The sequence below is a fragment of the Bufo bufo genome, chromosome 3 (genome assembly GCF_905171765.1).
Source record: "Bufo bufo chromosome 3, aBufBuf1.1, whole genome shotgun sequence".
NCBI classification, from domain to species: Eukaryota; Metazoa; Chordata; class Amphibia; order Anura; family Bufonidae; genus Bufo; species Bufo bufo.
In genome coordinates this window covers 40,186,146-40,258,234 of record NC_053391.1, presented here as the reverse complement: position 1 = coordinate 40,258,234, position 72,089 = coordinate 40,186,146, and the positions used below count along the sequence as shown (strand labels likewise).

General features: G+C 45.4%; 1 protein-coding gene across 1 annotated transcript; it reads right to left on the bottom strand.

Moving 5' to 3' along the window:
* Window positions 1-37,306: 37,306 nt before the first annotated feature.
* LRRC75B (leucine rich repeat containing 75B) lies at window positions 37,307-51,849 on the bottom strand. The gene is made up of 4 exons (XM_040421759.1): window positions 51,458-51,849; window positions 51,179-51,307; window positions 45,400-45,512; window positions 37,307-39,290 (listed from the first exon to the last, which is right to left on the bottom strand). Exons 1-4 carry the CDS (start codon window positions 51,725-51,727, stop codon window positions 38,816-38,818), a joined length of 987 nt encoding a protein of 328 aa, XP_040277693.1. The 5' UTR covers window positions 51,728-51,849; the 3' UTR covers window positions 37,307-38,815.
* Window positions 51,850-72,089: the final 20,240 nt, after the last annotated feature.

The following is a 72,089-nucleotide window of genomic DNA, read 5'->3' as shown; positions in this document are numbered from 1 at the left end:
ATCGAAGAGTCCCCCCCCCCCTCCTGTCCCACAGAGAAGAGACAGTCACAGTGAAAACTCACTGACAACCTGTGTTCACACTTCTGCTCCAGCCCTTCACAGTGCAGACTCACTGATAACCTGTGTTCACACTTCTGCTCCAGCCCTGCCGGTCTCTCTCCTCAGGCAGCATGTCCTGTGTAGAGGGGGCGTGTATGAGTCTCTTCAGCAGCCGGTCTCATGTGACTCAGAGGGCCCACCAAAGGGCCATCTGTATTGATGGAAGAGCTCATAGCAGCTCAGTGGGCCCCCCCAGGAGTATTGGGCCCCGGCACTTGCCCGGGTTTGCCTGTATACCGGCCTCACTTAAATTCAGGGAATGCAGGTTTTACATGCATGCTGATCCCCTGAATTTAATGGAGGCCATTGTGGTACCAAAAGAGGTATAATACATCGCTCTGATAGAGAGGTGGGATCCGCACCTACACTTAGAACGGCACCCCTAAAGTTATGGAGGGTGCACTGCGCATGCGCAGCCGCCTTCCATTCATTATTATGGGGCCACTGAAAATAGCCAAGCACTTGACTGGTAGCGGTTGCCATACAAGCGCGGTGCGTTCCCATTCACTACTATGGGAAGAGCGTTTGGTGGTGGCCGGATGCCGTAAACCTGGGGTCCTCACTCTGTTCTAAGTGTAAAGGTGGGACCTGATATGCCTCCATTGTCTGAGATTAGAAAACCCCTTTAAAGTCAATAGATATATGAGTTGTCGCTGGATAACCTCGACAGCACACGTACATGATTCTAAAAATGTGAACACGAGATATATTAAGATATTAATTAGCGTAGAATTTTGGACCTAAAATGAATTTAAAAAGGGGACAGTCACCAGAATTCAAGGTCAATCATTTCACTAAATGGACACTTAGAGATTCATTAACCTTACTGGTGAAGGAAATCTGCTCCCGAGCTAATGAACCCCGGAATGTTCCGTTTCCTAATGATCGCTGCTATTTTTAGAAGCCATTAAGGCGCTATTTTTAGTTCTCCGCTTCAAGGCTAAAAAAAGGAAGTTTTTTAAATTTGGAAAATTTGTGCTAAATGCAGTTTCACAGCATCCAGGTCATAAAGGGGTTTGGATTTGGTAATATCTAACTTTAGTGTGTTTGACCTGTTGCTTTAATGGTTGTGACATATTAGTAATAATGTTCTACACTCACTTCTGTTTTACATGTGTATTTTTCTATAGTTTTCTGGTACAACTTATGTCCCTCATTTGTACAAATGTGAAAAATTCTGATTAAATGGTTAGTCCACCTTTGGGGCCTTTTGGACAGATCTCACGTTGCCAGACCTGCTGAGGGAAACACCGTATTTATCGCCCCATAAGACACACTTTCCCCCCCAAAAAATGTGGGGAAAATGCCTGTGTGTCTTATGGGGTGAATACTAATGAGCGTTTCCATTATGGAGGCGCTCATTAGTACTGGAGGACCGAGAAGCGGTGAATGCAGCGCTCCCAGGCTCTGTACTCACCGCTTCCTGGTCCTCTGCCATTGGCTCTGCTGTGACTGTGCACAGCATTAGGACATAAGCACTCTGTGACCTCTCGCTGTGTGCGTCGGGTCACAGAAGAGAGTGCGGTAGGAAGAGAAGAGAGCTGGATTCTCCAAGCAGAGGCGGCGGCGTCTGCAGCAAGGCAGTCTAAACTGAGGTCTGGGGGTCATTCACATTCAGGGGTCTGATCTGAGGTCTTAATGGGTGGGGGGGAGGTTTATTCATAATGGCGCTGTGATCTGATGTCTGGGGATCATTCATATTGGGGCTCTGATCTGAGGTCTGATTGGGGGTCATTCACATTGCGGTCTGAGCTGAGGTCTGATTGGGGGGTCTGATCTGATGTCTTATTGGCGTCTTATTAACATTGGGGATCCGATCTGAGGTCTTATTGAGGGTCTTATTAACATTGGGGTCTGAGCTGAGGTCTGATTTAGGGTCTTATTAACATTGGGGATCTAATCAGAGGTCTGATTGAGGTTCTTATTAACATTGGGGGTCTAATACTTGTCCTCTAAAACCTAGGTTCGTGTTATGGTTAGGTGCGTCTTATAGAGTGAAAAATATGGTACTTACTTATGGACCCAATTGAGGCTGTTTTCACGTCACCATTATTTTTCCATTCTTCTGATCTATCAGAAGAGAAGAAAATAAAGAAAAAAATGGATCCGGAAAAAAAAATACGGATCCTGAGCATCAGTTATGCACATTTGGCATCTGTCTGAACCATTTTTGTTTGAAAACCCAGCCTGACTTGTATTAGGATGAAGAGTAAAGATACAAAAACATAAATTTTTTCCCCAAAAATAGATTTTGGAAAACAGCAACTACAACTTGAACACACAGCCTAAAAAAATCTGGTCCTGTAATGTGCAGGTAGAAAGATGACAATTAGGCTACATGCACACAAACGTTGTTTGTTTCCGTGTGCATCCGTATGTCTGTTCCGTAGACCCGCAAAAAAATATAACAGGTCCTATTCTTGTCCGTTTTAGGCATTGTTACAATGGATCCGCAAAAAAAAAAAACGCCTGGCATATGGATGTCATCCGTTTTTTTTTTGCGGATCCGCGATTTGCGGACCGCAAAACACATACGGTTGTGTTCATGTCGCCTTAGACTGTGGCAACTCACTAATTTCTTTACTGGAGAGTACGCAGCAAAATATATCAATGCAACAGGCCAAGCACCAACTTGCATATAAGGATCACCCCTATTAAACCATGTATATAGGCTGGTAGGGGTGATCCTGCAGTTTAAAATAATACCTTCGTCCTTACTGTCGGCGCCACGGTTGTTGAAAAAATCGTACTTTTATTCCTTTGCTCGCAGGCAATTTTGAGCACCAGGAAGCAGGCCTTTTCAGTATGAGCACCGATAAAGTGCGCCTACTGACGACTAAACACCAGCCCCTCCCCTTGATTGACAGCGATAGACCAAGTCGAAGTCGTACTCTAGCGCTGTGAATAAAGGGAAGGGGGGTGTTTAGACGTCGGTAGGCATCTCATAGCGGTAGGAATAAAAGTACGGTTTTATCAACAACCGTGGCGCTGACAGTGAGGAGGAAGGTATTGTTTTGAATTGCAGGATCACCCCTACCAGGCTATGTGCCTGGTTTAATAGGGGTGATCTGATGACAGAGCCGCTTTAAGCAGCCTCTATATGTGGGCAGCAATAGTATCTAATGACTACAGTCTCTTGGTCTCTTCACTGTAAAACTGGGAACTGGATCACTCACCTTCAGCAACAGTCCCTGCACTTTCCTTGATAGCAGTTGTTTTGCACACCAGGTGCCCTGGTCCTTCTAGCTGACTGCTCCTTCAGCACTCTGCCTCTCCGCACATGTGCTCCCTCTGGAACAGTTCTGCTCTCACATGCACTGACTGGAACACACACCCTGTCCAAGTCATATTTCCTTCCCCGAATGTTCTGGCCAAGGATCTGTCACGCTTTGCTGTGCACACAGGAATAAAATGTTGTAACTGCATCTCTGTATGTTATAGGCCAGTGGGTCTCATTTATCAAATTGTGTTGCCCATAGCAACCAATGGGAGGTCAAATAGAATTTCTTTTCTGACCAGTTTCCAAAATGAAAGCTGCATAGCAATTCTTTTTTATTTTAGACAGTTTTGACAGATGAGGTCCTATGGCGACATTTTAGTGTAGGTGGATCTTCAGTATAACTGTTATAGTGGAAGCCCATGCAAACCGCGGGTCTGCTCACACTCTGTCTGGTTCTCCAGCAGTTTGGCCCCATTGCCCTCCCTTTTCTGCTGCCTGGGGGGCCGAACCTCCAGAGCAGCACTGATCAACTCCTTTGCAGGCTGAGGCCTGCTCCTTGCCATCACCTCCATCACAACCTGAGGCCTGCTCTTTGCCAGCACTACTTCCCTATAGCGCAAGGTCTTCCTGTAGTAAGATATAGTAAGTATAGCAATCGTATAGTACATGACAATCTGTTTTTAACAAAGCTAGAACCAGCCCTGTACCTCACATGGATCCAGAGATCTCCACATTCATTGCTCTGCTAGATTTATATCAAGCTGGCAGCTCAGGGGGAGGGGAGTGTCTTTTCTGCTGCAGCTCAGGGGGCGTGTCCGTGCTCTCCCTATCACAGCTCAGGGGGCGTGTCTCAGCTCTGCCTTTCACAGCTCATGAGGCAGTTGAAGGATGAAACTGAGCATGTGCGGCCTTCTCAGTGAGCAGGACAAAGAAATAAGAAAAAAACTAACATCAGGTGGCGCTATACAGATACATTTTATTGAATAACTCAGCGGCTATGCTAAATTTTTTAATTACATGCAATTAAAAAAGGATTCAGATTCAGGAGCTGGTTTGAAAACTGTAGAATATTTTTCCTGTGACAACCCCTTTAAGACACCTTTCTCCTGCTAGTTCGTTAGTGTCCTGCAAAAGGAGTGCTGTTTCTACGTTCATCTGCCCATGTACCATCCTCTGTTTGCTTCCCACATCTGACCCTTCGCTGCCTGACTTGACATCTACCTGATCTCCGCTCTGACCGAGCTGCCTGCCCTGACCTCAGACTGTTTATCGGATTACAAGAACTCTACCTGCCCTGTCCTCGACCTCTCCGTGACTATGGTTTTTCCTGATCCCGTGATACTCCGCACTGGTGTCCTGACCCCTGTGGGTCAGCAGTCACTTGAAGAGAGACTACTCCAAGAGGTAGCAGCCCGGTGTCTCCCCTGCAGCAGAGTCAGCAGAGTCAGATCCATGTATAGGGATTAAAGGGTGAAGACCAGGGAGGCCGCAACAATAACAACCTCAGGAGTAGCCCTAAGCCAAATCTGTTCAAGGGACACAGCAGATCGATATATGCTTCGTAATAAATATACAACATTATTTACACATTGTGAGTCATTTGGCCTAATTTATCAAATCTAGCTAGTGGAAAAAAATTTACCGTGTTGCCCATAATAACCAATCACAGTGCAGCTTTCAGTTTTCTGAAATAAAAGCTGTATTCTGATTGGTTGCCATGGGCAATAAGGTACTTTTTTCCTACCAATTTTTAAGGAATAAGGCCAAATAATTTGCAAGGCATATTACCAAGCTGTATAACTTTTGATTGTACAGTGATTAAACTGGAGAGCCCCTGTACTGAAATATGGAGCGATATCATGGGAGCAAATTATCAGCAACGAAAATAATGAAATAATTTGTTCTACGCGGACGTCTAGATTAACGCAGAATTTAATCTCGCCAAGAAATAGCTCTTAAAAAATGATCCTACAATGTCAATGAACTTTACAGTAGTAAAACCAAGTATGAGAAAGTTCAGCGGGGCTGGAAAGAGTCATTAAACTTTATGATAATATGTGGTGGGGGTCTGTGTACCCTCCGCTGCTCGTGAACGTTATCTCAGAGGACATGTAATTACACCTGGCTGAGAAAGCAGATCCCCACGCTAATAACCCTGCTCCCTGGCACTCTCCACTGACTCGTATGGTATTTCATGGGGTAGGTGACATAATACATATGTATACAGGAACTTCACCGGGAAAAGGATCTATATTGGGTTCTCTATATACCTTACATGCCGGCACGGTGTGCGAGACTGGTTTCCTGGTATGAGGTGACTCATGGACGATATTCACCAAGCTGAAAGGAAATATGATAATAATGAACAGCAGTTTTAACTCTCTGGGGTCTTTTTTTTCAGAGTGCAGCACTGTTTAGTGGGTAGATCTATAACTATGCTCTCCTACTTTTGAAAAGTGATATTTAGATTTTTTATTTTTACATACAGTATGCCCCCCATTTACTGTATATAGGGCATACCCCAATTTATGGTTTTATGCATATGACCGTATATATTTTGGTGTGCACACCATTTAATATATTTAAACCAGACAACTGGCATAAATACACTTATTGACAAAAACAAATCTTGGATCAGGAAGGAGTTGTTGGAATGAAACTTTTTAGGTGTGATTGTAATGATGATGTATGGAAGTGATCATAATATTAATATTTCGGGAAAACTTTACAACTGAAAGGAGGCTCTAGGACCCTGTTGTGTTACCTCTAGCCTGGATACAAGATGAGATACGACCTCTAGTCTGAATACAAGATGAGATACGACCTCTAGTCTGAATACAAGATGAGATACGTCCTCTAGCCTTGATACAAGATGAGATACGGCCTCTAGTCTGGATGCAAGATGAGATACGGCCTCCAGTCTGGATACAAGATGAGATACGGCCTCCAGTCTGGATACAAGATGAGATACGGCCTCTAGTCTGGATGCAAGATGAGATACGGCCTCCAGTCTGGATACAAGATGAGATACGGCCTCTAGCCTGGATACAAGATGAGATATGACCTCTAGCCTGGATACAAGATGAGATATGGCCTCTAGTCTGGATACAAGATGAAATATGGCCTCTAGCATGGATACAAGATGAGATATGGCCTCTAGCCTGGATACAAAATGAGATACGGCCTCTAGCCTGGATACAAGATGAGATACGGCCTCTAGCCGGGATACAAGATGAGATATGGCCTCTAGCCTGGATACAAAATGAGATACGGCCTCTAGCCTGGATACAAGATGAGATACGGCCTCTAGCCTGGATACAAGATGAGATATGACCTCTAGCCTGGATACAAGATGAGATACGGCCTCTAGCCTGGATACAAGATGAGATACGGCCTCTAGTCTGGATACAAGATGAGATACGGCCCCTAGCCTGGATACAAGATAAGATTCGGCCTCTAGCCTGGATACAAGATGAGATACGGCCTCTAGTCTGGATACAAGATGAGATATGGCCTTTAGCCTGGATACAAGATGAGATATGGCCTTTAGTCTGGATACAAGATGAGATATGGCCTTTAGCCTGGATACAAGATGAGATATGGCCTCTAGCCTGGATACAAAATGAGATACAGTTGTGCATGGAGGCATATAGGTTCTGTATGGTATCCTGTGGCATATTTGCCCACAAATGTTACAGCTGGTCCTGTAGATCCTGCACACTCATAGGTTGCTGATGCTGGCATCCCAACTGGTCCCATAAATGTTGGATTGGTGATACATCCGGTGACCGGGCAGCCAAGGAAGTGTTGTAATCTGGTGGAGACATTCCTGAGAAACCCTTGCTGTGTGTAAGCTATTATCCTTCTGAAAAATGCCAGATGGGAGCCCTGCCATGAGAGGAACACATGTGGCCTCAGTGAGTGTACATTGATAAATCTCCTGCCTCCTATTACAAAGCTGGCTGCCTGCAGCCACCACTAGGGGGGGCTCAATGCATATGAATTTACACAATTACCATGGCAGCTGTGATAATATCTTTGCACTCAACTCCCGCTAGTGGCGGCATCATAAAAAAATGCAGTGTTTTTTTTTGTTGGGAAGAGAAGAGCTAGTTCAGTGCTGGGTTCCATAGCAGTCGCATGGTCTGCTTCCATTGAAGGTACACCACTGCTTGGCAAGTATGTCTAAAAAACACATAAAAATGGGGTAGTAGGTGTTTGTTCTATGAAGGACTGCTTCCTTTGCTTTCTTTATGTCATTAATAGGACCAAACAGGTGATAATTAACTATTTTTTAAATTGAAATTTCTTCAGCTTTTTAAAAAAATATATAAATACGGCAGAAATCTAGGGAGTAAATGGGTTGCATTTCGCATTGTCTAGGAATATTTAATGTACACATACTGGGGAAACTTGGTGGGGCAGAGGGTTTTGCTATGGGGCTCTATGAGATCAGTGTACATCACAGCATGCTCATCAAAGAGTATATACAAATTACTAGGGGTAGACAGCCGAAGCCCATGTTACCAAGTACTGAACTAACCCCAGCAAAGCGTACATTGGGGCTGTGTTCCTACCTCTGGTCTGTATGTTCTTATATTCATAGGATTTCCAGATTTTCCAGATTTCCCTTCCGCAAAAAAATAGAACACGTCCTATTATTGTCCGCATTACGGTCAAGGATAGTACTGTTATATGAAGGTCCCGCTGTTCCGTTCCCCGAAATATGGAATGCACACGGATGTCATCTGTATTTTTTGCGGATCCATTTTTTGCAGAGCGGTCATGTGCAGGAGGCCTATGTCAGTATAATACAGCAGATGAATTTAATCTATAGTACGTGTATCTAAATGCTGAAATGAGACTCTTGCACGGCTTTTCTCACTGCAATTTTTTTATTGTGTTTACAACGCTCTTTTTTTAGGTCAAAAACACTGCAGCCAAATATTGCTTGTCTATAACATTATTGAAAAGCCTGCGTACACAGCAAAGTCAGCTGCAACTTCCTACTGCTCTGATGTCCTGGTCCTCCTAAGAGGATAGCCGGCTATCTCGTCTCTGTAGCCATTAGCAGGATGGCCAAACTGATTCCTTTTTTTATTTTCTGGACATCTCATAAATTCATGGCCTGATATAATATTTTTTTAGAGATACATAAAAAATACATAAATCAATAAAGATCATAAGTAATATATGACTATAATTCGCATACTAATATGAAGATATCAGTAGTTTTTCCAACTTGAAAAAACGTGGAAAAAAAAATTTGACACATCAATTTTTTAATAAGTCCTCTGTTTTTAAAGACTTTCAGAAATTCATGGAGGCTGGACATTTCACGGTATATCTTGTACTGATTTCTTTCTTGTATTGCAATTTATGGCCACTAGATGGCGTATGGATCTTTTATTATTCACATGGACATAGTCCTTTTGCTGCAAATTGTCGATTTAGGCCTCTTGCACACGACCGTATGGCTTTTTCAGTATTTTGCAGTCCGCAAAAAACGGATCCGCAAAAAATACAGATGACGTCCGTGTGCATTCCGTTTTTTGAACGTTATCATTACTATAATCTACTGTAATGTTTGCAAACAGTAAACACATGGGCAAAGTGGGCATGGATCTGCAAAATATGGATGACATACGGATGTGCTCTGTATGCATTCCGTATTTTTTGCAGACCCATTGACTTGAACGGAGCCACGGACCGTGATTTGCGGACAATAATAGGACATGCATTACTTTTTTGCGGAATAGCCAAGCGGACATACGGAAACGGAATGCAAGCAGAGTCATTTCCGTTGTTTTTGCGGACCCATTGAAGTGAATGGTTCCACATACGGTCCGCAAAATACCCGAAACGGACACGGAAAGAAAATACGTTTGTGTGCATGAGCCCTTATGCACTAGGTTATACAACTTTTAGTGGCGTTACATTTTCAGCTGCATCTGAAATGTCTGAACTATTAAAATATCATGTGCTATGAATGTCGTAACTGGTGAAAAAAATGCCAATTTGCTTTCTTTTGGTCACCTTGACACCCCAAAAAACTGAATAAAAAGTGATTAAAATGTCATATGTACCCGAAAATGGTGCCAAAAAAAATTGAATTTCTCCTTGCAGAAATACAAGCCATCACACATCTTTGTAGACTCGGCTGTGTGTGTAACCCCCATCATTGCCGTCGTCCATACGTTGCTATTGGGAAAGGATTTGCACTGTGATCTACTTTGGAACCGTGCCTTGTCATTGTCGGATGTACTACTACTCCTATTCTGCACTTTAGTAAAGACAGACTTATGTATTTATACCATCTGGCCTTCTGCCTTGCACCCAGAACAACACTGAACCCCTTCAGGACCCTGAGATTTTTCATTTTTGCGTTTTCGTTTTTTTACTCCCCTCCTTTCTATAGTCCTAACTTTTTTCCATTCACATAGCCTTATGAGGGCTTATTTTTTGCGAGACAAGTTGTACTTTCTAATGGCACCATTTACGGTTGCATACCATGTAGCAGGAAGCGTAAAAAAAAATCCAAATGGGGTAGAAGTGTGAAAAAACGCAATTCTGATAAAGGTTTTTATTTTATTTTTTACACTGTACACTGTGTGGTAAAATTGACCTGTTATCTTCATTCTCCAGGTCAGTACAGTTACAACGATACCACACTTGTATAATTTTTCCTGCGTTTTAATACTGAAAAAAATTAAAACCTTTGAGAAAAAAAAAAAAAATTATGGCCATATTCTGACCCCTATAACTTTTCTGTATATATGTGTATGGGGCTGTGTGAGGGCTTACTGTTCTTTTTAGTGATAACAATTTGAAGTGTGTGCGACTTTTTGATCACTTTTTATAAAAAAAATGATCGGGTAGTTGAAATGACCAAAAATGGCAAATTGGCTTTTTTTTTTTTTTTTCGTTACGCCATTTGCCATTTGCCGTATGCCATTAATATTGTTATATTTTAATTGTATGTGCATTTTCGCACACGGCGATGCCCATGATGTTTATTTTTTGGGGGGGGTTAAGTATTTTGGTTTTAAAGAAAGGGGGGTGATTTGAACTTTTAAGTATTTTTTTTATTTTTTATGTCTGTAAAAACTTTTTTTTAACTTTAGTTTTTACTGTTTTTAACTCACCTTGGGTGATGATAACTGCCAATCATTAAGCCCATTGTGTTCATTGATGGCTATATAGCCATCATTGAACACTTCATTTGCAATATAACAACACAATGCTGCCACCTAGTGGCCTGTATTGGTATACTCCTGAAATAGACATCGAAGCCTGCTTGAGGCTTCGGTCTATTTCAGCGATGTAACAGGTTCCCTGATCTCAACCGGGGAACGCTGTTACTGGAGCGGAAGCGCGCGACTTCCGCTTCTGGACTGATCAGATGCCGTAGTCACATTTGACCACAGCATCTGAAGGGTAAAATGTATGCGATCAGCATTATGGCTGATTGCATACATGTGCCGCGGGTCTCTGCTATTTAAAATAGCAGAAACCCGGCGGCTACGGCGCCCGCTGCACGTGCAAGTGGGCGCCATCTTTAGGGACCAGACTTTAGCTGTACATATATACGGCGAAGGTCCTTAATTAGTTGCTATGACGCCGTTCGCTTCCTGCTGCCGCCGCAGTACAGTAATATTCTGGTATGATCTATACCAGTGTACTACTGTACTGCGGCGGCAGCAGGAAGCGCGTGGCGTCATAGCAACCAATAACGAACGCCGTGCACTCCTGCACTCAGAAGAAATCCAGGCCGGTATCACACGGTCCGTGTTCCACGGACGTGTGCATGAGGCTTTACTTGTTTTGCAGAGACAGAGGGAGCAGAATCTCATCACACTGCACTGCTCTGTGTAAGGGCAGCCATGTCAGACTAATGACACACAGCTGCTGTCCCCTCACACTGCAGGGTCTCCATGTTTTTCTGTGTGATGCAGCTTGTGCCTGTATGCTCTCTCCCTCTGTCAGCTTTTACATGCAGGAGGCAGGGAGAGCAGTGTGAAGCTACATCTCATACACTGGAGAGTCAGCACAAACAGATAGTACAGACAGGCAGTGTAGGTCAGCAGGTTTATATAACTGCAGGTAATCACTGTATACATTTACCTACTATATATCTTCACCCCTGGTCCTTTAGATAGGCGAGACATTATATCTTCAACAGAATACAGGGATATACAGAGGAACATGGAGGGAGGGGAGAGGTCTAAGAGCTACCAGGAGGGATCTGATTGGTGATGATGTCACTCTGTAGTTCAGAGAAAGTCAGCCATAAGGGAAAGATCGAGTTCCTGCTTAGGCTTCGTTCACATCAGCGTTCAGCCTTTCCGTTCTCCTACTACGTTATAGGGGCAGGAAAAACGGAAAGTACGGATTCGGCTCATAACTGAGCCGAACAGAGCCTACGGACCCCATAGACCCCCATAGACTATAATGGGGTCCGTTAGGTTTACGCCCAGAGGAACATTTTTGAAGCGGAGATAAAAATCCTGCATGCACTACTTTTGTCTCCGCTCCAAAATCATCTTCTGAGCGCAAACCTAACGGACTCCATTATAGTCTAAGGAGGTCTATGGGGTCCGGCGTTCAGCTCAGTTATGTGCCGAATCCATCCTTTCCGTTTTTCCTACCCCTATAACAGAGTAGGAGAACGGAAAGGCTGAACACTGATGTGAACGAAGCCTTACACATTACAGCACGCTCTGAGCTTCTGGTCAGACTGGAGGTCAAGTGACCAGGTTCCCAGAATGAAAATTAGACTGCCAGTGAGTTACGAAGATACACACATGGACAAAATTGTTGGTACTCTTCCGTTAAAGAAAGAAATAGTGATAATAAATAAAATATGACTGAAAATCAGACATTGGCCCTGATTTATCATACCTTTACTCCAGAAATCTTACTTTAAAAAGTCGCAAAATAGGGCTTTTGCAACTTTTTTGCACTCCCTTGTGCAAAATGTAAGCGCTTGAGCAAAAATTTGCTACTTTTTGCATTTTTACACCACTCACTCCAGTTTTGTAATATGGGTTTAAAAATGGGTGTGGTTAGCTATGTTAATGAGTTTCACTCCAGATTTATCTTTGCGACTTTTTTTAAAGGAAAACTGGAGTACCTTCTCTAGACAGAAGAAGTCAGTTTTTCAGGGCCATTTTGCATTAGTGTGTGCATCCATTTTCTGTTTGTGTGTCTGTTTTTAATGTCCGTTTTGCATCCGTTTTTCATGTCTTTTAAAAACGGACATGAAAAATGGAAGAATTTGATTGGCAGTTATTTCTAGACCCACCCTTCTGAGAACCCCCACAGGATGGTAGACCCCCAGCTAAAATAATGTCCCCCATAGTGTAGGATTTTATTTTTGTTGCTGCCCCCAGCTTTAATAATGCCCCCATGTAGGCCCCCAGCTAAAATAATTTCCCCCATAGTGTAAGAATTTTTTTTTTACTGCCCCCAGCGTTAATAATGCCCCCTATTTTGGCCCCAGCTAAAATAATGTCTTCCAAGGTGTAAATATTTTTTTTTATAGTGCCCCCAGCTTTAATAATTCCCCAATGTAGGCCCTCAGCTAAAATAATGTCCCCCGTAGTCCTTTTTATAAAAAAAATAAAATAAAAATTGTGTAAAAAAAAAAACAATTTTTGTCACCTTACATGACAAAAAGTGCAACACCAAGCGATCAAAAAGGCGTATGTCTCACACAAGGATACCAATAAAACCGTCACCTCATCCCGCAAAAAATTAGCCCCTACATAAGAAAATCGCTCAAAAAATTAAAAAAAACTATAGCTCTCAGAACATGAGACACTAAAACATCATTTTTTTTGTTTCAAATATGCTATTATTGTGTTAAAGTGAAATAAATAAAAAAAGTATACATATTAGGTATCGCCGTGTCCATAATAACCATCTCTATAAAAATATCACATGACCTAACCCCTCAGGTGAACACCGTAAAAAATAAAAAAGGTATATAAAAAAGCAATTTTTGTCACCTTACATCACAAAATTTGCAACACCAAGCGATCAAAAAGGTGTATGCCCCCCAAAATAGTACCAATCAAAACGTCACCTCATCCCGCAAAAAATGAGATCCTACCTAAGACAATCGGTCACAACATAAAAAAGCTATCACTCTCAGACAATGGAGACACTAAAATATGTTGTTTTTTTTTTGCTTCAAAACTGCTATTATTGTACTAAAGTGAAATAAATAAATAAAGTAGACATATTAGGTATTGCCGCGTCCGTAACAACCTGCTCTATAAAAATACCACATGACCTAACACCTCAGATGAACACCGTAAAAAAAAAAAAAACAACAGTGCCAAAAAAGGAGACCATACTTAAGACAATCAGTCAAAAAATAGAAAAGCTATGGCTCTCAGACTATGGATACACTAAAACATATTTTTTTTGTTAAAAAAATGCTATTATTGTGTAAAACTTAAATAAATAAGAAAAAGTATATATAAGGTATTGCCACGTCCATAATGATCTGCTCTATAAAAATATCACATGACCTAACCCATCAGGTGAACACCGTAAAAAATAAAAAATTAAAACTGTGCCAAAATTACCAATTTTTTGGTCACCTTGCCCCATAAAGTGTAATAATGAATGTTAAAAAAATCATATGTACCAATAGAAAAGTCAACTCTTCCTGAAAAAAATAGCCCCTGCACAAGAAGATCGGCAAAAAAATAAAAAAAATATGGCTTTCAGAAAATGGGGACACAAAAACATACTTTTTTTTCAAAAATGCTTTATTATGTAAAACTGAAACAAACAAACAAACAAGTAGACATATTTGATATCTTTGCATCCGTAACAACCTGCTCTATAAAAATAGCACATGTTCTACCCTGTCAGATGGATGTTGTAAAAAATAAAAACAGTGCCAAATCAGCAATTTTTTGGTTACCTTGCCTCACAAAAAACGTAATATATAGCAATTAAAAATCATATGTACCCCATAATAGTACCAATAAAACTGGCACCTTATCCCTTATTTTCCAAAATGGGCTCACTTTTTGGGAGTTTCGACTGTAAGGGTGCATCAGGGGGGCTTACAATGGGACATGCCATCTAAAAACCAGTCCAACAAAATCTGCCTTCCAAAAGCCATACATCAGTTTCCGACCACATATGGGGTGTTTCTGTAAACTGCAGAATCAGGGTAATAAATATTGAGTTTTGTTTGGCTGTTAACCCTTGATGTGTTAAAGAAAAAAATTGATTAAAATCGAAAATCTGCCAAAAAAGTGAAATTTTGAAATTTCATCTCCATTTTCCTTCTTGTGGAACACCTAAAGGCCTCATGCACACGACCGTTGTTCGGGTCTGCATCCGAGCCACAGTTTTTGCAGCTCGGGTGCGGACCCATTCACTTCAATGGGGCCGCAAAAGATGCGGACAGCACTCTGTGTGCTGTCCGCATCCTTTGCTCAGTTCTGTGGCTCCGCAAAAAAAATATAGCATGTCCTATTCTTGTCTGTTTTGCGGACAAGAATAGGCATTTCTACAATGGGCCGCCCGTTCCATTCCGCAAATTGTGGAAGGAACACGGGCGGCTTCCGTTTTTTGCGGATCCTCGATTTGTGGACTGCAAAAAACGGCACGGTCGTGTGCATGAGGCCAAAGGGTTAACAAAGTTTGTAAAATAAGTTTTGAGTAGCTTGAGGGGTGTAGTTTCTACAATGGGGTCATTTATGGGGGTATCCACTATGTAGGCCCCACAAAGTGACTTCAGACCTAAACTGCTCCTTAAAAAGTGGGTTTTGGAAATTTTCTTAAAAATTTTAAGAATTGCTTCTAAAATTCTAAGTCTTCTAACGTCCTAAAAAAATATAAAATGACATTTACTTAATGATGCCAACACAAAGTAGACATATGGGGAATGTTAATTAATAACTATTTTATGAGGTATCACTTTCTGTTTTAAAAGCAGAGAAATAGAAATTTAGAAAATTGCAAAATTTTTGGTAAATTTGGGATTTTTTCATAAATAAAGGTGAAATATATTGACTCAAATTGATGACTATCATGAAGTACAATGTGTCACAAGAAAACAATCTCTGAATGGCTTGGATAAGTAAAAGTGTTCCAAAGTTATTACCACATAAAGTGACACATGTCAGATTTGCAAAAAATGGCCTGGGCAGGAAGGTTAAAACTGGCCTGGGGTAGAAAGGGTTAAAGGGGTTGTCTCATTTCAGCAAATAGCAATTATCATGTAGACAAAGTTAATACAAGGCACTTACTTCTGTATTGTGATTCTCCATATTGCTTCCTTTGCTGGCTGGATTTATTTTTCCATCACATTACACACTGCTCGTTTCCATGGTAATGACCACCCTGCAATCCATCAGCGGTGGTCATGCTCGTACACTATAAGATTTCAGTGGCTGTCCCGCGGTCCTGGTATGGGAAAGGTATGTCCCGCTCTCAGGCAGCTGGCCTTACTTCCAGAGGAGGCAGAGACAGCTGCCTGTAATGATGAAGCAAGAGCATATAACAGTGAGGGGGCACAGCTGGGCATATTACAGTGAGAGGGGCACAACTGGGCATATTACAGTGAGGGGGCACAACTGGGCATATTACTGTGGGGGCACACAGCTGGGCATATTAATGTGAGGGGGCACAACTGGGCATATTACTGTGAAGGGGCATATATCTGGGCATATCTGCTGTGAGGGGGTCACATAACTGGGCATATTACTGTGAGGAGGCACAACTGGGCATATTACTGTGAGGGGGTACATATCTGGGCATAACTACTGTGAAGGGGCATATATCTGGGCATATCTACTGTGAGGGGGTCACATAACTGGTCATATTAATGTGAGGGGGCACAACGAGGCATATTACTGTGAGGGGACACAGCTGGGCATATTAATGTGAGGGGACACAGCTGGGCATATTAATGTGAGGGGGCACAACTGGGGATATTACTGTCAGCGGGTACAGCTGGACATATTACAGTGAGGGGGCACAACTGGACATATTATAGTGAGGGGGCACAGCTGGGCATATTACTGTGAGGGGCACAACTGGGGATATTACTGTGAAGGGGCATATATCTGGGCATATCTGCTGTGAGGGGGTCACATAACTGGGCATATTACTGTGAGGAGGCACAACTGGGCATATTACTGTGAGGGGGCACATATCTGGGCATAACTACTGTGAAGGGGGTCACATAACTGGTCATATTACTGTGAGGAGGCACAACTGGGCATATTACTGTGAGGGGCACATATTTGGGCATAATTACTATGAGGGAGGCACAATGCTGGCATAACTACTGTGTGGTGGCATAAAGGGGGAATAATTACTATGTGGGGGCATTTAGGGGATTGGGTGGGATTAGGTGTTTAGTTATGTTTTGGGTGGAGTTAGATGTGTGGCCTAATGCAGAAGATATTTGCGGGCCGCACATAGTGTCCCTGTTCCTTCTTTTCTAAAGTTGGGAGGTATGGGTACATGGAAATGAAATTTCTGTTGTAATTTATACCAGTTTTCTGGTGAATGTGCTGCTAAATTTGTCAACTATGTATGCCCCTCCTCCTCTCCAAACCACCGCCCACTTTTCAAAAATGTGGCGTAAAAGGTGGAAAGTCAACAGTTTTCTCAGAAAATGTCTCTTTTGCCCAGTTTTGCAACTAGGCCAGATACACAAGTATATACACATCAAACACCAGGGCCCCATTTATCACAGCTGTCTCATAGTAAGAATGTTTTTGTTGCCTCTAGAAACCAATCAAGGCACAGCTTTCATTTTTACAGAGCTGTATATGAAATGAAAGCTGCATTCTGATTGGTTATGTCGGGGATATAAAGCAAAAGGCTTTATATAAAAGAAAGGATCAAATAAAAAATTTCAAATGATTATTGATCCTCAAGGTGGACATATATAACACCTCAAAAAGAGTTTGATCGGTTATATAATTATATTGTGCAGTAAAACAAGGTACAAGCATCTATGTAAAAATGTAAATGATTTATTATACAAAAATACAATCAAAGATTAATCAATGTGAAATTCAATAATCTGCAATGATACACAATGATATGCAGTACCCAAAATGACAACACAAATACCAGCGTGTACACAGTACCTCTCAGACAGAAGAATATAATACAATCAGTCTCGACCACAATTTTCAGATATAAAAACGCAATAACGTTTATAAAAGATACGAACCCTTGCTCTGCACAAACTATGACAAATCTCAGATAATGGGGTAAGTCTGGTATTGACTATGGAATGAAATTATTCCATTCAGAGAGTTACCTCTGAAATCAATATTTAGGTCTTTTATTCAGTAATATGCATCGTTACTGAATAGTCACAATATTTATGTAGCACTTTTAACACCTATACATCCGCCAACAGCGGGTAGTTTGATAAATATCAGGCTGATTAATTTATATAAATAGTACACAAAATAAATTTATACATTACCGAGAATGCAGATGATGTGCAGAGACTAAGGGAAGTCAACTCTAAGGTACGATCTGGTCATTAGGATCTTTCTCCTGGGTTTTCTTTGTTTCTCTGTGTTTTCTCTTTTTTTTTGTCCCTTTCCTCGTGTGTGTGTGGTTTATGATCACAAACTTATCAGTTAGACACACCTTCCTAGCTTGGGGTTTTCCAATCATTTTCGGCTAGGCGTGTAGATATGATAAGGACTGTGATGTCATTGTATTACCCAAAATGCACTTCTACTGTTGGTGTAATGTTTCTCATTTACCCCTAGGTGACACTATTACCTTAGCTATTAGTATCATTAGTATCATTCTATTAAAGGTTAAATATCCAAGTATGACTTTATGTCACATTCTATACACATGACCTCTGGAACCTAAATCAAAGCTACAGGGATTAATTTTGACACTTGTACCAATTAAGCACAGGCTTTTAGTCACCATTTGAATGTTTCCAATACTCCTAAATTTATGTTATAGATAATAGTATAATGGACATTATGCTCTCACAGATATCTGTGCCTCCTCTGATACTCCAATGGGTGATTGATGGTTAGTTAAAGGGAATCTGTCACCTGGTTTGAGCATATTAAGGTGTTACTACTGCCATGTACAATAAAATACCTTATTTCTTGCTGTAGTCTTCATTTTTTGTTTCATGCTTTCATTAGCGATAAAATCCACTTTTTATGTTATGCAAATGAGTGTCCAAGGTGCCGAGAGGGGCGTTATTATCCTTCTCTGGAGCCCAGTAACTCCCCCGTACAGTGTCCCCGTATATTAGCATTATGCTGCAGTGCTGACTGCTGAGCAATTAGTGTACATTGTATAGTGCCGTAAAGTATTCATATCCCTTGCACTTAAATGTATTTTATTAGGATTTTATGTAATAGACCCATGTAGCAAGTATGTGTGAAGTTAAAAGAAAATTATATATGGTTTTCAATATTTTTAATAAATCTGTATTCAGCCCCCCTGAGTCAATACTTTGTAGGACCACCTTTCGCTGCAATTAAGGCTGCAAGTCTTTTGGGGTATGTCTCTACCAGCTTTGTACATCTAGAGCAGGGGCGGGGAACCTCCGGCCCGAGGGCCGTATGCGGCCCACGGTATCATTTCATGTGGCCCCCGGCCCCCTGCCAGAACATAATGTGAAAATGCTTATGACCCCTTCCATTATGGAAGCGGTCATTAGCATACGGGAGGCACAGGAAGGTGAGAACAGCACTGCACTGGCTGTCCTCACCTTGCCTGGTCTTCTTTCAGCCCCACACTGTGTCCTGACACATCCAACGTCAGGACGCAGTGCACGTAGACGTGCACTATGACCTGACGCTGTGCGGTGTGAGGTGACAATATAGTGCGGCAGGAAGAAGAACAGGGAGGGTAAGTGAATCTGCCAAGAGGCAGCGCCGTACGGAGCTGGAGAGGTAAGTTTATTTGTTTATCTTAAATACAGTATCTGATCTGATGTCTGATTGGGGCTGATCTGAGGCTAAAGGAGGGTGGGGAGGGTCTGATGGGGGTCTGATCTGAGGCTTGGGAGGGTCTGATCTGAGGCTGGGGGTGTCTGATCTGAGGCTGGGGTTTGATAGGGGTCTGATCTGAGACTAGGGGGGCTGATGGGGGCTGATCTGAGGCTGGGGAGGGTCTGATGGGGGCTGATCTGAGGCTAGGGAGGGTATTATGAAGGTCTGATCTGAGGCTGGGGGGTCTTATAGGGGCTGATCTGACCCTGGGGGGTCTGATGGGGGCTGATCTGAGGCTGGGCGTCTGATCCGGGTCTGGTCTGAGGCTGGGGGTCTGATGGGAGTCTGATCTGAAGCTAGGAAGGGTCTGATGGGAGTCTGATCTGAGGCTTAGAGGTCTGATGGGAGTCTGATCTGAGGCTGATGTAGGCCTGGGGGGTCTGATAGGAGGCTGATTTCAGGCTGATGGAGGTGGGGGCAGATATTTTGCTGAGAAAGGGACAAAGGCAGGGACAGTTGCGAAGAAAGAGGCAGGGAGAGTGAAAGCTGGGTGAACCCCTCTCTGGACCCCCTGGGTTTAGCTTCCTGCCATTAATGTCAAATAAGTAACATTCTGAACTTAAAAATTAGACTGCTATGTGTGGTCAATATGGCGCCTGTATTGTATGTAATATACTGTATATATATAGTGCAGGCGCTATTTTGTGCTGCAAAAATACAGCCCTCTAGATTATTTTAATTGAAGTGCAATTTCTGTAACTTATCCCTAAGTCAATTATATGTTTGACCAAATAGAGCAGTAAAAATTTTTTATTGAGAATTTTGTATGGCCCCCGAATGATGTTACAAATATCCAAATGGCCCTTGGCAGCAAAATGGTTCCCCACCGCTGATCTAGAGGCTGAAATGTTTGCCCATTCTTCTTTGCAGAATTGCTCAAGCTCAGTCAGATTGGATGGAGAGCGTCTGTGAAGAGCAATTTTTAAGTCTTGCCACAAATTCTCAATGGGATTTAGGTCTGGACAGACTGGTCCATTCTAACAAATGAATATGCTTCGATCTAAACCAGGGATGCTCAACCTGCGGCCCTCCAGCTGTTGCAAAACTACAACTCCCAGCATGCCCTAATAGCTGTAGGTATGCTGGGTATTGTAGTTTTTCAACAGCTGGAGGGCCGCAGGTTGAGCATCCCTGATATAAACTATTCCATTGTAGCTCTGGCTGGATGTTTAGGGTTGTTGTCCTGCTGGAAGGTGAACCTCTACCCCAGCAGCAAGTCTTTTGCAGCCTCTACCAGGTTTTCCTCCAGAATTGCTCTGTATTTAGCTCCATCCATCTTCCCATCATCTCTGACCAGCTTCCCTGTCCCTGTTGAAGAAAAACCTCCCCACAGCATGGTGTGTTCAGGGTGATGTGCAATGTTAGTTTTCCGCCACACATAGGGGGTCATTTATTTATTAAACGCCTAAATTAGATGTATTTATGGCTTCTGAATTCTCTCCGCTCACGCCAGGTTCAAAAAAATTTGGCGGGGAAGGGGACCATTTTGTATGCCTGTTTTAGGCGTAGAAAATGGTCTACAAGTAAGACAGCTAGGAAGCTGTCTTAGGCCTCTTTCACACAAATGATACGGATTGTGTCAGGATCTGTTCATGGAAAAACTGATGGTTTTGCATGCAAGTTCAGTTTTGTCTGCAATTGAGTTCAGTGTTTTCTGTGCGGGTGCAATCAGTTTTTGATGCGGTTTTCACACATCAGTGAAAAACGCTTTGCATCGGGGTGCAATCCAATTTTCACGCAATCTCCATTCACTTCTATGAAACCAGAGCTGCATGAAAAACATGCTGCCAATTTTCCTGACTGCAGAAATTATATCAGGATTCAGTGCTGGTGCTATGCGTTCACTTCATGCATCGCACCTGGACGGAAATCTCGCTCGTCTGAAAGAGGCCTTACATTTAGGCCTCATGCACACGGCCGTGCCGTTTTTTTGCGAACCACGGATCCGCTAAAAACGGAAGCCGCCTGTGTTGCCTTCCGCAATTTGCGGAACGGAATGGGCGCCGGCAATATAAATACCTATTCTTGTCCGCAAAGCGCGGACAAGAATAGGACATGTTATGTTTTTTTTAGCGGGGCCGCTAAACGGCGGCTCGGATGCGGACCCAAACAACGGTTGTGTGCATGAGGCCTTAGAAGCGGCGGTGGATCCGACAAAGTTATTTAGTCTACTTTCACACTCGCGCTTTGGCTTTTCATTTGGGAGATCAGTTCAATGCTCTCACAACCGGTCCAAAGAGGATCAGTTTGCATTCTAATGCATTCTGAATGGAAAAGGATCCGCTCAGAATGCCTCAGTTCAGTCTCCATTCCGCTTTGGAGACGGATACCAAAATGCTGACTGTGCTGTTCATAGTGCGCCCGATGCTGATGAAAGGCAGGAGAAGTCTGAGGCATATTGGTACGCCTTAGACTTTTTCCAGGGTGCGGATGCCCACAGAGAGGGCTCGGAGTGCCGCCTCTGGCACCCGTGCCATAGGTTCACCACCACTGGTTTAGGTGGACAGCCATGTCTTGGTAGGTTCGCAGTTGTGCTATACTCCTTCCATTTTCTGATGATGGATATTATGACTGCTTCATTCAATAACTGTATAATGCATAATTGTGTGACCACTGTGTCTAAGGCTCCATTCACACGTCCGCAAAATGTGTCCGCATCCTTTCCGCAATTTTGCGGAAAGGGTGCGGACCCATTCATTCTCTATGGGGACGGAATGTGCTGTCCACATCCACATTTGCGGATCCGCACTTCCGCATCCGTGCTTCCGTTTCCGCAAAAAAATAGAACATGTCCTATTCTTGTCCGCAATTGCGGACAAGAACAGGCATATTCTATTATGTTGGCAATGTGCGGTCCGCAAAATGCGGAACACACATTGCCGCTTTCCGTGTTTTGCGGATCCGTGTCTCCGCAAAACACATTGCGGACGTGTGAATGGAGCCTAATGGATGATTGGACTTACTATGGACACCATTCTGAATGGCATTTTATTGTTTTATTAGTCTAAAAAAACTTATAAAATAGAAAAGAAAAGGCAATAAGGCAAGACATTGAATTGGAGTAAAGCCAATGTTATATATCAAAACCTACTGAGAACATTAGTAAATCTGGGCCAGTCTCTTTATAAGGCCTCCTGCACACAACTGTATTCTCGGTGTGTCCGATCCGCGTTTTTTACAGATCGCACATGGACCCATTCATTTCTATGAGCCAGACAGCACACAGATGTCATCCATGTGCTTTCTGCATCGTGTGGCCAAGGCGCAATTTCAAAAAACTGTCTTAGGCTACATTTACACGACCGTATGTATTTTGCGGTCCGCAAAATGAGGATGCGCAAAAAATACGGATGAAGTCCGTGTGACATTTTTTTGTGGATCCATTGTAACAATGCCTATCCTTGTCTGCAAAACGGACAAGAATAGGACATGCTATATATTTTTTGCGGGGCTACGGAACGGGCATACGGATGTGGATAGCACACGGTATGCTGTCCGCATTTCTTGCGGACACATTGAAATGAATGGGTACTCATCCAGCAAAATTTCACCGTAATTATTGATAGATATTCACAATTATGTCAGCAATAATTCAGAATCACAGTATTTATAGGGACGCTAAAAATAAAAATAACAAACCAACTTTATTCTATTACTTGCTTAAAATAGGGGAACTACACCTAAAATATGTCCCTCCTGATAGCAGAAGAGCGTCTGGTATATGACAGAAATACCATTGCTCTGAAGGAACAGGTTGAGGGCATAAAACAATTTGCCAGCAATCCTGAGTTTCTGAGGAAAGAACAAATACTCCAGTAAACAGTGGAGAGATTCACTGCTCAAATAAAGGAGCGTAAGCATTTCCAGTACGTCAGGGATTCCACCAACTTTAAAGAAGGACATATATTTGACTATAGTCAAAAACAAAGTAGGGCGCTCGAACTAGAGACTGAGCCCTCATCTTCAGAGGGGAAGTCTGATTGAGGTTCAAATAAAACACAACATTTTTTGTTAAATCAATCAGCCCCATTTAGAGGCAAAACTCACAATAGAGGCAGACGTGCAAGAGGCCCACGTACTAGGGGTAATTTTTTAGGGAGAGGCCAACCTATGTCCGATTACCTCTTGAGAGACAGGAAATAGGACTTCAGAATAATAGAGAGTCCCCCTCTGATGAAATGCAGATTATCAATTGGTCCAGTAGACCCCTTAATAGTGATGAAATGAGTCTCGTCAAAAAGGGTCTGTCATTCGTTTCCACAAATATATTTAATTTATTTGATTGGGTTAGGGACCTCCACTTGTTTATACCCAAGTTAAAGTGGAGGACATTTTTCATCACACACGATAAAACACAATGTGAGTCGCTGGGCATTGATATTGATGAACTGCCAGATGTCCAGACACTGGCGAATCTTTGGGAGGAGGGGAATAGAGGTCCGGGGGAAGGTCCATTTACTAACTTGAAACTCCCATCTTCTAAAAACCCTCCCATTGGTGACCATACATCATGTGAATTTTTTTGGAAGGTGGTAATGGACCAACTGTAGAAACTAGAGGGACATAGGCTGGGCCTGAGTAATCTGACTAGGGCGGAGATGACAGTGCTGAGGTCTTTAGAATCAGATACCTCAATTGTAATAAAACCGTCCGATAAGGGAGGAAATATTGTGATTCTAGACTGTCAGCAATACACAGATATGTGTACAGTCCTGATCAAAAGTTTAAGACCACTTGAAAAATGGCAAAAAATCATATTTTACATTGTTGGATCTTAACAAGGTTCCAAGTAGAGCTTCAACATGCAACAAGAAGAAATGAGAGTGAGACAAAACATTTTTTGAGCATTCAATTAATTGAAAATATTGATTAAACTGAAACAGGCTGTTTTTCAGCTGATCCAAATTTTAGGACCATTTTCTGTCAGGTAGTCACACGTTGTGATGGCAAAGGCCAAAAAACTCTCCCTTTTTGAATGTGGTCGGGTTGTTGAACTGCATAAGCAGGGTCTCTAACAGCGCGCCATCGCTGCTGAGATGGGACGCAGTAAGACAGTCATTTGGAATTTCTTAAATGATCCTGAGGGTTATGGAACAAAAAAGTCAAGTGGAAGACCCAAGAAAATGTCAGCAGCACTGAGCCGGAGGATCCAATTGGCTGTCCGTCAAGACACTGGACGATCCTCGACCCAAATTAAGGCCCTTACTGGTTCTGACTGTAGCCCCATAACCATCAGACGGCACCTGAGACTGAAGGGCTTCAAAAACAAAGGTGGAAGAAAGTTTTATTCTCTGATGAGAAAAAATGTAACCTTGATGGTCCTGATGGTTTCCAACGTTACTGGCATGACAAGCAGATTCCACCTGAGATGTTTTCTACGCGCCACAGTGGAGGGGGCGCCATAATGGTCTGGGGTGCTTTTTCCTTCAGTGGAACAATGGAGCTTCAGGAAGTGCAGGGGCGTCAAACGGCCGCTGGCTATGTCCAGATGTTGCAGAGAGCATTCCTCATGACTGAGGGCCCTCGTCTGTGTGGTAATGACTGGGTTTTTCAACAGGACAACGCTACAGTACACAATGCCCGCAGGACAATGGACTTCTTCCAGGAGAATAACATCACTCTTTTGGCCCATCCTGCGTGTTCCCCTGATCTAAATCCAATTGAGAACCTTTGGGGATGGATGGCAAGGGAAGTTTACAGTTCCAGACATTAGATGGCCTTCGTGCGGCCGTCTTCACCACTTGGAGAAATTTTCCCACTCATCTCATGGAAACGCTTGCATCAAGCATGCCGAAACAAATTTTTGAAGTGATAAACAATAACGGCGGAGAGAATCATTACTGAGTTCATGTTTGGAAGTTGGATTTCTGTTTTGGGGGGGTTTAGTTTTTTTTTGGAGGTGTGGTCCTAAACTTTTGATCAGCTTAAAAACAGCCTGTTTCAGTTTATTTGTTGTTTTCATTAAATTGAATGCTTAAAAAATGTTTTGTCTCACTCCCATTTCTTCTTGTTGCATGTGGAAGCTCTACTTGGAACCTTGTTAAGATCCAGCCATGCTAAATATGATTTTTTGCCATTTTTCTAGTGGTCTTAAACTTTTGATCAGGACTGTATGAAGATCTTGAATGACCGACAATGCTATGCAGTTCTTCCATCTAATCCAATGACGGTACATCGTCATGAACTGCAGACTATCCTATCACGGGCCTTAGGCCTCTTTCACACGGGCGTGCCTGGATTAGATCCGGATGCGTCCCGGTGCATTGTGGCAAACCCGCGCGAGTAGGTACGCAATTGCAGTCAGTTTTGACTGCGATTGCGTTCCGATGTTCAGTTTTTATTGCGCGGGTGCAATGTGTTTTGCACGAGCGTGATAAAAAACCGACTGTGGTACCCAGACCCGAACTTCTTTACAGAAGATGTAGATTGTATTATTTCCCCTTATAACATGGTTATAAGGAAAAATATTAGCATTCTGAATACAGAATGCATAATACAATAGGGCTAGAGGGGTTAAAAAAAAATAAAAAAAATTAACTCACCTTAATCCACTTGTTCGCGCAGCCGGCATCTCTTCTGTCTTCATCTGTTAGCAATAGGACCTTTGATGACGTCACTGTGTTCATCACATGGTCCATCACATGATCCATCAACATGGTGATGGATCATGTGATGAGCGTAGTGACGTCATCAAAGGTCCTATTGCTCACAGATAAAGACAGAAGAGATGCCGGCTGTGCGAACAAGTGGATTAAAGAGGACCTTTCACCGATTCTTACCCTATGAACTAACTATACAGACATGTAGAGCGGCGCCCGGGGATCTCACTGCACTTACTATTATCCCTGGGCGCCGCTCCGTTCTCCTGCTATGCCCTCCGGTATCTCCGCTCACTAAGTTATAGTAGGCGGAGATACCAGTCCCTAAGTTATGGTAGGCGGAGTCTGCCCTAGCGCTGGCCAATCGCAGCGCAGAGCTCACAGCCTGGGAGGTTATTTTCTCCCAGGCTGTGAGCTCTGCAATGCGATTGGCCAGCGTTAGGGCAGACTCCGCCTACCATAACTTAAGGAACGGAGATACCGGAGGACATAGCAGGAGAACGGAGCGGCGCCTGGGGATAATAGTAAGTGCAGAGAGATCCCCGGGCGCCGCTCCACATGTATGTATACTTAATTCATAGGGTAAGAATCGGTGAAAGGTCCTCTTTAAGGTGAGTTAAATTTTTTTTTTTTTTTTTTAACCCCTCCAGCCCTATTGTACTATGCATTCTGTATTCAGAATGCTAATATTTTTCCTTATAACCATGTTATAAGGGGAAATAATAATGATCGGGTCCCCATCCCGATCGTCTCCTAGCAACCGTGCGTGAAAATCGCACCACATCCGCACTTGCTTGCGGATGCTTGCGATTTTCACGCAACCCCATTCATTTCTATGGGGCCTGCGTTACGTGAAAAACGCACAACGAGGTGCATGCTGCGATTTTCACGCAACGCACAAGTGATGCGTGAAAATCACTGCTCGTGTGCACAGCCCCATAGAAATGAATGGGTCAGGATTCAGTGCGGGTGCAATGCGTTCAACTCACACATCGCATCCGCGCAGAATACTCGCCCGTGTGAAAGGGGCCTTAGAGCTTAGGTTGATAAGCAGATCGGAGTTTGATTTCTTACTGCCCAAAAATGTCCAAATGGCTTGTTTTTATGGCCTCCCGAAAATTCATAAGGGGCTCGACCCGCTCAAAGGAAGACCCATCGTGTGAGGCATGAATAGCCTGACGCACCCCATTAGTACGTACATGGATCACATTTTAAGACCATTCGTCATTGCCTTGCCCTCATACGCCAGGGATTCCATGGATGTCATCAAACGTATTGAGGGCATCTAGATGGAAGATGACATGTTACTAGCAAGCCTAGACGTAGAGGCATTATATACAGTAGTTCTTTTCCCCATGACAAAGGATTTGAGGCAGTGGGGAAGGTTTTGTGTGAGCGAGGTACCCACCTCCACATGCACAATACGTTTGTGCTCCAATTGATGTCATTTATTTTGGAGCACAATACGTTTCTCTTCAGCAACAAGTTCTACCAGCAAACAAAGGGCGTGGCCATGGGGAGCCCATGCACCCCCATCTTTGCTAATATATAGACAAGTGGGAACGGGGAACGGGAGATTGTTACTGGAGAGGCATTTAGGGAAGAAGCATTGTCAATTATGTGGATCAGGTACATTGATGACGTGTTCATTCTCTGGAATGTTTGCATCTTTTGTGGCCAAACTCAATGTTAACAACTGGGGCTTATTTTGTACATGCAAGACTCATCCATCGAGTATTACATTTTTGGATCTAACCATCTATTAGAGAGGTAAGACTCTGAGAGAGTTCAGGCGGAGCATAGGTGAACATCTTGGGGATATACGCAAAGAGGCGGATACCCCGATCGCGCGTCATATGTCTGAATGTCATGGGGATGATGCAGCCACCTTGAGTTTCCAAGGTGTTGAAGTGGTCAGACCATCACCCAGAGGGGGTGATATGGATAAGCGACTGCTTCAGAAAGAGGCCTAATGGACCTTTCGTCTTGGAACAGTACGTCCGGAGGGTCTAAATGACCACATTTCATATAGTTGTTTTCTGTAATATCTCTGTGAACTGTAGTCACCTCTGTCATTTGATAGTTGGGCCTTGGATGGATATACAGTACATCCATCTGAGTACCCAATGTATCCCCAAATAAATTATGAATCTAGGGTGGCTGATTCAACAACTCTTGTTGTACTTTCACAAAGTTTAGTTCCAACTAGTAAATTATATTATTGAGAGCAATGATATCTGTATATTAGGGCGCCAAGTGACGCTGCTGGAAGTAGAATCATTGTCTCATACTATACTTTGTCCACAGGGCCAGCACAACCTAGTCCCCTCTGGCCCTCATTATTTAATATTATGTGTCCGATCGAGGATATGTTATGAGCCATATTAATATAGGTCATTTTATTTTCCCTTTTTTAGGAACCTGGTTTTATATTGCCCCCAGTGTTGGGATCGCCTGATAAATATTAAAGTCCGCCAGATGAGATCCCTGTGATACATAGATTTGATACCTGTACATACAGACCGGCCTCCATGAGATGCAGCTGACGTCTGCCAGGGGGAGTGTCTTAGTGAGCGCTCCTGCCTCCTGAGCAGCTGATTGGATATGCCGACCGCTAGTGGGTGGAGCCACTTGGTTAAAGCATTCGGAATTTGGCAGCCGCTTCACAGTGTTAGCGGACAAATCATAGATGTATTAGGGCCCTTTCACACTTGCGTTCTTTTCTTCCGGCATAGAGTTCCGTCGTCGGGGCTCTATGCCGGAAGAATCCTGATCAGTTTTATCCTAATGCATTCTGAATGGAGAGAAATCCGTTCAGGATGCATCAGGATGTCTTCAGTTCCGGAACGGAACGTTTTTTGGCCGGAGAAAATACTGCAGCATGCTGCGCTTTTTGCTCCGGCCAAAAATCCTGAAGACTTGCCGCAAGGCCGGATCCGGAAATAATGCCCATTGAAAGGCATTGATCCGGATCCGGCCTTAAGCTAAACGTCGTTTCGGCGCATTGCCGGACCCGACATTTAGCTTTTTCAGAGTGGTTACCATGGCTGCCGGGGCGCTAAAGTCCTGGCAGCCATGGTAAGTGTAGTGGGGAGCGGGGGAGCAGTATATTTACCGTCCGTGCGGCTCCCCGGGCGCTTCAGAGTGACGTCAGGGCGCCCCAAGCGCATGGATCACGTGATCACATGGATCACGTCATCCATGCGCATGGGGCGCTCTGACGTCATTCTGGAGCGCCCCGGGAGCCGCACGGACTGTAAGTATACCGCTCCCCCGCTCCCCACTACTACTATGGCAACCAGGACTTTAATAGCGTCCTGGGTGCCATAGTAACACTGAAAGCATTTTGAAGACGGCTCCGTCTTCAAATGCTTTCAGTACACTTGCGTTTTTCCGGATCCGGCGGGCACCTCCGGCAAATGGAGTACATGCCGGATCCGGACAACGCAAGTGTGAAAGAGGCCTTAGACAGCGTCAGTTAGTTTTTAATGCAAGTTAGTAGTGAGTGAGCATTGTAGCAGGGGTGTTGGAGGAGAGGTAGTCTATTTGATAATGTGCTGAATATCACTAGGCATACCCTATCCCACTATTACTGATCCTCACTATCTTATACTGGAGCTATACTTTTCAATATCACAAATATCCAGTGTGATTCTAGTATTCACCATAAGTTGCTCCCAGCAGCAGATATAGGAGCTAAGGTGGTTGCGTTCACATACATGTATTCAGCTGGATAATCAAATAGTACTGTGATAGCTCTGTGGAATAATATTGGACAATAATATATTTTAGGTGAAGTTTCCCTATTTTAAGCAAGTAACAGAATAAAGTTGGTTTGTTATTTTTATTTTTTAGCGTCCCTATAAATACTGTGATTCCGTACTCATCCAGCATGCAACAAAAAAAAATGGAATGGACACAGAAACAAAATACGTTTGTGTGAATGTAGCCTTATTCTTGTCCATTTTGCGGAGAATAGGCTTTTTTACAGTGCGTCAGTGAAACATTGCGGGACGCACACAGACCGCATCTGTATTTTGCAGATCTGCGGAGAGCAAAACGGATATGGTTGTGTGCAGGAGACCTAAGGGCATCTAGCAAATTTTGTAAGGGTCTATGTATCTAAAGAGAGAATGCAACACGAAATAGCTACTAAGGGCTCTTTCACACTTGCGTTATTGTCTTCCGGCATAGAGTTCCGTCGTCGGGGCTCTATGCCGGAAGAATACTGATCAGGATTATCCTAATGCATTCTGAATGGAGTGAAATCCGTTCAGGATGCATCAGGATGTCTTCAGTTCCGGTATGGAACGTTTTTTGGCCGGAGAAAATACCGCAGCATGCTGCGCTTTTTGCTCCGGCCCAAAATCCTGAAGACTTGCCGCAAGGCCGGATCCGGGATCAATGCCCATTGAAAGGCATTGATCCGGATCCGGAAGATGCAAATGTGATCGCACACTACATCCAGCACTCTGCCCTCCATGCTGGATGAGACATTGGTTTATATTTTGGCCAAAGCATAGTAAGCCACTCACCGCGTCAAGGCTGTCTCATGAGTGGTCCCTAACTCTTGTTCCTACCTGTTCATGGGCCATGACAGCCACATAAAATCCAGGGAATGCAGGTCAGCATGCAAGCCAAGTACACTTTGCTTGTAACCCCGTCCGGTGCCATTACAGCTTTCATCGGATCCAGGGATGCAAGTACCAACATGCATGCTGAACCTACCATATACTTCTCCTGGAGCCAGATGGCTAATGGTAGGTTCTATACAAGCAGACTCAGTTTTATACTGACTTTAAAACCAGCCTCAAGGACAGATTAACTGGTCAGGTGTGCAATGACTCCAAGGAGATCGCCACGCCTCCAATATATACTACAAAGAAAAAAATAAGGGGTTGGGTCAGCACAACCTGCTGCAGGTGCACATCACTATGGCGAAATACATATACAAACGGAAGATGCAAATGTGATCGCACACTACATCCAGCACTCTGCCCTCCATGCTGGATGAGACATTGGTTTATATTTTGGCCAAAGCATAGTAAGCCATGCATGTTGGTACTTGCATCCCTGGATCCGATGAAAGCTGTAATGGCACCGGACGGGGTTACAAGCAAAGTGTACTTGGCTTGCATGCTGACCTGCATTCCCTGGATTTTATGTGGCTGTCATGGCCCATGAACAGGTAGGAACAAGAGTTAGGGACCACTCATGAGACAGCCTTGACGCGGTGAGTGGCTTACTATGCTTTGGCCAAAATATAAACCAATGTCTCATCCAGCATGGAGGGCAGAGTGCTGGATGTAGTGTGCGATCACATTTGCATCTTCCGTTTGTATATGTATTTCGCCATAGTGATGTGCACCTGCAGCAGGTTGTGCTGACCCAACCCCTTATTTTTTTCATTGATCCGGATCCGGCCTTAAGCTAAACGTCGTTTCGGCGCATTGCCGGATCCGACATTTAGCTTTTTCTGAATAGTTACCATGGCTGCCGGGACGCTAAAGTCCTGACAGCCATGGTAAGTGTAGCGGGGAGCAGGGGAGCAGCATACTTACCGTCCGTGCGGCTCCCCGGGCGCTCCAGAGTGACGTCAGGGCGCCCCAAGCGCATGGATCACGTGATCACATGGATCAGGTCATCCATGCGCATGGGGCGCTCTGACGTCATTCTGGAGCGCCCGGGGAGCCGCACGGACTGTAAGTATACCGCTCCCCCGCTCCCCGCTCCTACTATGGCAACCAGGACTTTAATAGCGTCCTGGGTGCCATAGTAACACTGAAAGCATTTGGAAGACGGTTCCGTCTTCAAATGCTTTCAGTACACTTGCGTTGTTACGGATCCGGCAGGCACCTCCGGCAACGGAAGTGCATGCCGGATCCCAACAACGCAAGTGTGAAAGAGGCCTAAAACAGCACTTAAAATGATGGATATTTTTATAGAATTAACCCATTTAATGCAGCTAGAGATAAAACCACCACCTAGCGTCAGGTATACATGTATCCATTGCTCAGCTATAGTCCTGTGTACAGCAGAAGTTAAAGGCAGGCCTGTCGTTGACACGTGTCATTTTTACTGGAGTGACTAATGAGACACACAAGTGAGGACTCACATTTCCATTTTGTGCTGGCAGTGATACCTACATACGGTGGGTTAGATAGGCATACATTTCACACACACAGAGTCCATTATAAGGTCCCATTGGCACCATTTACATAGAGATAAAACCATAGGGATGCTCCTACCTCCGATCCCCAAAATCACATATTCAAGAGCTCCTAACTTGGGAATCCAAATAGCCCCCTCAATAAAAGAGAAAAATAAGAAAGGCCAAACAACAAATTGGCTTCAACCGAAAGGTTTCTATAGGTGTGGGAGCTGTTTGGGCTGTAGGAAGACTAAATTCCCTAGGAAAACAACCACAGCTACCTCCACACAAAATTCACACACTATGACCATTAAGCATTTTCTCACATGCAACTCCACCAATGTGATCTACCTAATCCAGTGTCCATGCCTGAGACAATACATTGGGCGGACTAAACGTACCTTGAAGGTTAGGATAGCGGAAGACCTTAATAATATTATCAAAGGCTATGAAAAGCATTCGCTGTCCAAGCATTTCAAGGACGTACACCAGCAAGACCTTAGAGGTCTCTCTTTCATGGCACTGGAAAGGGTGAAGAAGCATTGGCGAGGAGGTAACCAGATAGAGAGACTATCAAGGGCGGAATCCAGAAAAATCTATGAATTTGGTAGTCTCCTACCCAGAGGTTTAAACGCGGAGTTAGAAATATTTGGGTTCATCTAGATTTGGGCGGTCCGTGTGGGTGTCGATGTAGAGTCGCTGTCAGGCTGTTTTTTCCAGCACTGCGACTCTCCCTCTACCCCACACGTGCCACCCCTCTTTCATCTATCGCACACAGACACCCAGAAATAACAAAATATGCATATATATACTATACAATAGAGGATTCCACATATGAACTATCTCTGATCAACTCCACCTTTGATATAAAGCGAATGAGAGAAAAAACGCACTAAATTATTGAAAAAACGCAGCAAAACCGCATCTGCGTTTTTTGCAGTAAAGTGTGTGTTTTAAGCCAAAAGTTGTTTTAACAAAAGTCTGAGTGAAGGGGCGAATAGTCCTCCCAAAAAAAGCTTGGGAAAACAGCCTTGAGTATGCTTAATTTTATGTATTTATGGTTTTAAAGTATAAGTTTTTAGTTTTAATAAATAAACATATGATGTGATAGTGGTTATCGAATATTAGATCCGTTTTTTTTGTGGATTGAATTTTCTGAAATGAGACAACCGTAAATTTGATATAAAACTATACCTTGAGAAAAAACGCCGCGAAATCAGGGGTGCAAACAACATGCAAAATTGTTAGCCTGATCCTGAAAGAAACTTTCCAGGATCCAGCCCGGATTTTGTTAATGATTGGCACCAGTATAAATTCCACTGACTCACAAAATGGGGGTATGCCACTGAGGAAGGGGAAAGCGTCTCCCCGAAACGCGTCTGGCGTCATACCCTTGGACAAATACCCCATCTTTCATGAAGTGCACTATAAAGAAAAGAAACCCTTTGGATTCAGTGTTAAACTGCTACAAATACGTCATCCACTAGCGCCGACGGAGAGAAGTCAGTGATCCTCACATCCAATTCAAAGCATCTGTGGAAGACACGTGGGACGCGAGCGGCTCCATAGCCGGGACGCCGGCTGCTGCATCGGAGCAAGAGCTCGAACTCAAGCCCTGACTCACTCGACGGTGCAAATAAAGGTAAGCCCACAAACAAGTGGGTATTACAACCAGAATTACCTTTTTGAAAATAACAATGGAATGAATTGCTTTCCCTACTGAAGTATCAGTTTGTATCGCGGCCACAATCATAGCAGCCGGATGCAACATATTATCAATTTGTGGCGGCCGAAGTGCCTCCTCTGATATTGCCTGCTTGGGACATAAAAAGCATTGCACTGGTCACCTTGGCTATACGCTAAGCTGCTGGGAAAAACAGTAGTGAAGAGTTAACATACCCCACTACTTACCCACAAAAGTTGGAAATTTTTCTGTGCTAAATATAGACTTTGGACATATTTACAAGATAAAAAGAAGACGTTTTGAGTTTGACCCATCATATGGTTGTTTCATATTTTAAACATTGGATCTTGTGTTATAATAGCAATTGATTTTGTGTCAAGTGTATCAGATGGATACTGTTGGTGCCAATGTATCTCTCTAATTTAACCTGCTCACAGTACATTTAAGACTGAACAGTCTGTTTGGAAGCAGAGAGAGATTTTTGACACTGTCGGTACTTATCCTGGGGCTGTTACCATTTCAGTGATATCTGATAGCCAGGTAGAGAGCAGATACAGGATAGTGCATTGAATATACTCACAAAAGTCTTTTATGTAGATAATATATTTATGTAAAGAATATCATATGTTTTTTTATCTATTTTAAAGTATATTACAAATAAAACATCCTATATTTCCATATAAGAGTGACCAATCCATTTATTTCACATACATTTTACGCACACAGAGACACAATGACAAGCAAATTAAAAGGGTTTTCCAAGACTATCCTCCTGAGGATAGGTCATCAGTATCTGATTGGTGGGGGTCCGACACCCGGGACCCCCGCCGATCAGCTGTTTGAGAAGGCAGCGGCGCTCCTGTGAGTACCGCGGCCTTCTCTCAGCTCACATATTATATAGTGAATGTGCTTGGTATCACATCTGAGCCCCGGTCACCTCTATGGGGCTGAGCTGCTCCTAGGCCACGTGAGCGATGAACATGACGTCACTGGCCTAGGGAAAGCTGGAGAAGACCGTGGTGCTCACCTTCTCAAACTGATTGACGGCGGTCCTGGGTGTTGATCCCCCACCGATCAGATACTGATGACCTATCCTGAGGATAGGAAAGGTCGGAAAACCCATTTAAGGGAGTGTTCAGACATTAGAATACAAGACAAAAACTCTTGACCTACATATATCTCTTATGTCTACAGTCTTATAAGAAATTCTGGATCCTTGTAACAGTGTAAGAAATGATTATATATAAATATATACTATATATAACAAACCCTCTTACTGGGTCTAATGCGAGGTTGGATGCAAAAAATGAGACACAAGAGTGAACGCATTAAAAAAAGATATATTGTATAGTGTGGAAAATTGATACTATAGTTATTATTGATGAGTATATATCGAGTAACAGTGGAACAAAAATAAATAAATAAATACTACATAGAGAGAGACTTATACACACATAACAATAATTACAATTACTAGCAATTTCCAGAATACAATATAATGCCTCCTCCTCCAGCTTCCCCCATATACCCAAGGGATCTTTTATTCCTTGAAAGTTCTCAACCCCCATCCTTCCCAACGCCCCGTATCGGTTATCTGAGAGTCTGTGGGCCTGCCCAGAACCTGTTATCTTAGCATTTTATGACCCCTTGTCACACATTTTGGGTGCCTTTTGTTCTCTACCAATCAGCATATGTAAGAGATACGGGATATTCCAGGACCTTTGCTAGATACATACTAATGAAGTATACACACGGACAGACGGTCACCTACCTGTCTCTGATTAACACAAATAATTCACTCAGAATCTATAAAATATAATGCAATATATTATTTCCAAAACCTGTATTTCTTACAACAGGAAGTCCATTTGCAGTAGTTGTATTGCATATTCTATGTAAAAAAAAACGTTTGAAAGACCAGCTACAATCGAATGTCTCTTCTCGTCTTCCATGGCCTTTTCTAAGCAGTACACCCGTCGATGCCCTTCATTATACCGAGATCCCGATTCGTGAATAGACTATTTGCCCAGAATGAGCTTTAATGATACCTTTGACAATCCTTTAGATTGAAGTGCCGCTTCTTGCTGTGTGGACCACTTACTGACACTGTTCTCATTTAGGGTATCAGACAAGAAGGTGACATCTGCAATCCTAGAGAGATAAACCTTTGCCCGACTGCCCGTGGTTACAGAGCATGGGTCTATTCGCCCCCGGCTGAGAGGGACGGAACCAGTTACTAACCAGTAGCTTCCACCTTTACTATTGGTAACGTACTAGGGGCATATGATGAAATGGTTAATACCTGTGCCCCAAACCCATCATCTAACGCAACTATAATGGGGGCTAACACGGCAGTTAATATCTGCTGTATTACAGTGCACCAGAACTGTCTGGCATTATGTCCTGGGAATCCTCTGTGCACGGTCTTGAATTAACCCCACAAATTCCCTAAAGGAATAAAACATTGGCAATCACAATGAATTTACAATCACCGACCAACAAGCAGGTAAACTGAATAAAAAATTCTTATTGAGCAGTTAAAGGGCATCTGTCCGCAGTTCTGTACCTATGAAACTGGCTGACCTGTTACATGTGCACTTGGCAGCTGAAGACATCTGTGTTGGTCCCATGTTCATATGCGCCCGCATTGCTGAGAAAAATTATGTTTTATTATATGCAAATGAGCCTCTAGGAGCAACAGGGGCGTTGCCGTTACACCTAAAGGCTCTGCTCTCTCTGCAACTGCTTTGCTCTCTGCACTTTGATTGAGAGGTCCAGACATGATAATATGTACACACCTGGTTCTGTAAATCATGGTGCAGAGGGCGTGGTCATTGCAGAAAGAGCGGAGCCTCTAGGTGTAACAGCAACGCCCCCGTTGCTCCTAGAGGCTCATTTGCATATATTAAAACATCATTCAGCAATGCGGGCACATATAAACATGGGACCAACACAGATGTCTTCAGCTGCCAAGTGCACATGTAACAGGTCAGCCAGTGTCGTAGTGACCAATCTGCTGACAGATGCCCTTTAAGAAAAAAGTTACCCCTTCTGCAGATACAATACAACACCCATATTATACTCAGTGCTGTACTTGTTTGACATTTTCTGAGCTTCTATAACAGATAACTTCAGTATAGTGAATTGAAGAAATTTGAATGTGACACATCTTGTCCTAGGGTCAGGTCTTGCTCTAGAATTAAATGTCCTGATAAGTGACATAGTTCATGGTATCATAATCAATAAAGGTTCTTTTTGCTGGTAGTCCTTGTACGCGCCCCTTTAATATGCATGGTAATACACTGCCATTAGGGTTTTCTCTTTCAGTCCAAACTTGTTCTTCATGTAATCAGAAAAGAATTCGATTGGATATTTCAGGCCTATATCACTACTAAGAAATATGTTAAAGAGTCACTTTACTTTCACGCACTTTCATTTACTAAAGAATGGTATAAATAGCAAATTTCTAAATTACTTAATTTTAAAAAAAAATAGCTGTAAAGTCATGGCCACTAGGGATTTCACTTCCACCTAATTTGCAGTCCACTGCCTGTTGTCAGACAAGATCCATTCCTGGTAACAAAGACACAGAAGACGAAAAGCATGATAAAGAACTGCTTCCAAACAGATTTTGAAGATTATAGGAGGCTCCCCTTTGTCCCTGATCTGTTCTGTGAGCTCCAGAGCTGAAAATAAACATAGTGGGAAGTAAGGGAAAGGTTGTCACAGCAGTACAGTGCTGACAATTTTACAAAAGGTAGATGCCCCCTGCTTCTAAGTGAAATGCATCTAGCTGTGCAGCTGAAACAGGGAATAATATGGCTGAAAGAGACATTAGAAAAGACCTGTTCTTGTAAAATGAAGCACAGCCATTCTGCAAACCTTTTTTTTTTTTTTTAACTCAGGTACGCTTTAAGATTCTTATAAAGAAAAAAACTCTGGTTCCTTGAATGATTTTGAGGGTCTACTCTCCATGAATCAACCCATAAGAAAGAGACCCTTGTCACAAGTGATCTGCTCTAAAGTCAACTGCAAATCTTTTAGGACCTTGAGGCCAATTACTGTGTTAGGCCTGGACCCACTGGACGACCATGTGCTACTAACAGCTGTGACAAACTATATTGGGCTTACAGTACAGAAGTATCATTTTACATTTAGTAGATGAGAACCTTTGGGCAATCTTGATCGCACAGTGATATTTTGTAAGAGGCTTCCATTCCTATATTTGAAGAGAGACTAGACAATAGCGTAATGATGAGCGGTTTTTTTTCACACTAAATGGGCTCCTATTAAAATATAGTCCTGATACAAGGAAGAATTATTGAGCTTTGTATAAACAGTCTGGATGAAGCCATGGCAGTAACACTAGACTGTGCGCAGATTCTTACGTTTTATGCTCTTTATACACATACATATCTTTGTGGTTTTGCATACAGATTCAGCGATTGTAAAGATTTGAGTTGTACTAAGAATACATTCTTCTCTCCAGACAAGGAACTGCTTTGAAACTTTTACACATACAACACTGCCTTCGTGGGCATCAGACTATACAACTTCTATGGGCAGAGCAAACCCTTAGACAGTACATGCTTTGCATTCTGGATACCTCGAAAAATGATATATAGAATAAATTGTCAATTTTCAAGGATATTTCTGGTTTCCTCCCACGGAATCGTGCCACTCTATGGCAGTAGATGCCACCTCCTCTTGGTTTTGGGCATCCACCTGTCTTTTCAGTGCCTGGCTATGGTCACTAGCTCCTTTTGTTTCAAGATTAATCCACAAAACACACAGTGGGTGAGTCCGGTGCTGAGCCAGGATGGACTGCCTTGTCTCCGGGCTCCTCACTCGTTGGATGAAGATGTGTGGGGCTATGAGGGTACCTTTATCTGGTGCCCCTTCTGCCTGGCTGAAAACAAACTATCTGTGGCGCTGGGAGTGTAACACCTGCTCATGTTAGATGAGATCAACACTTGTTTGAGGAGAGGTGGTCAGTCTCTAACTCCATGGCTAGTGCACTAAGAGGTCTCACCTGTCCCAAGGCAAAGGAAAAGACATAGGAATGCCTCCCTCAGACAAGTCACTGTCCTGTGCCTCAGGAATGGTCGGAAGCAGATTCTGCTGACACAGACGACGTCTCAGCCCCAAGAGCAAAGGTTGGGGCATGGAGCAGATGTCTACATTATTACCCAGATCTACCCAGGACAATGAGGGGAAGTTGGCACTGTCCTTCATGGCTTCGCTGAGCTCCTTCAGGGTGGCACAAGAAAGGCGGTTTCCGTTAAGTGAAAGGTGCGTAATATTGGGAATAACTGCCAGAGCAGGTAGAGCCAAACTCAGAATGCTGTCTGTGAGTTCAGTAAAGCTTAAGTCCACACTGGTCAGACTATCTCCATGGCTTTGTAAGTAGAGGATCACACGCTGAACATCTCTGGGAGTCAGGGGGATACCAGACAGATCCAGGGATTCAATACTTGATTTCTGTTGTAGGCTGTTCTTCAGGCTGCCAAAAGAGAAGGCATTGACATTGGGGTGGTAGTATTCAGTATTCATTATTATGTATTAATACAGTTTAATTCTACCCAGAGGTTTACTTTAAAGGGATTCTCTGGTTAAGACCACTTCTGTTCTCTAGCAAGGTCTTTAAGGGAAACCTGTCACCATGAAAACGTAGGGCAATCTGTGGATGGCACGTTATAGAGCAGGAGGAGCTGAGCAGATTGAGATCTAGTTTTCTGGGCTTTGAAGTCCTATCAGTGGTTGACAGTTATCTCTGTATACACAGTCATAGAGGGAAGGCTGTCAGTCACAGATAGGACCACCTCATCATAGAGAAAAGGCTGTCAGTCACTGATAGGACCGCCTCATCATAGAGAAAAGGCTGTCAGTCACTGATAGGACCGCCTCATCATAGAGGGAAGGCTGTCAGTCACTGATAGGACCGCCTCATCATAGAGGGAAGGCTGTCAGTCACTGATAGGACCGCCTCATCATAGAGGGAAGGCTGTCAGTCACTGATAGGACCGCCTCATCATAGAGGGAAGGCTGTCAGTCACTGATAGGACCGCCTCATCATAGAGGGAAGGCTGTCAGTCACTGATAGGACCACCTCATCATAGAGGAAAGGCTGTCAGTCACTGATAGGACCGCCTCATCATAGAGGGAAGGCTGTCAGTCACTGATAGGACCGCCTCATCATAGAGGGAAGGCTGTCAGTCACTGATGAGACCGCCTCATCATAGAGGGAAGGCTGTCAGTCACTGATGAGACCGCCTCATCATAGAGGGAAGGCTGTCAGTCACTGATAGGACCGCCTCATCATAGAGGGAAGGCTGTCAGTCACTGATAGGACCGCCTCATCATAGAGGGAAGGCTGTCAGTCATTGATAGGACCGCCTCATCATAGAGGGAAGGCTGTCAGTCACTGATAGGACCGCCTCATCATAGAGGGAAGGCTGTCAGTCACTGATAGGACCACCTCATCATAGAGGGAAGGCTGTCAGTCACTGATAGGACCGCCTCCTGGACTTCAAAGACCAGAATGAGCAGGATTTTAAATGTATAAAATAATAGTTTTATTGAATTGTTCCCCATAAAACTATATATCAATCTGCTCAGCTTCTCCTGCTCTATCACATTCCGCATGCAGCTCAGACACTGTGTTCAACGTGACAGTTTCCTTTAAGTGACTAGTTGATGTCTCTGCGGCTAAGAAGCTCCAGTATGTATTAGCTGGAGAACGAACACAACCACTGTTCATTTCCCCTGCAGATTCTAAATGAGAGAAAATGGTGTAAAAGCTCTAATGAATAGAGAGGAATCCCAAACAAGTGAGACCCCCATTAACTCAAAATATCCAATCAAAATTAAAGAGGTTACCAAGATTTAACAAATGATGATTTATGCCGAGGATCACTGTTAGTTATCACTGTCAGGAGAAGAACAGAAAAATAAAGAAAAAAAGACGAACCTGTAAAAAAAAAAAAAAACGATCCTGTGCCTCAGTTATGGACATTTGGCATCCGTTTGACCCATTTCCATCTGAGATACATTTTTCTAGACGGGAAAAAAAAGTACTGCATACAGGACTTTTTTTCCTTCTCAAAAAAGGTATCTCAGTCGGAAATGGCTCAAACGGATGCCAAATGAGCATAACTGATGCACAGGATCCATTTATTTACGGGATACGTTTTTTTCCTTATTTTTCTGTTCTTCTGACGGATCAGAAGAATGGGAAGATAACGGTGAGGTGAACCCTCCCTTATCAGTATTACATCAACGGAGGTCCGACACCCTACTCTCTGAGAGTTTAGTGGACGGAGATGGTCACTGCAGCACTGCTTCCATTCACTTTAATGGGAGCAGAGCTCCAGTAACCAGCTCTGTCCACTACATAATGAGGCCTTGTTCACATCTTCTCGTCCTTTTGGTGTCCATGAAAAAAAATCAGTCCGTGTTTCATCCATGAAGATGCCCATGTGTTCGCTTTTTGCCCTCCGGGTGTCATTCGCATTCCACGGACAATGTTCAGCTGAAGATCAATTTCCAAAGCATCTCCTTTCAGCGGTCAGTGAAAAACGGTCCAAACACAGACGCAACACGGATGCCATCCCTGATGTGTCTGTATTTTTCCATGGACCCGTAGACTATTATGGGCATATTTGGTCTGCATTATAGACTAAAGTAGTGCATGTCTCCGTGATTTCTTCACTGACCCACAGTCAGTAAAAAATACTGATGTGTGAATAAACACATTGAAATCAATGAGTATGTGTGCTGTCCGCAGAAAAAGAGAAAGCGCATGTCAATGAAAAACGCAAATGTGAAGAAGGCCTGAAGCTACTCTCGCAAACCTGATCTACGTAGGTGCTAGATGTCGGACCTCCTCTGATCTGACACTAATGATCTATACTAGGGATAGCTCATCAATTGGTAAATCATGGAGAACCCCTTTAAATTCAAAAGGGCCTAACCAGGCTACCCACTTAAGGACTCATTCACACGAACATAACGGCTCTGTGCTGTATTGCAGACCGCAAACCCACTGACTTGAATGGGTCCGCGATCCACAAGATACGGCAAACGATAGGACATGTCCTATCGTTTGTGGAGTGGAGGCATGGATTGGAAGCCCATGGAAACACTCGGAAGGGGTCAGTGCCTCCGCACCGCAAAAGGTAGGGCATGTCCTATCTTTTGCCGTATCATGCAAATTGCGGACCCATTCATGTCGGCCGGAGACAGTGATTTTGCGGACTGCTATTTGCGGTCCGCAGCATGGGCATGGAGCCCTTACGTTCGTGTGAATGAGCCTTAAGGGCTGTTTCACATGAGCGGATCCTGCACGTGTCATCCGCAGAGACACGGAGCAGTAACATGATTGATAATGCTCCGTGCCTCTCTGTGATCTTTTTACTACAAAATTACAGTGAGATAAAGTTGTCACCGTGATTTTGTAGTAAAAAGATCACAGAGAGGCACGGAGCATTATCAGTCATGTTACTGCTCCGTGTCTCTCCAGAGCGCGGCTTGGCTGTCTTTCACGCTGCGGATGACACATGCGGGATCCGCTCGTGTGAAACAGCCCTAAAGGTGTTGTGTCATCAGACACAACCCCTTTTAAACTGCGGCTGCCATGGCTATCAGGAGGTATGATGTAGTATTGTATTACTTGGCGGTAATACAAGGATGGCTTGAATCCGCTATATTGGGAGCTGCTCTCACACAGCGGCTCTTTGATCTGGCTTGTAGAGGTGGACCCCAAACAGGGGACTAACCCATGTGCTTAAACAGTCCATATAGACAGGGGTTGTCACCATGAAACAACCCTTTAAGTTCTTAGTGTTTCATGTTCCAGTTAAAAATGTGATGCTGACGGGTGTGACCACAAGAAATGTCATCATATATTGTATATATACAGTTGCAAGAAAAAGTATGTGAACCCTTTGGAATGATATGGATTTCTGCACAAATTGGTCATAAAATGTGATCTGATCTTCATCTAAGTCACAACAATAGACAATCACAGTCTGCCTAAACTAATAACACACAAATAATTAAATGTTACCATGTTTTTATTGAACACACCATGTAAACATTCACAATGAAGGTGGAAAAAGTATGTGAACCCTTGGATTTAATAACTGGTTGAACCTCCTTTGGCAGCAATAACTTGAACCAAACGTTTCCTCTAGTTGCAGATCAGACGTGCACAACGGTCAGGAGTAATTCTTGACCATTCCTCTTTACAGAACTGTTTCAGTTCAGCAATATTCTTGGGATGTCTGGTGTGAATCGCTTTCTTGAGGTCATGCCACAGCATCTCAATCGGGTTGAGGTCAGGACTCTGACTGGGCCACTCCAGAAGGCGTATTATCTTCTGTTTAAGCCATTCTGTTGTTGATTTACTTCTATGCTTTGGGTCGTTGTCCTGTTGCAACACCCATCTTCTGTTGACCTTCAGCTGGTGGACAGATGGCCTTAAGTTCTCCTGCAAAATGTCTCGCTAAACTTGGGAATTCATTTTTCCTTCAATGATAGCAATCCGTCCAGGCCCTAACGCAGCAAAGCAGTCCCAAACCATGATGCCCCCACCACCATACTTCACAGTTGGGATGAGGTTTTGATGTTGGTGTGCCGTGCCTCTTTTTCTCCACACATAGTGTTGTGTGTTTCTTCCAAACAACTCAACTTTGGTTTCATCTGTCCATGGAATATTTTGCCAGTACTGCTGTGGAACATCCAGGTGCTCTTGTGCAAACTGTAAACGGGCAGCAATGTTTTTTTTGGACAGCAGTGGCTTCCTCTGTGGTATCCTCCCATGAAATCCATTCTTGTTTAGTGTTTTACGTATCGTAGATTCGCTAACAGGGATGTTAGCATATGCCAGAGACTTTTGTAAGTCTTTAGCTGACACTCTAGGATTCTTCTTCACCTCATTGAGCAGTCTGCGCTGTGCTCTTGCAGTCATCTTTGCAGGACGGCCACTCCTAGGGAGAGTAGCAGCAGTGCGGAACTTTCTCCATTTATAGACAATTTGTCTTACCGTGGACTGATGAACAGCAAGGCTTTTGGAGATACTTTTATAACCCTTTCCAGCTTTATGCAAGTCAACAATTCTTAATCGTAGGTCTTCTGAGAGCTCTTTTGTGCGAGGCATCATTCACATCAGGCAATGCTTCTTGTGAAAAGCAAACCCAGAACTGGTGTGTGTTTTTTATAGGGCAGGGCAGCTGTAACCAACACCTCCAGTCTCATCTCATTGATTGGACTCCAGTTGGCTGACACCTCACTCCAATTAGCTCTTGGAGATTTCATTAGTCTAGGGGTTCACATACTTTTTCCACCTGCACTGTGAATGTTTACATGGTGTGTTCAATAAAAACATGGTAACATTTAATTCTTTGTGTGTTATTAGTTTAAGCAGACTGTGATTGTCTATTGTTGTGACTTACTGTAGATGAAGATCAGATCACATTTTATGACCAATTTGTGCAGAAATCCATATAATTCCAAAGGGTTCACATACTTTTTCTTGCAACTGTATGCAGAAATGTATTAATTAGTACAAATATTGGCTTTATAAAATGTGTGATTATGAAAACTCTGGTCCACAGGGAGTTTTAATTATACTACTTTCCCCCCCAAAAATACCGGCCAAGTTAAGCCACACCCAAAGGGGTGTGGCTTAACTTGGCCACACCCCAAAAGGGGTGTGGGCATGGCTTAACATAGGGTGTTAAGTCGCTATGTCATAATGTGGCTCCTAGTATTAATAGTGCCCCTCCAGTAATATTAATGGCTCCATCAGTGCCCCCCAGAATTAATAATGTCTCTATTAGTGCCCCCAGTAATATTAATGCCCCCATTAGTACCCCTAGAATTAAATATACTCCCATTAGTGACCCCAGTAATAGTAATGCCCCAATTAGTGCCCCCCAAAATTAATAATGCCACTATTAGTGGCCCACAGAAATAGTAATGCCCCCATTAGTGCCCCCAGAATTAATAATTCCTCCATTAGGGCCCCCCAGAATAATGCCCCCATTAGTGGCCCTCAGAATTAATAATGCCCCCATTAGTGCCCTGGATAAGTAATACTGCCCCCCAATAATAGTAATGCCCCTATTAGTGCCCCCTAGAATTAATAATACCCCCCATTAGTGCCCCCAGCAATAGTAATGCTCTATTAGTGCCCCCCAGAATGAATAATTCCCCCCCATTAGTGCCCCCAGTAAAAGTAATACACTACACCCATTAGTGTCCCCCAAAATTAATAATGCCCCCTGCTCTGCTTGTGCAAAAAAAGAAAAAAACAAAAAAAAAACTCCCCTCATCCATTTGATCGCGCCGCTGTGAACACTCGCTGCTCACTGGAAGCTCAGGACAGGACCTGCGAGACGTCATCCCGCTGGAGTGCAGGTCCTGTCCTGAGCTTCCAGTCAGCAGCCATTGTTCACCACGGCACGATCAAATGCATGAGGCAATAATATTTGCTGGTAGAAAAAAATTACCGGCAGGGGCACTACATTACCGGCTGGGTGGCAACATTACACATACAATGCATATATTCTGCTGTCTTTCCATCAGTCTCCTTTTAATAGTCTACTCACCAGGCCATACTTTTCCTTCGAGGTAGACTGTGTCGATGCCACTTTGAGTGTGGTGTCAAATGGTAAAGAAGCTGCCGACAGATTCGGTCTGTAGATTTCATCTGGTCTTGTTCCTAAAAAATGTGCATTTTTACAGGAAATGTATGGTAGTTGTGTATTTAGACAAGAACACTCGCTAGCAAATAGAAGCTACAGAAATGCAATGCAAACTGCAGGCAGCACTTTATAGAGCAGACAGCTATCTCTGTATACACAGTTACACAGAGAATGCTATCAATCACTGATAACACCTCCCCGTGTACAGCTATCAGTGACTGACAGCTATCTCTGTATACACACTTACACTGAGAATGCTATCAATCACTGATAACACCTCCCCTGTTTACAAGTATCAGTGACTGATGGCTATCCCTGTATACACAGTTACACTGAGAATGCTATCAATCACTGATAACACTTCTCTGTGTACACGTGCAGCATAAGAAAATAATCCAGCGGCACTCACCAATCAACGTTTTCATTTACTTTATTCACCATGGGTCAGGAGCAGACACGATACAGTGCAACCAAACAAACAGTAAGCGGCGACGGTGGTTTTGCGCAGGAAGCGCTTCCTTTGGCCACAGCTCACAAGTCAAGCACACCTATCACCTTATATAGGTAAATGCACTAGGGGCGTATACCCACTACATCACTTCTCGTCCAGCTCAGGTGTACGGCGCTGTTGCGATCGCGCTCACCCACCTCCATCACACACGATCCGATTGAAAGTGTGGCGCGATTGCTAACTTACCGGATCACCATACACTGCGTATTGGTGGGTTCGATCCCCTGCCATGCCATCCGCCCATCACTCTGCGATCAAGCAGTATATTTACATAAAAGACATCAGGTGATATTAAAAACAAAAATATACATTGAGCAAATCCCTAGTAAATAATTACAAAAATACGCTTAAATCTATTTTTTCATTTAGCTCAAGGGGGCCCATAGCATTGGACCGTAGGATCCACCTGCCTTCCCTTCTAAGAAGTTCACGATCCCTGTCCCCTCCCCTCTGAGGGGTTGGGACAACCTGCAAACCGTAGAACTCTACTGTCTCCGCCGTGTACCGTGCGGACATGTTCTATTAATCGTGAGACCCCTTTACCTAAGGCGATTGATCCCACGTGTTTACGGAACCTTTCAAATAGACAGCGTATGGTCTTACCAATATAAAACCTACTGCACACACATAGTACTAAATAAACAACAAAATGACTTCTACATGTTATCAATGTGTTCACTCTATGATGTAAACCTCCAAACGAGACCGAGGACCCTTGTAAGTTGAATTTACAAAAGGAGCAACTTCCACAACGTTTATTCCCGTGGGCGCCAACCATTCAACCATGTATCCCGTTTTTTATCTTTAAAATGGCTCCTTACTAGTTTATCCCTTAGGGTATGACACCTTCTGAAGGATACGAGGGGTCGTGAACCCCCAATATCCCCAAGACTGGCGTCTCCCTCCAACATGTTCCAATTATCCTTAATGATTTTCCTGATTTGCTCCGCCATCGGACTGTATTTGAAAGAAAAAACTACCGGAGAAGGCTGCCCCCTAATATTGGAACTTTTCTTTGCTCGTAATTCTCCCCCTCTAATAAAATCGGATGCTCGCATCATTGTGTCATTTAATAATTACATGGGGTAACCCCTAGAAGACAACCTACTCTTCAGATCTCTTGCTTGCTTTTGGAAGCTTTCTTCAGAGGTATTAATTCTGGCCAGTCGTGTAAACTGGCCAAATGGTACAGCTCACTTAACACTAGTTGGCCGTCGCCGCTTACTGTTTGTTTGGTTGCACTGTATCGTGTCTGCTCCTGACCCGTGGTGAATAAAGTAAATGAAAACGTCGATTGGTGAGTGCCGCTGGATTATTTTCTTATGTTGCACGTGAATTATTAATGCCTGACACCAGCTGAGCACCGCCTGACCAGGGGATACGCTGAACATTGTCCGTAGCTGTACTTGCAGGAGGAAGCGGGGTTATGTGCATGCCATCGGATCTGTTGTCTAACTCCATTGACTTCTCAAGTGTACAGCTATCAGTTACCAACAGCTATCTCTGTATACACACTTACACAGAGAATGCTATCAGTCACTGATAACACCTCTCCCATTTACAACTATCAGTGTCTGACAGCTATCTCTGTATACACACTTACACAGAGAATGCTATCAGTCACTGATAACACCTCTCCCATTTACAATTATCAGTGTCTGACAGCTATCTCTGTATACACACTTACACAGAGAATGCTATCAGTCACTAATAACACCTCTCCCATTTACAACTATCAGTGTCTGACAGCTATCTCTGTATACACACTTACACAGAGAATGCTATCAGTCACTAATAACACCTCTCCCATTTACAACTATCAGTGTCTGACAGCTATCTCTGTATACACACTTACACAGAGAATGCTATCAGTCACTGATAACACCTCTCCCATTTACAACTATCAGTGTCTGACAGCTATCTCTGTATACACACTTACACTGAGAATGCTATCAATCACTGATAACACTTCCTCGTGTACAGCTATCAGTGACTAACAGCTATCTCTGTATACACACTTACACTGAGGGGGCCTAAACTGGATTATGATTGTGTTTTTTATGTGCATGATTTATCTCCCAATACCCCATCTCACTGATGCCCCCCCTCCCCCAAATAGTCCTGGAAGAAACTGATCCCTTGTCGAAAAACGGTTGGGGACCACTGATCTACAGCATATAAAATAATTTTTTGTTTGCAGCACATCGTCCTGTGTGATCAGGGATCTTCCGCCTGCAAACACTGAGGGGGTCATTTATTATACTGAAATACGCCTATATTACGCGTATTTCAGGCGCAGATGGCGGCGCCGCTATCTGTGACTTCTCCCAGCTCAAGCCAGGTCTAAAATTGTGTGCATGGCGTGGGTGGGGAAGGGGACTCATTCATCATTTTCTATGCCTGTTTTAGGAAGCTGGCCTACATTTAGATGCAACAAAGTTATGGAGCTTTATTAAGACCGGCGTCCAGGGGCGGATTGGCCATAGACCCTACAGGGAAATTTCCCGGTGGGCTGATGCCCTCCTCATGGCTGCCAGCGGGGTACATAATTATCTGATTCTCTCATACACCTGGCCGGCAGAATTCAGTGCCCTCCTGAATTCAGCTGTATCGCCATCCTCAGCGATACAGTTGAACACTGTGGTGATTTGGCAGTATTTTGTGCTGCACTGTGGTATTTGGCTCAGCTTGGGCAGTATATTGCTCTGCATTATGGTATTGCTGGCCCTGCCTACATATGTTGGCCCTACCTAATTATGTTGCCTCTCCTTCTGTCAATTTAGACGCACCTGCAACATGGGGCCACTTGTACCTTTTTTTCCAGGGCCACTTTTAGTTCCCAGTCCGCCCCTGCCGGCGTCTAAAACGCCGGACTTAATAAATGTGCCCCTGAATCTGTATAGAGAATGGTTCATTCCCACTAATTGCCTGTCAATCAGCCTGTGTAAAAGGCCTTAGGAGATTTTGTTTGGTACCCACATTTTTTTTGTTAATCTGGTCTTTCGCATCTCTGTGGGGAAAGGGTAGTGACAAATTGTCTGAATGTTACAGGATGGCCGCCATGCCACTTTTAGGTCCCACTACAATATCTGGGTGAAGATCTTTGAAAAGTTAAAGGCTATGTACACCTTTGGCAGCAGTTTTTTTTTATTACTATTACATTTTGTACTCATTTTGGGCTAAAAATCATTTTTAAATGGTCTTTCTAAAAAAATATGGAGCCTTTTTTCCTGCACAGCTCTGAGTTTCTCTAGTATCAGGCTCTGGATTTTCTCTCTGTTCCGTCAGGCAGCTCAGCTGATGGCTCCTCATCTCTGTTCTCTGACATTACAAACACTCATTATATCTCAGCTCTTACTGATAAGAATGTGGCTTACACAAGTGTTTATGACCCCTTAGTAGTTTAGAGATGAGGGTTATTAGATGACCGGCACAAAGTGAAAGTGAAACATTCCAACAGCTAGTAAAACAGTTAAACCTTTGTGACAGAACGACTCAATATTTTTAATAAAGACCAATTGAGCCATGAGTGCGGAGGGGATAGCGGCTCAATATCACACATACAGTATGTGACATCGTGTCTGTTAGCACTGGTAAGATATGTGTGTTCACGACTAGTCCAAATAACGTAAATATTTCCATAGGGAACCCCTTTTTGTATTTGCAGTATTCATTTTGTGACACATACATCTGATGAGCAGAACCTACACGTCGGGGCCCCCTGTCTACCTACAGCAAGGTGCTCGGATTCTATTCTTAATGTGAGTACTGTGTTTTCTGCCTCGACAGTTACAGCTACCACTGATTTCAGATATGCCGCAGCATTTCATGTAGAGCAGACACCGCTGAGGAACGTGGGATTTTAGGAGATCAACAGGTCGGAAGTCTGCAGGATCCACTGTAATATTCCACCAGAAACCTAAATCTAATACTACAGGTGGAGTAACAGCTTTACAATATGCACGTGTGTAAGGTGGATCCAAACTCATATCTATCTATTTAATATCTAATTATCTATCTATCTATTGTCTACCTATCTATTATCTATCTACATCATTATCTATCTGTCTATCATCTAATTATCTATCTAATATCTATCTTTCTATCTAATAGCCACTGTCTGTCTGTCTATATCATATCATCTATCTATTTATCTATCTATCGTCTATCTATTATCTATCTACATCATTATCTATCTGTCTATCATCTAATTATCTATCTATCTATCTATCTATCTAATAGCCACTGTCTGTCTGTCTATATCAGATCATCTATCTATCTATCTATCTATCTATCTATCTATCTATCCATCCATCTAAGGGTGCTTTCACACTTGCGGCAGAGGATTCCGGCAGGCAGTTCCGTCGCCGGAACTGCCTGCCGGATCCGTCAAAACGCATGCAAACTGATAGCATTTGTCAGACGGATCAGGATCCTGATCCGTCTGACAAATGCATTGAAATGCCGGATCCGTCTCTCCGGTGTCATCCCGAAAAATGGATCCGGCATTTATTTTTTTCACATTTTTTGCAGTCTGAGCATGCGCAGACCGCAATGTCGGATCCATTTTGCCGGAACACTCGGGGCCGGATATGGCATTAATGCATGTCAATGGGAAAAAATGCAGGATCCGGCATTCCGGCAAGTGTTCCGGAATTTTGGACGGAGATAAAACCGCAGCATGCTGCGGTATTATCTCCGTCCTGAAAAGGCAAAAAGACTGAACTAAAGACATCCTGATGCGTCCTGAACGGATTGCTCTCCATTCAGAATGCATTAGGATAAAACTGATCAGTTCTTTTCCGGTATTGAGCCCCTAGGACGAAACTCAATGCCGGAAAAGAATAACGCTAGTGCGAAAGTACCCAACTCATCATCCAACCCAATCACAGTGTCTCTCATCTGTCTCCCCTCCAGGGCCTCCCCCCTCCTTCTCCTCCCTGGTCTCCTGCCTCCTTCCTCACCACCAGTTACATGTCCTATCATTGATATTCAGTCCAAGCCTCTGTGTTTCTGGAAGCTTTTCCCTCCAAGCAAGGGCAGAGAAACAAAAGCCTGGGCCAGCTGCTTCCCCATGAGGGAAATCACAATCTACATAACAAGCCGCCGTTTGCAGCCCGCCCCATCTGGACAGGAGACTGTTCACACTGTGAGATGGAGGACAGACCTTACCTTCCTTGGACACTGAAGTTCCCTGGCCAGACTGAGGAGCAGTTCATGGGAGATGGGGTCCACCAGGTTGAGGAAAGTGACGTGCTTATATAAGATATCATTGAGGAACGTCCCCTCCAGGCCCAGGTCCTACAGAGACAATAAAGAGCAGGTCACCACACGCTGGAGCAAAGTTAATGTGAGATGTAGGAAGCGACCACCACTGCTTATGATGCTGGGTGTATTGTCACATGTGTGCCGTGTACATCCACAGGCATTGTGGCCCCTCGGGCCCCTCACCTTGCGGAGCAGTTTGAGAATGTGCAGCGCCCGCTCTTGCTTGTGGTCCCGGACCAGCGCCTGTATGTCCCGTATCCAGGCTGCTCTCCTCACGTACGGAGCCGGCTTGTTCCTGCGCAGCACCCCGGGGATCCGCTCTGAGTTCAGTATCAGCGACGTGAGGGCAAAATCACCGCGGGCCCCTGCAGCCTCCCCCCGCAGGGGCCCCATATCCATCACGTCTTCAGCCTCATCCTCCAGGCTGCTCTGTCTGCTGAGCCGGCCTCCCATCACCCTGCCGTCACCCACTGGAGCCTACTCTGCCGTGCCCACCGTCAGCACTAGTGCTAGCATGTACCGCCACCCCCGGTGTGAACGGCTACTAAGGGAAGGTACATCCTAGCCCCTCTACTACCATCTGTACCATGACTCCTGCCAGGAGCTGTCCACAGACGCTGGTGCTGGAGTGGTCCCTAGGCTGAGGCTATGCACCTGCGGTCCCCAGGGGTCCGGGCTGTGTCTGCAGTGGTGGTCCGGGCTGTGTCTGCAGTGGTGGTCCGGGCTGTGTCTGCAGTGGTGGTCCGGGCTGTGTCTGCAGTGGTGGTCCGGGCTGTGTCTGCAGTGGTGGTCCGGGCTGTGTCTGCAGTGGTGGTCCGGGCTGTGTCTGCAGCCGCCTGCCTTGTGTTTGTTTATATTTCAGCTTCCAGTCTCTGACCAATCCTGGGCGAGGATGCTCAGAGCGGTGGGGGATGGTGGGAGCAATGTGTCTGGGCTGGTGGAGGAGGGCTGCCAGTGTGTCTGAGGAGCGAGGGAACAGGGAGGGCACTGTGTCAGGGTGTGTGACATCTTCATGTGGCACGTAGACAGACCCTCTAGGCTCACCCATGAAATGCCATCTCAGCAGCTAGCACCCCCAGAAAGCACTGACGGCTCCTCTTCTGCCAAGTTTCCAAATATCTCTTCAGACATGTCAGTCACTGGGTGACAACCTGTGAGCCACGAATGACGGCTCCTGCGGCGCAGATTATTACGTGAATATAATCCCTATGGACGGTCACACAGGATCAGACCTACAGATGTAGCAGGGTTATCTCTGATAACTCTGCCACATCTGTACCTAAGCAAAAAGGCTGATGAGGGCTGGGGCAGAGAATACGGCCATATAGACTCCATTTGTATTGGGTGCGGTGACTTTCCAGGCGGCCCCTTATTGAGGCGTTGTACATGCAAATTACATTAAAGGGGGATTCTGCTTGTCGGTCTATTAATTTCACGGGAACAAGGCCCCTGCTCTCCTGATGATAGGGAATCCCAGCAGTCAGACCCCCCTATTCTAAGCTATCCTCTATCCGGTGGATAATCGGAGCACCCCCCCCCCCCCATTTTCGTAATCAATGTGAATCCCAGTGATCAAAGTTATCCCCTGTCTTGTACATAATCAGAATTCCAACATTTTCATGATCAGTGTGGATCCCAGTGTTATCCCCTGTCTCATGGATAACCAGAATGCCCCCATTTTTATGATGTGTGGATCCCAGCAGTCAGACCCCACTGTTCTAAGTTATCCTGTTTCCAGTGGATAATCGGAGTACCCCTGTTTTCGGAATCAGTGTAGATCCCAGCGATCTAAGTTATCTTGTATATAACCAGAATACCCTCGTTTTTGTGATCAGTGTGGATCCCAGCAGTCCGATCACCCCCCCATCTAAGTTACCGACCATCCTGTGGATAACCAGAATACCCCTTTAATCACTGGAGGTTATTAGATGGAGATCTCTATTAACCTTCTGGTGACCTTGAGCTCATGTACAGCAGTCCGTCTGCATAGGAGAAGCATCGCCTCCTCTTAATGTAATAAGACATTCCTTATGTTCATCCTGTTCTATAGGTTTATGTGCATATGATAGAGTCCTCGTCACCGTAAGCTGCAGTGTAGGAACAGGGTTTCGCCTCGGCAGGTCTGTAGGTTTAGAACTTGGATGGTCGTGGCTCCCTTTCCTGGTAAAGCTGGTCACGTTCATTTATAGGGTGGTTGCTATTGTCAGTGACCCTGCTTTGTCCTACAATGTACAAAATATAATGACACTGCACAAGTCATACCATACCTCCAATGGCGGATTACAATAGGACAACATGAAACCCCACATACTGCAGCGGGGCATGGGAGCGCATAGCGTTCCCTGCCCCGCCGCCCATCACTGCCATAGGCTTTAGGCCATGCGGTAGTGAAATCCCGGCACAGGCGGGCGTGATGATGACATCGTTCGCCTGTGACGGTATGCAGCACAGTGAGGTGTGCGCGCCTGCCATCGCGCGCCTGGACATAGGTGAGTATTTAGCTTTTTTTTCTTTCTTTTTTTATGTGCCAACTATGGGGGACACACACAGGAGGACATATTAGTAAAGAGACAGTACATCGGGGGGAAATTACTATATTGGGGGACTACTATGTGGGGCTGGGTGGGGGCAAATTATTATGAAATGGATTACTATGTGGGGACAAATTACTATATGGGGGCAATGTGGGGCAAATTACTGTGTGGGGGCAAACTACTATATGGGCCAGTGTGGGGGGGTCAAATTACTATGTGGGGAAAATTACTGTATGGAGGCATCGTTATTGGGGAGGCACTGTAGTGGCAATTCAAATTTTTCTGGGGACACTATACAGGGATTATTAGGGTACTTTCACACTAGCGTTTTTTCTTTTCCGGCACTGAGTTCTGTCAAAAGGGCTCAATGCCGAAAAAGAACTGATCAGGCATATCCCCATGCATTTTGAATGGAGAGTAATCCGTTCAGGATGCATCAGGATGTCTTCAGCTCAGTAATTTTGACTGATCAGGCAAAAGATAAAACCGCAGCATGCTACGGTTTTATCTCTGGCCAAAAAAACTGAAGACTTGCATGAATGCCGGATCCGGCATTTTTTTCCATAGGAATGTATTAGTGCCGGATCCGCCATTCAAAATACCGGAATGCTGGATCCGTCCTTCCGGTCTGCGCATGCACAGACCGAAAAAAAAAGGTGAAAAAAATAAATGCCGGATCCGTTTTGCCGGATGACACCGGAAAGACGGATCCGGCATTTCAATGCATTTTTCTGACTGATCAGGCATTTTTAAGACTGATCAGGATCCTGATCAGTCTTACAAATGCCAACAGTTGGCATACGTATTGCCGGATCTGGCAGGCAGTTCCGGTGACGGAACTGCTTGCCGAATCACTCTGCCGCAAGTGTGAAAGTAGCCTTACCTGGAGCACAATATAGGGTGTTATTATCAGGGCTGGCCTTAGGTGTTCAGGCGCCCTGTGCGAGCTAATCTTGTAGCCCCCCCTTCCCCCATTGGGACCCATAACGCTGCTACATGATACAATATAAAAATATATATATTTAAAAGAGAGGCCCTTTTATGTATAGATACAAAAGAAATGCAAGATTCGTAGCAGCAGTGTACAGATAATATGAATTTCCTAAATGAAGTACGCCAACATTTGCGCCAAATAAAGCATAGATAAACAAAATACCAAATAACATAGGGCTGCACTAGATACCACCTAGCGATCAACTGAATAATACATAAAACCCTGTACTGCTGGTATAGATTAACCCCTTCATCAATCCCCATGCTGCACCCCTTCATCAACCCTTTGCTCCCCTTAATCATACCCAGTGTCACCCATACCCAGTCCCCTGCCCCCCTTAATCGTACCCAGTGTCACCCAGAGCCAGTCCCCTGCCCCCTTAATCATACCCAGTGTCATCCCTTACCCAGTCCCCTGCCCCCCTTAATCATACCCAGTGTCACCCTTACCCAGTCTCCTGCCCCCCTTAATCATACCCAGTGTCACCCATAGCCAGTCCCCTGCCCCCCTTAATCATACCCTGTCACCTTTACCCAGTCCCCTGCCCCTTAGTCATACCCAGTTTCTGTCACCATTATCCAGTCCCCTGCCCCCATTTAATAAAAGATATTTTGTAAAAAAAAAAACAATAAGAACAGGTACTCACTATTTGAAGTCTTCTGCTCCCTCCCTGTCTGCAGAGCACCGGCCGCCGCCCTCACACAATGAGCGGATCCTTCTGCGGCTCTCTGTGAAGGCGCAGCACTTGGACGACGCTGCGCCTGCGCCCCTAAGCTCCTCCTCCACGCTCCGGAACCTGACCTGGCAGCTGCAGCGGCTCAGCTCGCCTCACACAATCTCGGGCCCGCCTGCTGTAAGAGACCGACTGCGAGCTGTGTCGGCCGCCGGGCGCCCCTGTTGCCATGGCGCCCTGTGCAGCCGCACAGCTCGCACACCCCAAAGGCAGACCCTGGTTATTATTACTGGGGGCACTCTAGGGGACATTATATCTGCTGTAGATACTATAGGGACATTTGGGGTAATTTATTAAACTGGTGTAAAGTAGAACTGTCTTAGTCGCCCATAGCAGCCAATCAGATTCCACCTTTCATTTTTGACAGCTCTTTTAGAAATCCAGTTTTACTTTACACCAGTTTGATAAATGACCCCAATTATGTCTATTAGGGTCACTATCTTTTCAGCAGTACAGTACCTGGGGCATTGGGGGGCACAACGGGCACAGTATTGGGGGTGGCAGCAGGATGACACTGTGGGGACACCAGGATGGAGAGGTTGATGGAAAAATTTAGAAATCTAACGTGTCTGTGTTACAAACTGTAGAGACGAGATGCGGCTGAAAGAATTTCTCATGGCGGTCTAACGGAGGAGAAGAGGAAAGAGAAGGTCTACATGACAGGAGATGTCCCGGGATGTAAGAGGGATGTGGTGCTGTATTCTCCTCCAAGTCTTTTTTATTATATGTATTTTAAATTTGGCGACCACATTTTTCAGTTTAGGACCCAATTTGGGGTATTTTTTTTTTTTTTTAACAAATCTTTATTTATCACGGCAAGCATGGTAAACAAGACAAGAACAATATACGGGCTACAGCCCAACAATCGAGGAGACATATGCAGTACAATGGTATGAATATAAATGAATATAAGTACATTATCATTAAAGTACAGGCAATGAATATAGATAAGTTAAGCTAGTCAGGCGGACCTAACAGGAGTAGCATGTGTGACATGTAAGGGGGGGGGGGGGGGGGGTCTGATACCCCTGAGGCACAACCTCCCTAGATCACAAGACAGAGGTGATGCCGGTTAGAAACAGTAAAAAAGGTATGCTAATGTGAGTGAAACATGACCAACAATAAATTGAACAAGCATGGTATACAATATAGAGAGTGTAGCACAAATGGGTAGTTACTAAATGGGGGGAGAATTCGCAGTACCCCCAGTATAAAGACACAGATTCCCCGACTCTGCTTCCAACCAACTAAACCACGGTCCCCACATAACATTAAATTTGTCGTGTGAGAGGGACTCCCAACTAGTTAGCTCCTCAAACCTACAGATCTCATGAACCTTTTGGGTCCATTCCTCAACTGAAGGAGTGTGTGTCGAGAGCCAATGTAGAGGGATTAAAAGTTTGGCAGCCGCCAACAAGTGTGCTAGTAGAGAGTGTTTATGCAAGGGGAAATCCTTTGATGGTACATTGAGAAGAACCAGAGTCGGAGAAAGTGGAGGGGCCAAAGGACAAATTTGCTGTAAAATCTTGCTAAGCGAGGACCAGAACTGGGAAACCCCTCGACACGACCACCATATATGTGAGACTGTGCCAACTTCTTCGTGACATCTCCAGCAGGCTGGGGAAGTGAGAGGGTCCATCCTATGTAGCACCTCCGGAGTGCGGTACCATCTTGTCAACAATTTAAAGGAACTCTCCTGGATTCTGACGCATCTGGAGAACCCGTGAGAGCTCCTAAGAAGTGAAGAGACAGACTCATCTGACAAAGTTATGCCTAAATCTTGCTCCCACCTCCCAATGAAGGACGGTCTGCTAGGCACGCCCTCCAGCAACAGTTTGTTGTAGATTAACGAAATGACCTTCCTCACCGGTTTGTGAGAGGCTACCAAAGTGTCGAACCAAGAAGGAATAAAATTCCTATTAGCTTTAGCGAGGTACTGTTGGCCTATAAATGAGAAATGAGAATAATGCAGAGGGGTCCAACTCAAAGCCAATTGTGATGCCCGAAGGTCGTCCAGGGATGCAATCCGTCCGTCTCTCAAGAAATCCCCCACAGCAAATGCGTTAAAGGCAGGCCATAACCCCAGGACATGTGAATAATTTGAAGATAAGCAATACGGCAGCAGGTGCATGGGGAGAAGGGGCGAGGGACCAGGGCAAAACCTAAACTTCCTGGCTGTAACGTTCCAAGTTGTTAAGAGACCTTTTAAAAGGGGTGGTGCATCATTGCAAAGCGCAGGACCACGGTCTACCGTCCAAAGGCGGACGAGCACGTCAGGTGATGTTAATTGGCGTGCAATTTGGTAACCCAATTTTCTAATGTTAATGTTTAGTAATTCACTCAACAAACGGAGTTGAATAGCCCTATAATATAATTTGATGTCTGGCAAGCCAAAGCCGCCTCTGTGTTTGGGCAGGGTTAACAAGTCATATGCCAATCTCGGACGAGCTCGCCTCCAAATGAAGCCTGAAATAATCCTACGCAGGTCCAGGAAGTAAGAGTCCGGTAAGTATATAGGTAGAGACTGGAGAAGAAACAGCACTTTGGGAAGGATATACGTTTTATTATGTTTTTCCGTCCCATCCAAGAGACAAATGGAATATCTAAATGTTTCAATTGTTCTTTAATATCAACAAGGAGAGGGGCATAGTTTAATTGGAAGGCCTGATCTATACGGGCTGAGATCTTCACCCCTAAGTAGGTGACACTGGACGACCATTGAAAGGGATAATTCTGTGACAGCAATGAAATGGTTGCATCAGGGACACAAACCCCCAGTGCCGTGCATTTAGATAGATTAATCTTGAAGTTAGACATATGGCCAAAAGACTCAAAAAGACCCAAGATTGCTGGGAATGCCTTTATTGGATCCGGCAGGAGGAGCAACATGTCATCGGCAAAGGCCGCGACCTTATGAGTCGACGTGCCAACCTTTAGCCCGGCAATGTCATCATCCTGTCTGATGGCCTGCAACAACGTTTCCAGACAAAGGATGAAAAGGGAAGGAGAGAGGGGGCAGCCCTGCCTGGTCCCGTTGGCTATGGTAAAGGAGGGTGAAAGTACCCCATTGACTCTAACCCTCGCGTGTGGCGAGGAGTACAGGGACAGCACCGCACGGATAAAATGAGGAGGGAATCCAAATCTGTTAAGAGTGGCTTCCATAAACTTCCAATCAACCCTGTCGAATGCCTTCTCGGCATCAGTGCTGAGAAGGGTGAGCGGCTTGTTACTCGTCAAAGAATATTCTATGGCTTGTAATACCCTGTAAGTGCCGTCCCTGCACTCCCGACCCCCCACGAAACCGGCCTGATCGCCCCCTATCAGTCTCTGGAGTAAAAGGATTTATTCTATGGGCCAGAATCTTTGCCCATAATTTAGTGTCTGCATTTAGCAGAGAAATGGGCCTATAGCTGGAAGGGAGAGACAAATCCTTCCCCTCTTTAGGGAGCACTACTATATGCACCTCCAAAGCCTGAGAATGCATGGCACCACCAGAAAGTAAAGCGTTGAAATAGTCAACAAGTTGGGGGCCTAAGACCGGGAGAAATTTTTTGTAGTACGTGATCGGAAACCCGTCAGGGCCAGGGCCAGGGAAGACACAGAAAAAAGGAAGAGGAGACGTGGGGGGGGAGGGGAACAAACCCAACACTACATAGGAAAAATACATGAGGTAGAGGAAAGAATAAATTAAGCATATAGCCTATTATATATAAGCATTACAATATTATATAAAGCATTATAACCCGAAAGTGTGGACCAAAAGACTGGCCCGTGAGAATGGTCAAAGGGAACCATATAGAGAGAGGATGTCAGGGGTGAGGAGAGAGATCAAAAAGGGCCTCATCCTCACACCTCCAACCTCAACCCAGTGACCTGCAGGTAGAGAATAGAATAAGAGAGTAAAATAACCAAAGTGACCACAAGAAGGGCCTCAATCATTAGAGTCCAACCGCGATGTTCTGGGCTTCTTAGGCTTCTGCTTTCCAACGGTGGTCCACGGAGTAGGGAGCTGTGGGGACGTGCCATCATGCTGTACTGGAAGCCATGAAGGAATGGCAATCGGTGGGATCTGTAGGGCATTCCAGAGCACAGGTAAGTCCTCGGGTGACCGGATTGTAATGCGCCTATTTCCAGATGTGACCTGAACCCCAAAGGGGTAAAGCCATTTGTATGGGATCCTGGCTGCACGCAGAGCCTCTGTGAGTGGTTTCAATACTCTTCTTTTTTGGAGAGTGGAGGGGGCGACATCTTGAAACAACTGAACTATGGAATCTGCAATTTTTACCTCCTCCAGACCTCTGGCCTTGTTTAAAATGGCGTCAGTGTCCCGAAAACTTAATAGGCCGCAAATAATGTCCCTAGGGTTATCCGCCGGAGAAGGCTTGGGACGGAGGGATCTGTGCACCCTCTCCACTATGATGTTTTTGGCGCGCTCCGCACCTAGGAGGTAGGTGAAGAGATCATGCATGGCCGCAAAGAGATTTTCTTTGTCCGCAGCCTCTGGAAGGCCTCTCACACGGATGTTTTTGCGGCGGCTGCGGTTTTCTTGGTCCTCAATTAATAGCAGGGCCGTGTTGATCGCCTCGTTATGGGTCTCCAGGGTTTTAGCAACGGACGCCGCTTGTGAAAAGAGCGCGTCCTACGATTGCTCTAGGGCCTCCACCCGGTTGCCTATATGGCGGATATCCACCTTAATGGATGACAAGTCCGCAGCGATCGGGGCTAAGGCTCTCTGCAGGGCCATATCGAAGTAGTCCTTAGATAGGGAGTTTGAATCGCTCACCCCATGTTGCGGCCGGCCGTCTCCCTCCAGGGGCAGAGTGCATTCTCCTTGAGCCGCATCCAGCCTGCGATTCAGCGCTTTCGGCGCCATCTTGTCTTCCCTGATGGGGAGTTGTGCCGCTCGCTTGTGGACGAATTTCTCCCACTGCTCTCCTCCTTTTCTTCCAGAAAACCTCCAGCTAGTACTTCTACACCAGGCTTAGGCTGAATCTTGACCATGGCACGGGGATTAGAGTGCTAATGTGGCTGAAAGCAGCTTGGTGGCGGGAGCGCTCCTCTCAAGCAGCCGCCATCCAGCACGGTCAGGCTCCGCCCCCCTGGGGTATTTTTTTTTAGTCTGGAGATGTCATATGGCATAGGAAGAGACTGTGGCGCTCACGAAGCACCGCAGCCTCTTCATACAGAAAAAAAAATTAACTGAAATGGAGTGGGGGGCCCGAGTTGGGTAGACAGCCCCGGTCCTGTCATGCACTTAATCTGCCCCTGCATACCTCCCAACTTTAGAAAATCGTAAAGAGGGATAATATGTCTGGTGCACGTCAATTTTTTCATACTAGGCCCCGCCTCTAACTCACACCCTGTCCCCTTAATACCCCCACATAGTAATTATTCCCCCTTTGTGCCAGCACACCATAGTAATGATCACACTGTGCCCCCTTCATAGCAGTATTGCCCACATTGTGCCCCTCAGTCTTTATGCCTAGATATGTGCCCGCTTCACAGTAGTAATGTCCACATTGTGCCCCCTTCATAGTAGTTTTGACCATATGTGCCCCCTTCACAGTAGCTATGCCTAGATGTACCCTCTTCACAGTTGCTATCCCCACTCACAGTAGTTATGCCCAGATATGTTCCCCCTTCACAGTAGTTATGCCCAGATGTGCACCCTCACAGTAGTTATGCCCAGATGTGTGCCCCTTCACAGTAGTTATGCCCAGATGTGTGCCCCTTCACAGTAGTTATGCCCAGATATGTGCCCCCTTCACAGTAGTTATGCCCAGATATGTGCCCCCTTCACAGTAGTTATGCCCAGATGTGCACCCTCACAGTAGTTATGCCCAGATGTGTGCCCCTTCACAGTAGTTATGCCCAGATGTGTGCCCCTTCACAGTAGTTATGCCCAGATGTGTGCCCCTTCACAGTAGTTATGCCCAGATATGTGCCCCCTTCACAGTAGTTATGCCCAGATATGTGCCCCCTTCACAGTAGTTATGCCCAGATGTGCACCCACACAGTAAGCCCAGAGATGTGCCCGCTTCACAGGAAAAAAAAAAAAAAAAAGATAAATACTTACCTGGTTCCTGCGATGATCACAGCTCACTCTGTGCTCCCCAGCAGCAGGATACTGTCACTGAAATCCAGAACTATCCCGCTGATTCCGGGACGGTTGCGAGGTATGTGATACTATTAATGAATATCCCTGCCTAGTACATGTTAAATATCTGATATTTACAGCTGGATCCATCCTTATCTTGTGGAATCAGATGAGAAAATAAAGATAAAAGGGCGATAGGTTCATGGTTATAATCAGATCTTTAAAGAGTTAATTGAATATTATGATAAAATAAGGAAAAAGCCACCTAAATGGGGTAATAATTGGAACATGTGTAGGTCGGGAATCTGTGGATTGTTTCCAATCCCTTTCCTATGGGAATGAGTAGCCCTGCAGGGATCTCAGGACAGGAGCACCACAGGGGTCTGAAACCCAGACTTTAGATATTGTATCTCACAATGTATCATCCGGTCTGAAAGACTGTTGTTAAAGGACTTGTCTAGGATTTTTATACTGACGGTCTATCGCCATAATTATCAGATTGGCAGGGGTCTAACACCCCGCATTCCCACCGATTAACTGTAATCTTGCAGCTCTGGTGCCACAAGTTGGCACTGAAACTACACAGCTCTGTCCATTGTGTCGTGGAACTGCAGCATTGTTCCCGTTCACTTTAGTGGGAGCAGTGCTGCAGTTACTAGCTTCGTCCACTACACAATGGAGGGAGCTATGTAGTTCTGGTGCCAACTTCTGGCACAAAGAAAACAATTGATTGGCAGGTGAGGGGTGTCGAACCCAAGCTGCGGACAAGAATAGGACATGTTCTATCTTTTTGCGGAGCTGCAGACCCAAAATCGGGGCCGCGCTCTGCAATTGCGGCTGCAGACAGCACACTGTGTGCTGTCCGCAACCATTCCGTTCCCATAGAGAATGAATGGGTCCGCACCCATTCCGCAAAATTGCGGAAAGTATGCGGACCCATTTTGCGGACGTGTGAATGGAGCCCTTACTCTGTGGATATCCGGTGATTTTGCATGTGGCTTCTGAATATACCCTCAACTGACTGCTGGTAACTTGACTGTTTATTGTATTCGCCTATATTTTGCCCTCACATTATATGCCATAAATGTTTGATAGATGTGGACGGCATCTCTGGGGCTCACACCTATCTTCTCTGACCCCTGTACCATTCATTTCAATGGTTCAGCAAAAAAAACTGAAGTGTCTCCGTGTGCATTCCGTTTCAGTATTTCCGTATTTCCGTACCGTGAAAAGATAGAACATGTCCTACTCTTGTCCGCAAATCGCGGTGCTTGGCTCCATTCAAGTCAATGGGTCCGCAAAAAAAAAAAACGGAACACATACGGAAATGCATCCGTATGTCTTCCGTATTCGTTCCGTTTTTGCGGAACCATCTATTGAAAATGATATGCCCAGCCCAATTTTTTCCATGCAATTACTGTATACTGTATATGGCATATGGAAAAATGGACCGGAGAAACGGAAACACAACGGAAACAAAAAACGGAACAACGGATCCGTAAAAAACGGACCGCAAGACACAGAAAAAGCCATACGGTCGTGTGCATGAGCCCTATGTGTGTTGGCCAGTGCCCGTATTGGGACCCGCAAACAGCTTGCCTCCGCACGGCCAGGCGGACACCCGAACGCTGCAAGCAGCGTTCAGGTGTCCGCTCACTGAGCGGAGCGGAGGCTGAACGCTGGCAGACTGATGCATTCTGAGCGGATCCGCGTCCACTCAGAATGCATTGGGGCAGTACGGATGCCTTCGGGGCCGCTTGTGAGAGCCTTCAAACGGTGCGCACGAGCGGACACCCGGCGCTAGTGTGAAAGTAGCCTTAGGCCTCTTTCACACTTGCGTTGTCCGGATCCGGCGTGTACTCCACTTGCCGGAATTACACGCCGGATCCGGAAAAACGCAAGTGTACTGAAAGCATTTGAAGACGGAACCGTCTTCCAAATGCGTTCAGTGTTACTATGGCACCCAGGACGCTATTAAAGTCCTGGTTGCCATAGTAGGAGCGGGGAGCGGGGGAGCAGTATACTTACAGTCCGTGCGGCTCCCGGGGCGCTCCAGAGTGACGTCAGAGCGCCCCAAGCGCATGGATCATGTGATCACATGGATCACGTCATCCATGCGCATGGGGCGCCCTGACGTCACTCTGGAGCGCCCGGGGAGCCGCACGGACGGTGAGTATACTGCTCCCCCGCTCCCCACTACACTTACCATGGCTGTCAGGACTTTAGCGTCCCGGCAGCCATGGTAACCACTCTGAAAAAGCTAAATGTCGGCTCCGGCAATGCGCCAAAACGACGTTTAGCTTAAGGCCGGATCCGGATCAATGCCTTTCAATGGGCATTAATTCCGGATCCGGCCTTGCGGCAAGTGTTCCGGATTTTTGGCCGGAGCAAAAAGCGCAGCATGCTGCGGTATTTTCTCCGGCCAAAAAACGTTCCGTTCCGGAACTGAAGACATCCTGATGCATCCTGAACGGATTTCTCTCCATTCAGAATGCATTAGGATAATCCTGATCAGGATTCTTCCGGCATAGAGCCCCGACGACGGAACTCTATGCCGGAAGACGAGAACGCAAGTGTGAAAGAGCCCTATTACCTGGGGGAACTACTAAAAAGTGTAACAAAAAATAAATAAACAGCATAGGTATCAGCGCATGTGAAACCGCCTGTACTATTCAAATATAAAAACATACACGGTGATTGGCGTAATGGGAAAAAAAACTTCTAAATCGCTGATTTGTCACTATTTTGTCATTTTACCTCCCCAACAATTTTTATAAAAAGCATTTCAAAAATAATATGGTATCAGTAAAAACAGCTCTGTACATATAAAAAATTTATGGAGGGTCAGAATATGGCGATGTAAAAAAAAAATAGAAATCAAGAAAAACTATAGAAATCACTGTAATTGTACTGACCTGGAGAATAAAGGGAACAGGTTACTTTTATCTCATAGGGAACGCTGTAAAAACAAAACCCATAAAACTGTGGTGGAATTGACTTTTGTTGACCTAGTGTCAATATAAGATTGGCACACTCATACATGCGGAGCCCCAAAGAGTTGGAACAATTTATTATAACTGTACTTAATTAAAATATAATAAAATACAATAAAATGCACATATGATAAAATATCAAAGAATAAAAATGAATTAAACAGTATTTTAATTTACTCCTATGTTGTTCAGGTGTGCTTATTGCAGAGACCTGGAGATGCAGGTGTCCGAAATAAGTACAAATGCCCTGGATATTTCTTTGGCTTGTTCTGCTAGTTATAATAATTGCACATAGATTATGGATACTTCTCTTACAGACATATAGTTTCTATGTCTAGATGGTATATATCACGTAATAAAGATGCACTCATTTGTAAGTATCTACTGAATTTCAGCGGCGAAACACCAGCATACAAATATATAGTACTTCTAATCAGTGTAGTCCATATATTTCCCAAATATTCTGTAGTTAATTTCTCATGAGAATCTTCACATAGACTTTCAGTTAAATTTTTGAAGGTTTCCGAAAAAAATATTCGAAGGTTTCCGAAAAAAATTATTTCTAAAGATTTTTCCACATAACCTCTTGTTTATATTTCCATTCGAGACAACGGCATCAAAGAGTTAGTACAAAGATCACATGACATAATTCTCTGCAGGCAGGAACAGTACTGGTGATTTTTTGCAAGATGTAAGTTAAAGTCAGTACCAATAACCCACACTTGTGGGCTTACCTTTCCTTTTTGTTCAGCTGGTTTCTTTCGAGTAATTGTTAGTTCTGATTGCAGGCCGGCGTCCCGGATTTTGCTATGTCGGCGTCTCGATACTCTGTATGTCACATGGGTTGTGCTCCCAGTGATAGCTTTCAGCTGATTAAAGGTAGGTATGTGCAGTGCACTGTCCGATCGGGGTTCAAGTCTTTCAGGGGTGAAACTTTCGCCAGACGCGTTTCGGGGATAACTCTCCCCTTCCTCAGTGGTATCACCCCTAGAAGTGAATGGTGTTTTTTTTTTACCCTTCGATGGTCTCATGAGAAAAGGAGTATCATGGGAAAAAGGTATCATGGAAGAAAAGGAGTGTGGATTCCTTCAATGTGGATCATTCCCATGTATAATTATTTTCTCAATATTGAGGATATTTCTTTAGTAAGAAGAAACAGCTCCAAATTGGCCCCGCAAAAAAAAAAAAAAACATGTCCTATTCTTGTCCGCAACTGCACATAGCCGGTGTCCGTGTTTTGCGGACCACAAACAGTTGCGGACGTCTGAATGGACCCTTAGTGTATTACTCTGTGTAATACACTGACAGGCAATGCATTACAATACAGATGTATTGTAATGCATTGCAGAGGGGATCAGACCCCCAAAAGTAAAGTCCCAGAGTGGAACAGAAATAACCTGAACCAGCAATCATTAGGCCTCTAGCACACAAACGTTTTTTTTTTTTTTTTCGTTTACGTTCCGTTTTTTTGCGGTCCATATACGGAACCATTCATCTCAATGGGTCCGCAAAAAAACTGAACGTACTCCGTATGCATTCCGTTTCCGTATTTCCATTCAGTTCAAAGATAGAACATGTCCTATTATTGCCCGCAAATCACGTTCCGTGGCTCCATTCAAGTCAATGGGGCTGTAAAAAAACGGAACAGATACGGAATGCATCCGTATGTCTTCCGTATCCGTTTTTGCGGAACCATCTATTGAAAATGTTATGATCAGCCCAATTTTTCTATGTAATTACTGTATATGCCATGCTTCCGTTTCCGATCCGTTTTTCCGTTTGGTTACCGTTTTTAGAGGAACAGCAAAACAGAACGGAAGCAGAAACAATACTAAAACAAAAAACAGATTAAAACGGACCGCAAAACAATGAAAAAGCCATACGGTCGTGTGCATGAGGCCTTAGACTGTGTCTCTCATAGACTCCAGTGCACAGGCAGGGTCTTCATAGGAACATAGCTGTGGCAGCCTTGGATCATTCAGGAGGACTGAGGTTGCTGCGCACACAATCTGGCTTCCCTGATCCTCGCTAGGGGGAGCCAATGCTCATGGCGGGGAGCACGTGCTCATGGTTTTTCAGCTCCCAGATGCCGTGGTCACATTTGACCACAGCATCTGAGGGGTTAAATGTGTGCAATCGATGTTATTGTCAATTGCATACATTAGTCCTGGGTGCCTGTCGTTTAAAACACCAGGCACCCGGGGATATGGTGCTCACGAGCGGGCGCCATCTCTAAATACCAAACTGCCGATGTACTGTATATTTACGTTGGGCGGCTGGGAAGGGGTTAAAGCACTATACGATGCAGGGAGGCCCCTTGTAGCAGTAGATGCTGGACAGCAGGCGGCTTAGTGTGGAGGTCTGTGCACATCTCTATCCACAGCTACAAGCTCCGAGCGGAGAGACGAACGCCAGCGGACAGTGAAAAAAAAAAAAAAGTTAATTTAAAAAAATTGGATAAAACTATTAGTTTTTATTAAAGACAAGAAAACAGACATGTACAGGAGAAGATATCAGGCAGGGGAGACATGATAACTAGGATTGTATGGGATTGTATGCTGAGGGTGGAGAGCTGCTGTGCAAGATTGTATGGAGGAGGGGGGGCTGCTGTGCAAGATTGTATGGAGGAGGGGGGGGGGGGCTGTGCAAGATTGTATGGAGGAGGGGGGGCTGCTGTGTGAGATTGTATGGAGGAGGGGGGGGGGCTGTTGTGCGAGATTGTATGGAGGGGAGGGGGGCTGCTGTGTGAGATTGTATGGAGGGGGGGGCTGCTGTGTGAGATTGTATGGAGGGGGGGCTGCTGTGTGATATTGCATGGAGGGGGGGGGGGCTGTGCGATATTGTATGGAGGAGGGGGGGGCTGTGTGATATTGTATGGAGGGGGGGGCTGCTGTGTGAGATTGTATGGAGGAGGGGGGGCTGCTGTGTGAGATTGTATGGAGGAGGGGGGGCTGCTGTGTGAGATTGTATGGAGGAGGGGGCTGCTGTGCGAGATTGTATGGAGGTCAGGGGGGCTGCTGTGTGAGATTGTATGGAGGAGGGGAGGGGGGCTGTTGTGCGAGATTGTATGGAGGTCAGGGGGGCTGCTGTGTGAGATTGTATGGAGGAGGGGGGGGCTGCTGTGTGAGATTGTATGGAGGGGAGGGGGGCTGCTGTGTGATATTGTATGGAGGGGGGGCTGCTGTGTGAGATTGTATGGAGGGGGGCTGCTGTGTGAGATTGTATGGAGGGGAGGGGGGCTGCTGTGCGAGATTGTATGGAGGGGAGGGGGGCTGCTGTGTGATATTGTATGGAGGGGGGGGCTGCTGTGTGAGATTGTATGGAGGGGGGGCTGCTGTGTGATATTGCATGGAGGGGGGGGCTGCTGTGCGATATTGTATGGAGGAGGGGGGGGCTGCTGTGCGATATTGTATGGAGGAGGGGGGGCTGCTGTGCGAGATTGTATGGAGGAGGGGGGCTGCTGTGCGAGATTGTATGGAGGGGAGGGGGGCTGCTGTATGAGATTGTATGGAGGAGGGGGGCTGCTGTGTGAGATTGTATGGAGGAGGGGGGCTGCTGTGTGAGATTGTATGGAGGAGGGGGGGCTGCTGTGCGAGATTGTATGGAGGAGGGGGGGCTGCTGTGTGATATTGTATGGAGGAGGGGGGGCTGCTGTGTGAGATTGTATGGAGGAGGGGGGGCTGCTGTGTGAGATTGTATGGAGGAGGGGGGGCTGCTGTGTGAGATTGTATGGAGGGGAGGGGGGCTGTTGTGCGAGATTGTATGGAGGGGGGCTGCTGTGTGAGATTGTATGGAGGAGGGGAGGGGGGCTGTTGTGCGAGATTGTATGGAGGGGGGCTGTTGTGCGAGATTGTATGGAGGGGAGGGGGGCTGTTGCATACATTAGTCCTGGGTGCCTGTCGTTTAAAACACCAGGCACCCGGGGATATGGTGCTCACGAGCGGGCGCCATCTCTAAATACCAAACTGCCAACGTACTGTATATTTACGTTGGGCGGCTGGGAAGGGGTTAAAGCACTATACGATGCAGGGAGGCCCCTTGTAGCAGTAGATGCTGGACAGCAGGCGGCTTAGTGTGGAGGTCTGTGCACATCTCTATCCACAGCTACAAGCTCCGAGCGGAGAGACGAACGCCAGCGGACAGTGAAAAAAAAAAAAAAAAAAGTTAATTTAAAAAAATTGGATAAAACTATTAGTTTTTATTAAAGACAAGAAAACAGACATGTACAGGAGAAGATATCAGGCAGGGGAGACATGATAACTAGGATTGTATGGGATTGTATGCTGAGGGTGGAGAGCTGCTGTGCAAGATTGTATGGAGGAGGGGGGGCTGCTGTGTGAGATTGTATGGAGGAGGGGGGGCTGCTGTGTGAGATTGTATGGAGGAGGGGGGGGGGCTGTTGTGCGAGATTGTATGGAGGGGAGGGGGGCTGCTGTGTGAGATTGTATGGAGGGGGGGGCTGCTGTGTGAGATTGTATGGAGGGGGGGCTGCTGTGTGATATTGCATGGAGGGGGGGGCTGCTGTGCGATATTGTATGGAGGAGGGGGGGGCTGTGTGATATTGTATGGAGGGGGGGGCTGCTGTGTGAGATTGTATGGAGGAGGGGGGGCTGCTGTGTGAGATTGTATGGAAAAGGGGGGGCTGCTGTGTGAGATTGTATGGAGGAGGGGGCTGCTGTGCGAGATTGTATGGAGGTCAGGGGGGCTGCTGTGTGAGATTGTATGGAGGAGGGGAGGGGGGCTGTTGTGCGAGATTGTATGGAGGTCAGGGGGGCTGCTGTGTGAGATTGTATGGAGGAGGGGGGGGCTGCTGTGTGAGATTGTATGGAGGAGGGGGGGGGGGGGCTGTTGTGCGAGATTGTATGGAGGTCAGGGGGGCTGCTGTGTGAGATTGTATGGAGGGGGGGGGCTGTTGTGCGAGATTGTATGGAGGTCAGAGGGGCTGCTGTGTGAGATTGTATGGAGGAGGGGGGGGGCTGCTGTGTGAGATTGTATGGAGGGGAGGGGGGCTGCTGTGTGAGATTGTATGGAGGAGGGGGGGGGGGCTGTTGTGCGAGATTGTATGGAGGGGAGGGGGGCTGCTGTGTGAGATTGTATGGAGGGGGGGGCTGCTGTGTGAGATTGTATGGAGGGGGGGCTGCTGTGTGATATTGCATGGAGGGGGGGGCTGCTGTGCGATATTGTATGGAGGAGGGGGGGGGCTGTGTGATATTGTATGGAGGGGGGGGCTGCTGTGTGAGATTGTATGGAGGAGGGGGGGCTGCTGTGTGAGATTGTATGGAGGAGGGGGGGCTGCTGTGTGAGATTGTATGGAGGAGGGGGCTGCTGTGCGAGATTGTATGGAGGTCAGGGGGGCTGCTGTGTGAGATTGTATGGAGGAGGGGAGGGGGGCTGTTGTGCGAGATTGTATGGAGGTCAGGGGGGCTGCTGTGTGAGATTGTATGGAGGAGGGGGGGGCTGCTGTGTGAGATTGTATGGAGGAGGGGGGGGGGGCTGTTGTGCGAGATTGTATGGAGGTCAGGGGGGCTGCTGTGTGAGATTGTATGGAGGGGGGGGGCTGTTGTGCGAGATTGTATGGAGGTCAGAGGGGCTGCTGTGTGAGATTGTATGGAGGAGGGGGGGGGCTGCTGTGTGAGATTGTATGGAGGGGAGGGGGGCTGCTGTGTGATATTGTATGGAGGGGAGGGGGGCTGCTGTGTGAGATTGTATGGAGGGGGGCTGCTGTGTGAGATTGTATGGAGGGGGGGCTGCTGTGTGAGATTGTATGGAGGGGGGCTGCTGTGTGAGATTGTATGGAGGGGAGGGGGGCTGCTGTGCGAGATTGTATGGAGGGGAGGGGGGCTGCTGTGTGATATTGTATGGAGGGGGGGCTGCTGTGTGAGATTGTATGGAGGGGGGGCTGCTGTGTGATATTGTATGGAGGGGGGGGCTGCTGTGCGATATTGTATGGAGGAGGGGGGGGCTGCTGTGCGATATTGTATGGAGGAGGGGGGCTGCTGTGCGAGATTGTATGGAGGAGGGGGGGCTGCTGTGCGAGATTGTATGGAGGGGAGGGGGGCTGCTGTATGAGATTGTATGGAGGAGGGGGGCTGCTGTGTGAGATTGTATGGAGGAGGGGGGGCTGCTGTGTGATATTGTATGGAGGAGGGGGGCTGCTGTGTGAGATTGTATGGAGGAGGGGGGGCTGCTGTGTGATATTGTATGGAGGAGGGGGGGCTGCTGTGCGAGATTGTATGGAGGAGGGGGGGCTGCTGTGTGATATTGTATGGAGGAGGGGGGGCTGCTGTGTGAGATTGTATGGAGGAGGGGGGGCTGCTGTGTGAGATTGTATGGAGGGGAGGGGGGCTGTTGTGCGAGATTGTATGGAGGGGGGCTGCTGTGTGAGATTGTATGGAGGAGGGGAGGGGGGCTGTTGTGCGAGATTGTATGGAGGGGGGCTGTTGTGCGAGATTGTATGGAGGGGAGGGGGGCTGTTGTGCGAGATTGTATGGAGGTGGGGGGGCTGCTGTGCGAGATTGTATGGAGGGGAGGGGGGCTGTTGTGCGAGATTGTATGGAGGTGGGGGGGCTGCTGTGCGAGATTGTATGGAGGAGGGGGGCTGCTGTGCGAGATTGTATGGAGGAGGGGGGGCTGCTGTGTGATATTGTATGGAGGAGGGGGGGCTGCTGTGTGAGATTGTATGGAGGGGGGGGGGCTGTTGTGCGAGATTGTATGGAGGGGGGCTGCTGTGCGATATTGTATGGAGGAGGGGGGGCTGCTGTGCGAGATTGTATGGAGGAGGGGGGGCTGCTGTGCGAGATTGTATGGAGGGGAGGGGGGCTGCTGTATGAGATTGTATGGAGGAGGGGGGCTGCTGTGTGAGATTGTATGGAGGAGGGGGGCTGCTGTGTGAGATTGTATGGAGGAGGGGGGGGCTGCTGTGTGATATTGTATGGAGGAGGGGGGGCTGCTGTGTGATATTGTATGGAGGAGGGGGGGCTGCTGTGTGAGATTGTATGGAGGGGAGGGGGGCTGCTGTGTGAGATTGTATGGAGGAGGGGAGGGGGGCTGTTGTGCGAGATTGTATGGAGGGGGGCTGTTGTGTGATATTGCATGGAGGGGGGGGCTGCTGTGCGATATTGTATGGAGGAGGGGGGGGGCTGTGTGATATTGTATGGAGGGGGGGGGGGCTGTGTGAGATTGTATGGAGGAGGGGGGGCTGCTGTGTGAGATTGTATGGAGGAGGGGGGGCTGCTGTGTGAGATTGTATGGAGGAGGGGGCTGCTGTGCGAGATTGTATGGAGGTCAGGGGGGCTGCTGTGTGAGATTGTATGGAGGAGGGGAGGGGGGCTGTTGTGCGAGATTGTATGGAGGTCAGGGGGGCTGCTGTGTGAGATTGTATGGAGGAGGGGGGGGGCTGCTGTGTGAGATTGTATGGAGGAGGGGGGGGGGGGCTGTTGTGCGAGATTGTATGGAGGTCAGGGG

Coding starts and splice junctions, on each gene's coding strand:
- LRRC75B (XM_040421759.1), bottom strand. CDS start 51,727: ATGGGAGGCCGGCTCAGCAGACAGAGCAGCCTGGAGGATGAGGCTGAA. Junction 45,513..51,178: donor AACTTCAGTGTCCAAGGAAG/GTAAGGTCTGTC, acceptor CACATTTTTTAG/GAACAAGACCAGATGAAATC. Junction 39,291..45,399: donor CGAAGGAAAAGTATGGCCTG/GTGAGTAGACTA, acceptor CTCTTTTGGCAG/CCTGAAGAACAGCCTACAAC.